Here is a 71,942-nt window from a genome sequence, read left to right on the forward strand (position 1 = left end):
GTAAAGTAGAAAGATTAGGATTGACTTCGATTTCTCAAATACCAATTCTAACAACTTCGGGCGGTTATAGTTTATCACATAACCTCCCCTTGGTTGATTTAAGTAGGTTATAATTACACATTCTGTTAACATATGATTTCTTTAACTAGCATGATATCCTAAGCAATCGCGTTAACGACGCTATTTTTGGATTACCAAAGCTTAGAGAAATAGATCTTAACTTATATCTCATCATTTCTAAGTACAATATAAGAATCCATGTTTCGTTAAGTTATCAAAGTATTTCTATCTTTCAAGAACATGAATCGAGCATGAATGATTGTCAATATAATCAACAATCACCAACTTTGAATTGTTGATTTAAGATGGTGAAACATTTCTCATCAAAAGATAATTGCAAGATAATCATGTACTTTACCAAACTAAACCACATGTTTTAAATAATCATCAAGTAAAACAAAGCTACTTCATAGATTTTAGATGGCAAATGGAGTTTAGCTCATAATGAGCATAGTTATGAACATTAGGATGGATGATAATAACAAACACATGATTAAACTAGAACAATCTAACCAAATATGGATAAATCTTCCTTCTTAATGATGATGATGACCTCCAAACCTTCAAACTCTTCACTAAATCTTTAATGTGAGTGTTAGTGGGTGTTTTTATAATTGAAAACCGTATAGACTCTCTTCAAGGCACACCAAATGAGTGCAACATGAGCCACTAATTATAGGCAATTTGGAGTGAGAAGCATGGCCCCGTGCCTTGGTGGGCACGCCCACGTGCTTTATTATGACATGTGCCAAATTCTTTTTGTTTTTTTCTTGAAGGTGACCATGGCCCCGTGGTCAATGGGCACGACCCCGTGCTTTTGTTCCCAGTTTTTGTCTTTTCTTATAGATTTTTGTTTTTTCTGGTGTTCAGAAGCATGTGGGTGTGTTTCTTGAGGCATGGGGGCGTGTTTCTTGCTTTTTCTTGTGTTTTCTTCGTCTTTTCGTTTGTTTCTTTGTTTGGGGCTCAGTTTCACCTGAAATTGTATTTTATTATTATTATGATAAATAGCCTTTCGTGCTATGTTATTTGATAGAAATTGCAGTTTTTAGAGATTATTTGATGCTAAAAAGATATATAATTTTATGCACATCAGTTAATTATAACTAAAACTTATAAAAATTAACAAATTACAGATCTTGAAAATTCATGTTCAGTTGGCTTTAAAAGAAGGTCAAGATCAAACCATTAACTACGAATTTGGAAAAACCCATACCAAACCGGTTGCTTCACCAAACTATTTTTTTCCGGTTGATCTACTATTTTTTATTATATACTTTCTTAATTTTTATTAAAAAAATGACTATAGTTTTTTTCATTATAAAATAAAGAAATTTTTATACCTCCAATTAGAGGGGCACATCGAAAACGGGTAACCGAACTAACCTATGACCAGAACCGACACCAAGCCAGTTTCGAACCAATAGAAACCATAGGTTTGGAACCGGCTTGTACTTCTCACAAACAAAACCGGTTCCAAACCGATTAACCAAACCAAAAACAGGTCAAAAAACAATCATAAACTATCCAAGACCAAGAACAGAAACCGAGCACCAATCACAAACCAATTTTGGCTTTTTTGATTATCGAACCGAACTATTTCCACACCGAACCAATCTAGGGCTTGGAACCAATACAAACCTTAGGTCCGGGACCAATTTCTAATTCTCACAACCGAAATCTGTTCTAAACTATTTAACCAAACCGAAAACCATCCAAAACTATTCAAAACACAATCATTAACCACTTAACAAACCAATTTCAAGCAAAACCAAAACCAATCACAAACCAGTTTTAAACTTTTTATTTACCGAACCAACTTAGGGTTTAGAACACTACTATCCACCTCTATTCCAATTGTATACATACTTAGGTCATGTTTGGGATTCCTTATTTGTACCTCCTTTTGACTTATCTTGATAAGTCACTCCCTTTTAACTTATCAAATAACTTATCGAAAACTTATTTTTCTTATCCATACACCTTTTTAACTTCTAAAAGTTAATAGGTTATAAGAAGTTACCAAATTGAAACTTATGACTTATACACTCGTAAAATCTAACTTTTTCATTTATTTCATAACCTATTAATTAATAGTCTAAGGTTAAAATTTGTAAATCTAAGGCTGAGGGGTGTGGGGGGCTCTAACGGGGGCGCGAGTGGGGGCTCCAGCCAATAATATTGTGACGTGTGGCAGAGAGAGAAACTGGATAAGGGGGGTGTTGGAGCCCCCGCTGGAGCCCCTGGCCCTGGTGTGGAGGGGCTCCAGCAGGGGCTCCAGCGGATTTTTTTTTTATTTTTTTATAAATGTATTAAAAAAACGTATTATTAAAAAAACTCATAAATTATTTAAAAAAACACACATTTTTTTTAAAATTCAAATTACAAAAAAAACATACTAAAAATTAAACAAACAAAAAATTGGGAAGATAGGTTGATTTTGGGTTTTTTTTTGAAGTTGTGGTGATTGTTTTATATGAAATGGGTTATATATAGGAAGAAAAAAAATTTTTTTTTTATTAAATTAAGAGCCCAACGGCTCAATTAAAATGTCCAACGGGTCTTTCACGTTTTCCCATGCATCTTCACGCCATATTCGTCCCGCTAAGGGGCTTGCGCCTGCTTTGAATTCTGTGCTCGTGCCCCTCTCGCGCCCCGGGGGTGTGGTGCTAGCGCCTGGGGGCGCGAGCGAATGGGCTCTAGCGCCCCCGCTGAAGCCCCACACCCCTCAGCCTAACCATAAACTAAACACCACACAACTCAAACTCAACAAGTACACCCAACACAAAACAAAACATATTCCAAAACAAACAAATCCACCATCATCATCAATTCATCATCGTCCCCAAGTTTCAATCTTGATTCTTCATGTCACCAAAAATAATAATAATAACAAAATACCCAATATTAATATTTATATTATTATCTCTTCTCATTAATATTACACCCCACCCAACACTTGCTGATCAATCATCCATCTCAGTTCTCATAACCCAACCTGTTCTTGATTTCATCAAGAATTTGCTAGTAACAAAAGCAATATCCAAAATCACACCAACCCCACTTCAAGAAATTGATAGGGCTGTTAATATCCCTGTGATTGGTAAAGTGCATATTGTGTTGTCTGATATCAATATTTATAGGTTCAATGTTGGGTTGTCACAGGTTATACCAAATGAGGGTGGTGTGTCTATTGGTGGCTCAGATGTGAGGTGTGATTTGAGGGTCAAGTGGCATTATTATTATGGTGCTGCCCTGTTTCCGATTTCGGTTTCGGATACTGGGACTGCTGATATTCAGGTATTTTGTTGTTTTAGTTTTAAGATTTGTTAAAATCCCATTTTTAGTATTTATTGATGGAAAATTTAGTTTCTTTTTTTAAGTTTGTTGTGTGTTGTATGATTGTTTTAAATTCCATTTTTAGGATATTTTGATGGTAAATTTAGTATTTTTTGAAGTTTGTTGTGTGTTGTATGATTGTTAAAAATCCCATTTTTAAGATTTTGTGATGGTGAATTTAGTATTTTTTGAAGTTTACTGATTGTTAATTGATGATTTGATCATGCTAAGGTTGTAATTATAAATTAAGTATTTTTAAAGTTTATTGTTTGTTGTCTGGTGAGCATACTAAGGTTAATGGTTATATTTAGGTATTTAGTAACATCAATTTCAATATAAAAATCCCATTTTAAAGATTTTTTGATGGTAGATTTAGTATTTTTTTTTTATGTTTTCTGTGTGTTGTTTGTTGATATGATTATGCTAAGGTAGAAATTTTATATTTAGTATTTTTGAAGTTTATTGTGTGTTGTTTGATGATCTTGCTAAGGTGAATGCTTATATTTAGGTATTTAGTAATATCAATTTCAAGATTTATTGATGGTATATTTAGTGTTTTTTATACTGTGTGTTGTTTGTTGATATGATCATGTAAGGTTGTAATTTTAATTTTTAACATCAAGATTTCTTGAAAATCCCAATTTCAAGATATTTTTATGGGAAATTTATTATTTTTGAAGTTTAATGTTTGTTGTTTGATGCTATGATCATGCTAAGGTTAATGCTTATATTTAGGTATTTAGTAATTTCAATTTCAAGATTTCTTGAAAAATCACAATTTCAAGATTTGTTGATGGTAAATTAAGCATTTTTGTAGTTTATTTTTTGTTGTTTGATGATATATGCTAAGGTTAATGATTCTATAATAGTATAATGTCAATTTCAAGAATTCTTGAAAGCACAGTTTCAAGATTCTTAAAAAGTTCCAATTTTAGGATTTTCCTTTACTTGAATTTAGTATTTTTAGTGTTTAGTGTATGTTGTTTGATGATATGATCATGCTAAGGTTAATGCCTTTGTTCAGATATTTAGTAATTTCAATTTCAAGATTTTTTGAAAATTCTAGTTTCAAGATTTCTTTTAGTTTGAAATTAGTATTTTGCAGTTTATCGTTCGTTGTTTAATGATATGATCTTGCTTAGGTTAATGCTTCTATAATTTCAATATCAAGATTTCTTTAAAATCCCAGTTCTAAAATTTTCTTGAAAATTTTAGTTTCATTATTTCTTGAAACTCCCAGTTTAGGATTTCTTGATGGTATGCTGTTACTTGAATTTAGTATTTTTTTAAGTTTATTGTTTGTTGTTTGATGATATGATGATGCCACGGTTAATGTCAATGGCATGGAAATGGGGCGACAATGGGCTTGGACGATAGAAAATGGTCATACGGGCCTATTAAGGGAAAAGAAATGGTCATATGGGTCGTATGAGGGCAAATCATACGGCCCGTATGATACTTTTTTACTAACAAAAAAATGAGTAATATAACCACTGACAAAGTAATACGACCCATGTGACCATTTTAGCAAATACTATACAGCCCGAATGATGTAACAATATTTCTTAGTATGATAATACTTGAAATCAATATTTGTGAAGTTTAACGTTTGTTATTTGATTATATGATCATGTTAAGGTTAACGGCATGGAAATGGGAGTAGCATTGGGCTTAGATATCAAAGACGGATCCATGCAACTTTCCACTGTCGAATGCAATTGTCACATAAATGATATTACCATAGACTTAGATGGAGGTGCATCTTGGCTCTATCAAGGGTATTATTATTATTATTATTTATTTTTTTAATACAAAAAAAAATTATACTGAACAAAAAGATCCAATTACAAGGGTATGCTAATCATTTTGACTATACCCCTTTATTAGTTTGACTAAATTTTCAAAAGTCAAAAGGTTGACTTTTCTTTCTTTCAGGATTTTGGATGCTTTTAAAGAAGAAATCGAGTCAACGGTAGCAAAAACAATCACCAACATACTCAAAACTGAAATTTCGAAGCTTGGATACGTTCTACAAAACCTTCCGAAACAAATTCCAGTCGATGACGTGGCAGCATTAAACGTTACACTTGTTAACAGTCCTTTTCTGAGTGACACTTCATTGGGGTTTGAGATAAACGGATTATTCATAGAAAACAAAAGTGACAAACGTTTATACGGAAACAGTTTGCAGCCACCTGTCCGTTGTTCAGATCCTTCAAAAATGGTCGGGATTGCGCTAGATAAAGCGGTGTTCAAATCTGCACTTGCCTTATATTACAATGTAATTCCTCAAACCATATATGTATATATATTATATAATTTAGAGGTCGGCTCGTTTGGTTCGTTTAAAAACAGAGATGGTTTGGCATGTTTATCTTAACAAGCTAAAATCTTGGGCTCGGGCCGGCTTGTCAGAAGCTCATGCTTCAACGAGTCAGCTCGTTTTATTTTTTAAGTTTTTTTTTAAGTTCATGTTTTTTACATAGTAATATATATAAAAACCAAAAGTAATATTTGTAACATAAATATAGTTATAACTACAAAATTCATAATATATTAAAATTTGGATTATAATTTTTATAAGTATAAAATTTGGGCTTTACTTCTTAACGAGTTTAATTAAAAAGTTTGAAAGAAAATTTTTTTTTTTACTTATATAAAATAAAAAAATGTCATTCGTTTAAAGTAAAATATGTGTGTGCGTATTCAGGCTTTAACTCGGGCTCGGTTTGTTTACAGACTGGGCCGAGCCAGCTCAAGTCATTTACAAACAGGTAGATTTTGAGCGAGCTGAGAGCTTTTTGAACATCCCTAGGTTCAAAACGGGTCAATTCGGGTTATGTTTTACCCAAGGCCGGCTATAAGGGAGGGCCGGGTGGTCGACGGACCCCGGCCCGACACCCCGATAGGCCCGGATTATTTTAAAAAATTAAATTATATATATATATATATTTATGAAAAACAGTATGTATGTATAATGTTTAAACATAATTACACAATCACTAGTTTGGTCTAGTGGCAAAGAGGTGTGGCTTTTGACCAAAAGGTTTTGGGTTCTAATCTCACTTGACACATTTTAACCTTATTTTTTTAAAAAATAGTGTTTTACGCAACCAAATTATAAGACCCAAAAAATTAAGGCTTATTTAAAAACTAAATTGTTTAACACAATAAGATACCCTTTTTATTAAGGCCCAAAAGAAATTTCGCCTTCAGCCCAAAAATTTTTAACCCTTCTCGGAGCCGGGCCTGGTTTTACCTAACACACTATTATGATTATTTACAAAATAAATTATAATTTTAGGATAAGTGTCTCGGGTCAACCCAACTCAGCCTGACCCGTTTCAGCCTACACCAAAAAACAACTGATTTCAACCCGAACCAGTTTTAATCCATGGCTTAAACTGTTTGACCGCATGTAAACATTTGCGTATCTTTTGGATGACATAAATGTGTATACTTTCAGGCTATGTTTATGCATTGGATAGTGGACAAACTTCCCGAACAGTCTCTTTTGAACACTGCGGGATGGAGATTTATTATTCCTCAACTCTACAGAAAATACCCGAATGATGATATGAATTTAAATATCTCGTTATCTGATCCACCAGCTGTGCAGATATCACAGCAGAAAATCGATAGTACTGTTTATGCAGATCTTATTATAGATGTTCTTGAAGGAGTTGACACAACAATACCTGTTGCTTGCATCTCATTAGTAATCTTTATTAATGTCAAGTTTAACGCTATTAGATACATTTGTTTTTGTGGTTCTCGCAGTTCTCTGGTTAAAATTTACCTTGTTCTTAGAGCGGTGTTCATTTTAGAACTTATAATTTTTGAGAACTGCGAGAACCGCTTTAACCTTTGTACTATTTATCATATGTTTTCCAAACCGAACGGGACAGTGAACCGGTCGCCTTACCGGTTCAGTAGTCTGACCAAGTAGTCAGGAATTAAGATCCGGATGATGCCATAAATTAATATATTAAAATTTTCTATATAATATATGTATATATATCTAATACAAAACAAAATATGAAAATACTATATGTTTTTGTGCGAATTTGCATTTTATTAAAATATTAAGAGTTACATAAACAAAATATATGAAGCTGCAAGTAAAATTGATATTTTGAAGGGAAAAAAGAATTAAAAATCCGGTCTTGTCTTATCGTGAAAACACTGAATATAAATCGACTAGAATGCATATGGATTTTAATATTTGAGATTTATTCTTAAAAAAATATGATATTGATAGCATTTTGTGTAGATGCATATATGCATATACATTATACACTACACGCACGACTGCACATTATGACACTTTTTTTTTAAAAAAAATAAGCACTATATATATGTTCTTATATTGGTTCTAAAAAACGCGCCTCTTTCTTCTTACAGGTAATTTCTGGCACGGGTTCAGTTCAAATAACCGGGAATAACCTTGCGGCTCATTTGGAAATGAGTGATCTTTCCATGTCATTAAAATGGAGCAAGATTGGCACCTTGCACATGTTTCTAATTCAGGTAAATCGAGTTACGGTCAAATGAGTCAGGTTGACCCGAAACTTATAAAACAGTAAAAAAAATCTTCATTTTAAAATGTTTTTTTTTTTGCAGCCGGTGGTGTGGACGATGATTGAAACGGTTTTCTTGCCATATGTGAATGCACGAATTGGGGTTGGGTTTCCTTTGCCTCTAATTCACGGGTTTATGCTTCGAAACGCTGAGATAATAACCTCGGATTCTAGAGTCACTGTTTGCGGTGATGTTACATACCAGGAATCGTTTACTGGGACCCGAATCTACGCTTCGTAGATCACATGTACATTGTTGTATATAGTGTGTACAATTCTTGATACCTTGATGGTTACTGAATTTGTTAATTTTCATTATTTGATTAATTTATAAATGATATTTTGTTTATGACACAAAATGGGTTCGCGTAATCGCGTTTGTGATTATATATAAACTTATGTTAAACGCACTCGCATATGAAATTCTTGAAATGGGTGTTCAACTATGTGTCCTGCATGACTTCATGTTCGATAAATAATTCTAAACGAAAATGGTGTGTTCGTGTCACGTATGTTGTTGGCTAACTGATTCCGTTTTAAACAAACATGTCTAATATCATGTTTGTTGTTTTGTAGCTTACAATACAACTTCATCTCATGTATACCACTTAACGCTGTTTAAATTCCCACCGAGCGTGAGAATACTCTTGCATGTGATAAATAAAAAAATAAAAATAAATAAAAAAGATAAAAGAACGAAAGAAAAACATGATAAAAATGTGATACCGAAAAATAAACCGAACCGAGTAAGCAAAAGCCAATTGGTAAATTTGGTTGAGACTAATAACCGTACCGAGCATACACACCCATGCATATGTTATAACTTTTGTTCCATGGGGGTGCAAACCTGTATATCCCCAGTAGTGCAGGGTGTCAAGTTTCACTGTCAATATTTTTTGAACAACAACAACAACAATAAGATAACATAAAACACCCAAAAATTAAACCTTTCTTAAACCCTAAACATGCTCTCATCCATGACAATTACAACCCCAATTTTCCACCAATTCAACCCACCAAACCCACAAACAATCACCCTCCAAAAACCCACAAAAACCCATGAATTTGCCACAAAATCTTTGCCAAATTCAGGGTTTTTATCAGCAATTGGCAACGCAATAGAAGAGCAAGAGTACAGGAAAGCAAGGGCTGAAGTGGTGAGAAGAGGCATGGGAATTGAAGGGTGTGTCAGTTGTTGGGCTTGAGACTTGTGTCATTGTTCCAGAGTTTAAGTGTGTGTTTGATATTGGAAAGTGTCCACCTAGAGCTGTGGGAATGAGTTACTTGTTTATTACTCATGCTCATCTTGATCACATTGTAAGTTTTTTTTTTTTTTTGGATAAGTGAAAGTTTGGTGCTTTTGATGTTGGTAAGTCTATATTTGTTTATTTATGTATTTATTTATTTACTGTGATTTCGATGTTTGATTAACTGAAATTTTGGTGCTTTTGATGTTAGTAAGTTAATATGCTTTTTTTTTTGTTATTACTATTTTGTATAATTTTTTTTTCTGTGATTTTGATGTTTGATTAACTGAAATTTTGGTTTTGATGTTAGTAAGTTAATATGTTTTTTTAAATTTTGTGTTTCATTATTTTTTTCTGTGATTTTGATGTTTGATTAACTGAAATTCTGGTGCTTTTGATGGTGGTAAGTTATTTGTTTGTTTGTTTTTTTCTTTTTGTGATTTTGATGTTTGATCAACTGAAATTTTGAGCTTTTGATGTTAGTAAGTTAATATTTTTTTTTATTATTATTTTTTTGTTATTACTATTTTGTATATTTATTATTTTTTTCTGTGATTTTGATGTTAGTAAGTTAATATGTTTTTTTTTTTTTTTTTGTATTTTTTTTTCTGTGATTTCGATGTTTGATTAACTGAAAGTTTGTGCTTTTTATGTCATTAAGTTAATATTTTTTTATTTATTGTTTTTTTGGGTGATTTTGATGTTTGGATATGTGAAAGTTTGGTGCTTTTGATGTTGAGAAGGGTTTTAAAATTTGGTTAAATCTTGAATTGGATTTATGACTTTATTTCTTGGTTAATTATAGTGAGAAATTAAAGGTTTTTTTTTTCAACATTTGAGATTTTGGTTGTTAAACAGGTTACCTAAAATTTAATCAGCAAAATGGGATCTTGATGTTTAATTAACAACTTTTAAATAGGGTTATCCATATTGATATTTTTTAATTTTTTTTATGTTTGATTAAGTGAAAGTTTGGTGCTTTTGATGTTGGGAAATTAAGGGTTTTATAATCTGGTTAATTCTTGAATATGGTTTTCCATTTTGTTGATTTTTTATTTGAGGAATATTCAATTAGGGATGTGCATGAAACCGAAATAACCTAAACTGCAACAAAACCGACAGTTTGGTTCTATGTTTCTGTAAAACCAAATTTTCGGTTCGGTTTTGGTTTTGCGTGTAATTAAAACCGAAAAGACCAAACCGAACTTATGGATTTTGAATTTTTTTTTTTTTGAATTTTAAGTAATTTATAATAATTTAATATCTGGTTTAGGTTTAATCCAAATATCTTAGCCAAAATGTATGATAATCAAATAGATTGTTAACTAGCAAAAAAAACTTAGGCCTAGATTCATTATTTTTGGCCAACTCTTTTCTAGCCCAAAAGTTTCAAGCCTAAGTGGCAAACCGAAACCGAACTGAACCAAACATGACTTAAAAACCGAAAAGCCTGAAAAATAACGTTTTTTAAAAACTCGAAAACCGAAATTTTAAGTTTTGGTGCGGTTTTAGCCAAAAACCGAACTTAACTAACCCATGCACACCCTTAGATTCATTTCTTGAATTGAATTTATCAGTTGGTTAATTTGCAGCTGGTTGATTTGTGATTTTGGTCTTTAAAAAGATTCCTCTAAGTATGAATAAAAATATGTGATTTTGATGTTTACTTAACTTACAATTCTTATATAGGGCTATTGATTTTGTTGATTTGTTTTTAACTAAGTTCCATGTTGTTATTTGCCCGTAAAATGTCAAAATGTATGCTACTTTTTATTAGTGTAATTTGGATAAATAAATCCCGGTTTTGTATGGTTTTAGGGCGGGCTACCGATGTATATTGCAACTCGTGGCTTATACAACATGAGTCCTCCAACCGTGTTTGTACCTCCTTCGATTAAAGACGATGTTGAAGAGTTGATTGAGCTTCATAGGAAGATGGGTGATGTGGAACTAAATGTTGATTTGGTTGCATTGGATGTCGGTATGGTTTTTCTTTAAACTCGTCTTTATATTATAAAACGTTAACAATTGATGTTTTTCAAAGCGTAACGTTTTATTTTATATTTTATTTTTAGGAGAAACATATGAACTAAGAAACGATCTTGTTGTACGCCCATTTAAAACCTATCATGTTATACCGAGTCAGGGTTATGTTATTTATTTGGTTCGGAAGAAACTTAAGAAACAATATATTCACTTGAAAGGAAGGGAGATTGAGAAAAAGAAGAAATCTGGTGTTGAGGTTTGTAATTTTTATTTTTTTATTTTTATTTTCCACAAGCAACTTTAAACCATCTTATTTTTTTATTTTTTTTTTATTATTTTTTTTGTAATTTTAGATAACGGATATTATATTGTCACCGGAGGTGGCGTTCACAGGCGATACAAGCTCTGAATTTCTACTTGATCCACGAAGTTCGGATGCCTTGCGAGCCAAAGTTCTTATAACCGAGGTTTTTTTTTTTTTGGTATTTATGCAAACTATAGTTGAAGTACTAACAATGTGAATAAGTTTTGTTCAATAGGCTACTTTTTTGGATGATAAAAGCAGCATTGAGCATGCGCGAGAACATGGTCACATGCATATTGATGAGGTAATGTTTCCATCTTAATATTCGTGAACGGGGTGATTTGGGATCTTACTGAAAGCGACTTGTTTTGAACCCGAACTTCAGATTATCGAGCATTCTAAGTGGATTAGGAACAAGGCGATTCTTTTGACACATTTCTCGTCACGCTACCACGCCGAGGTAATTAAAAAACCTCGAAAAGAAAGAAACTTTCCTTTATTTTCGTTTCTTTTTTATATAATTTTGTAAACGTTTACAGGAAATCCGACAAGCCGTTACAAGGTTGCAGGCAAAGGTTCAAGCCAAAGTGGTCCCACTTACAGAAGGTTTTAGATCAATGTACACACCATAAACACATAAATTTATGTTTAAATTTTGTGCATATTTACAATTCTAATATTAAGTAATCAAGCCATTGTATTAACTTAAAAATCAGAATCAACATTGTAAAAGGAAGCATCTTCAAAGAATTCAAGAAATCATTGTTGACACTAAAAACTTAAATCACAATATGCTTGTATTTGCTTGCTAATTGATCAACATTAGCACATAATTTGGCTTAAAGTTTTGTGCATATTTTAAATTTATATATTCATCATTCAAGTAATGAAGCCACTGTATGATTGTATCAATTTAGCATCGGTTTTTGCTCCTGTGATTTGTTGAAATCTGCGGTTTTAGTTCAATAGTTTAAAAAATGCGATTTTCATCCCCACGGTTTCATTTCACTTGCAATTAAACCCAGATTCATTAGCCCCGTTAAGTCTGGTCGTTAAAACCATCAACGTACCCCTCACGTGTGGGGCATTTTTGTCATTTCTCCCCAAATAAACCTCAACCGTAATTCGCAAGCCCCCTTCACATGAGGGGCCGGGGTGTATTTGTGGGGGGGGGAGACAAAACTGCCCCTCACGTGAAGGGTACGCTGATGAGTTTAACGCCCATATTTAATGGGGTTATTGAATCCGGGTTTAATTGCAAGTGAAATGAAACCACAGAGACGAAAATTGCAAATCTGAAACTATTGGACTAAAACCGCATATTTGGACAAACCACTGGGACGAAAACCGCAGTTTACTCTTAGAAAAATCAAGATAACAAGATTTCATAGTCAAATGTGATCAAAAAAAGTTTAATTTTCTTGCTAAATGATCACTATTTACACATAATTTGGCTTCAAATTTTGTGTATATTTATAATTCAGAGATTCTAACTAGAGGTGCATAAATCGGGTTATTCAAATACCCGGGTCCGGGTATGGAACTGGGATCGGGTATGACCGGGTCGGGTCCGGGTATCGTCTCTAAAAACCATACCCTATGTATCGGGTTCGGGTTGGGTAGGTATAGAACCAAGTATTCAAAAACCAGGTATTTGAATACCTTATTTCTAGGTATTAAAAAAACCCTATTTTCGGGTTTTTTCATGTACTTTTCAAATATATATTGGATTTTTAAGGGGTTGCACCTTTTAGGATTATTTTCTAGGTATTTTTCATGTAATATCAGGCATTTGAAAAACCTAGTTCCGGGTATTTGTAAAACCCGGTTAGGGTTTTCGGGTATTACCAGGTACAAACTGGGTCTAGCTCCGGGTACGAATTTTGGTACTGAAATGCATACCTTGTCAGTACCCTACGGGTAGGGTCGGGTATTAAAAACACGGGTATACAAAAACCCTTTTTCAGGTTTTTTTTTTGGGTTCCGGTTCCGGATTCGGTTTTTTGTGCACCTCTAATTCTAACAATGAAGCCATTGTGTCAACTCAAAAAATTCATAATCAACATTGTAAAAGTTCATTGTCAAAATTTGTCACAACAGACTTTAATTTGCTTGCTAATTTGAACAAGATTTTGTAATCAAATAGATGCAAACAGAAGTGCAGCATTTGTTCCTCCAAACCCGAAAGCATTTGATAAAGCTGCTTTAATTTGCATCTCCTTTGACTTGGTCAACGGCATGAAACCTTCATCGAAAATAGGATCCGGATTACTCAAGTTAAGCGACAAAGGAGCGATTCCCTGCATCAATAAACGAAAATACTTACGTTACTTTAGCACGATATTATAGCAGCGTAATAACATTAGTTTTTATTTACTTACATGATGTATCGCAAGAACTGTAAATATCGCTTCAACTGCTCCAGCAGCCCCCAGAAGATGCCCAATAGCACCCTATATAGATTACAAGAGTTACAATACAACATTATAACGTGTAATACAATGGGTCGACAGATTCAAAGAAATGGGTTGATGTGAGTTAGTGTCCTAAGGAAATGTGGCAGGTTTCGGATCGGAACAAGTTTTCGCACGAGACAAGTTTTGGCACGAAATGGGTTTCAGATTGGAACGGGTTCGGTTCAAGTTTCAAGCCAACATGAGTTTTCACACGGGACGGGTTGGGTTTTGGTTTCTTTTTGGTCGATTCCAGACTCGCTTTTGGTTTTTTGTTTCGTTTTTGTCCGTTTTTTCAGTTTCGTTTTTGTTCAGTTTCAATTTTTTTAGTTTCGTTTTGACTTATTTGGTTCGTTTTTTGCTTTTTGTTTCATTTTAATCGATTTTTTCGATTTCGGTTCGATTTCTCAATGGTTTTTTTTTAATGGATCGAGGACAAGGGAAGAAACATTTTAGTTTTTTTACCTTTTTAGTTTTTGATTTATATTTTGAGTTATGATTTTTTTTATTATTATTTTTGAATATGTTTTGAGGGGTTTTTTATCTTAGCAGAAACCCCTCAGAAAAAAATTCAACAAAAATAATAAGAAAACCATAACTCAAGATATAAATAAAAAACTAAAAAGGTAAAAAAACTAAAAACTTGGAACGGGTTCGGTTCAAGTTTCAAGCCAACATGAGTTTTCACACGGGACGGGATGGGTTTTGGTTTCTTTTTGGTCGATTCCAGACTCGCTTTTGGTTTTTTGTTTCGTTTTTGTCCGTTTTTTCAGTTTCGTTTTTGTTCAGTTTCAATTTTTTTAGTTTCGTTTTGACTTATTTGGTTCGTTTTTTGCTTTTTGTTTCATTTTAATCGATTTTTTCGATTTCGGTTCGATTTCTCAATGGTTTTTTTTTAATGGATCGAGGACAAGGGAAGAAACATTTTAGTTTTTTTACCTTTTTAGTTTTTGATTTATATTTTGAGTTATGATTTTTTTTATTATTATTTTTGAATATGTTTTGAGGGGTTTTTTATCTTAGCAGAAACCCCTCAGAAAAAAATTCAACAAAAATAATAAGAAAACCATAACTCAAGATATAAATAAAAAACAAAAAATCTAAAAAAACTAAAATGTTTCCGCCGTTATCCTCGTTCCACCAAAAAAAACGAAACCCGTTCTGACCATAACCCATTCTGACCCAAACCTGTTTTGACCCTGACTCGTTTCGACCCATTACCCGTTCAACCCAACCCAACCCATTTGCCACCTCTAAAAATGATATAAATCACATATATTTTACGTGTTTTTCTTAAATTAGTTAAAATTAACCTTTGTGGATGAAAAGGCTAAGGCACCAGATGTCGCATGTTTGGAAAACAATGATTTAATTGCTTGGGCTTCCACCATGTCACCTGATTAAAAATCGAATTAATATTATTTTACATATATTATTTAATCAAAAGGGTGCATACCTAAAGGTGTAGATGTAGCATGCGCGTTCACATAATCCACTTGATCAGGAAGAAGGCCCGACTGTCATAAACAAAAAAGATTTAACATTTTATCAAACAAAACGACATTCGAGCTTAAAAATATAAACTTTTTATAAATACCTGTTTTAACGCACGTGTCATTGCCAGAATCGCACCTCGTCCATCCACATGCGGTTGTGTGATGTGATATGCATCGCCTTCACAAACAAATATCATAGGTTAAGTGTCAAAACGCGAACAAGTAATCATATTAGAACCAAAAGTCAACAAGGTCAAACCTGACATCCCATAGCCACGAAGCTCTGCATAAATATTTGCTCCTCTCTTTTTCGCATGCTCAAGTTCCTTTAACAATAAACGACTATATAAATATAAGATATATAAAAGGCGAATGTCGCATAACTTAAAAATTAGCATATGAAATAAAAATATTACTAACTTCCAAAACAAGAACACCGGCACCTTCTCCTATGCTGCATCCATAAACATATTATTTATATCGATTTGTCACATGTAAAACACACATGAAAAAATATATTTACTAACATACACAAATCCATCTCGGTCGCAATCGAAAGGTTTTGAAGCTTCTTGAGGGGTAGAATTGCACTTTGTAGTTAATGCCCTTAACCTGCATTTCAATAGATTGTATAGAGTCAAGAAAAGTCAACATTATTGACCCAAGCTAGGGGTGGCAAATGTGACCCATGGGTTGTATTAAAATGTGTATAATGGGTCAAAATAAAAAAAGAAAATGATTGAAACGGGTCAAAACGGGTTGACATTTCTTGAAGGTTTTTTTTTTAATGGAACGAGAAAACGGAGGAAACTTTTTAGTACTTTTACTTTTTTAATTTATGATTTATATTTCGAGCTATGATTTTTTAATTATTTCTATTGAATTTTTTAATGAGTGGTTTTTGAAATGGGCCAAAATGGGTTGAGATTTCAAAAATCCCTCATTAAAAAATTCAAAAAAAATAAAAAAAAATTATATCTTGAAATATAAATCAAAAACTAAAAAAGTAAAAATAATAAAAAGTTTTCTCCGTTTTTCTCGTTCCATAAAAAAAATCTCGAGAAATGTCAACTCGTTTCAATCATTTTCTTTGTTTAGTTTGACCCATTCTGACCCATTATATACACTTTAATACAGCCCATTCAACCCAATGGGTCACATTTGCCACCCCTAACCCAAGCAAGCAAGAACTCAAAAGAACGAATCCTAAAACCGAAAATTTTGTTAAAAGATCTAAACTGATAATTACTTGGAAAACCCTGCTATAGATAAAGCATCAATGCTGGCCTCGGTACCACCGGCCACCATGACATCAGCATCTCCAAACTGGATCATTCTCGCTGCATCACCGATTGAATTTGCACCAGTGGCGCAAGCTGTCACTGCAGCATGGTTCGGTCCCTAAATTCAGAAATAATACTAGAATATGATTTAACATATTTATTAAAAATATATATTGTGTTCACTGATTAATGGTTACTGATTACACACCTGGAATCCATACTTCATGCTTACATGACCGGCTGCCATGTTTATTAATATCCGAGGTACGAAAAAAGGACTAAGACGACGAAGTCTCTGCAGTTACAAATAAAATAATAACATTTATTATTTTTGAGTTTTAAATACCTAAAATGTAAAAGTTGCACAAAAAAATAACCTTTTCACATATCAATTGTGATGCGTCTAGTATATCACCGATGCTTCCAATTCCTCCACCTATAGAAACTCCCTGATGTTTCCAAGTTAGAAATATATAAAATAATAAAAAGAATATATGTTGTATATATTATATAAGCATTTACAGTATTCTCCTTGTCCTCTTGTTCGGATGGTATCCAATTTGCATCTCTAAGTGCTTCATCTGCAGAACATAGTGCATAGCTTATAAACCTTGCAATTGATTTACCATGCTGCAATAACAAGATTAATTATACTTTTTAATGTTTGAAATCATCAAAAAATTATATTAAGCATTAGGACTGTAAACGAACCGAACGTACGTGAACTATTCGTGAACTGTTCGGCGGGAAGTGCATGTTTTTTCGTTCGTTTATAAATGAACGAACATGAACAAGGAATTTCGTTCGATTAACTAAATGAATGAGCGTGGACATATTCGACAATATGTTCATTTACATCCCTTTATATTCGTTGATATATGTTTGTTCATTAAAGGTTTTTAATACCTTTTAATGATTTTTCTAATCTTATCATATAGATTTAAGCAATATTATTAACTATAAAACAAAAAAAATATATGAGTATATGTGATTAATTCATATGTAAAATTAACATATGAATATGAATGTTAAAAAAAACACCGGCCTTGGTAGCCGAACCGAACCGTTTGACACTGACCGTTTTCAGTTAGCCAAATTAAATATAACATTGTGTGCTCATTTGTGTTTGTCCGTTTGTGTTCGTTTCCTTACTGAACAAACATGAACAAGAATTTCATTCGGTTCGGTAAGGTTCGTTTAGAGCCCTATTAAGCATTGATTTCATGATACCTTAGAATCAAGCCATAACGACTCGTCGAATTCACCAGGTTTAGTGCCACACGGTACAATAGCAGCCACTTTTGAAGTCAACTGGTCAAATGTATACAACTGAGTGTCTTTCTCGAATCCACTCATTTTTAAGTCTTCAACAGATAAAGCCCTGGTCCCGCTTTCGCCTTTTATTAATCGCTTCCATGTGGTTTCGACTCCACAACCTAATGGAGTAACCATTCCTAAACCTACAATACCGAAAGGTGAGTTGAATTACACTCAAAGCTCAAAACTGAACCGATAAACCAACAAAATTAACCGAAATTAGCCATAAACAGAAAAAAAAAAAAAAAAAAAAAGAAAGATCGGTTATAGTTAAGTGAATCTGGTTAACCGACTATTCGGTTATGGTTACGGTTAAGGTGTCTTCGTTAACCAACTTTAACCGAAACCGAACCCTGTATGTTTGTGTTTTTTTTCCAAACATAAATGAACACGAACAAGGGCATGTTCGTGTTCGTTTATTTAACTTAAAACAAACATGAAGACGAATACGAACACTTAATCGAACGCGTATTTTGTGTCCGTGTTTGTTTATTTAAAAAATGAACATGTTCGTGTTCATTTATGTTCGTTTGTTTAAAATCTAAACGAATAGTTCACGAACATAACTCAACAAAGATAAACAAACATAAATGAACAAATGTAAATGAACACAAACAAACATGAACAAACATATATGAACACAAATGAACAAATATAAAACAATTAAATAGATCCCTCTTCCAGATAATGTTTAATTATTTACTATTAATATGTAAAGGAACATAAACCAAGATAAATAAATGAACATAAATAAACGACGTTCACTAACATAAACGAACAAACGAACACAAAATTTTTTGTTCACGTTTGTTCGTTTAATAAATAAACGAACTTCCCGCCGAACAGTTCACCAAACTTTCGGTTCTTTTACAGGCCTATCAGCTAGGCTAGAGCTTGATTTTGAAGTTACGCGAGCCTAAGATCAATCCAATGAGCCGAGTCGAGCTTGGGACGAGTTTTTCTCGGTAACAAAAATGAGCCAACTCATCTCATGTTGTTTCAAATCAAATATTTTTTAGCTAGTTTTATTCGAGCAAAGCCACAAGCTTTTTGAATAGCCCTAATTTTTAATCATGTTGCAACTTGCAACCTGCATATTTTAGCTTCGAAACTTCATAATTGTGCTTGGAACACCGTAACCGAACAATTATCCACCGGAACCAAAAGTAATAAAAATAATTTACATTGGACAATTAACCGAACTTAACCGAAACAGAACCGTAACCGAAGATTAGCCCACTTATGGTTATGGTTAATTGTTGCAATTACAGAGGAATTATAATAACAGATTGAATTATAAAATATTACCAGTGACAACGACTCTTCTTTGAGGTGAAAATGGAGGCGGTTTAAACGGTTCAATGGAAGAAGAAGAAGAAGAAGATGATGAGAATTGACGGTATAATTTGCACCACCGGCGGCTGTTGTTCATAGCGGCAAATTTGGTCGGAAGAGGTTTTGTAAAGTAATTGAACCGGAGTCCTTAAACCCTCTTCTCTTCTGTTCTGTTCTGCCGTGGTGTAATTTGAAGATTACGTTTGTTTGTTTGTTTGTTTTTACTTGTGTTTTTTTTATTGGAGTCATTGTTGTATGAATAGTATGCCACTTTTTACCCTTTTAACTATTAGGCTATGTGTAGTTAGAGATGCACACAGAAACCGGCTTAAACCCGATTTTGTAATTGGTTACTAACCGGTTCAATCCTAACTGAGTATTAATCGATCCTAACCGCCGGTTAGTAACCGGTTTGTATTATTGATTTCAAAACCGGTTAACATTATTAATTTATTGAACACCGGTTATTAACCGGTCCGGTCTAATCAGTCAAAACCATTTCTCTAACCGGTCAAACCGGTTAATACCCTACCCGAAAAACCGGTCTAACCGGTTAATTCCCGCAAAAATACGGCTAGCAAATTAACCGGTTAACCGAATTGTGCACCTCTATTAGTGTAGTGGAGGACTATAAAATGGGGGGATTTTTGACACGTGGCTAAGAGGGCAATATGTAGCCCAGAAAGGCAATGTTGAAGCCCACATTAATAATATAGTATTATCACACACACAAAAGTAGGCGACATGTAATCCCCCTCCCCCCTCGCCCACCTCCCTCAAAAAAATCGCCCATTTGAAGCCTAGGGGGCGGTGTTGTAGCCCCGCCCAAAAACTCCACTTTTGTCGCCCCGCTACACATACTCTTACGTGTTTCGACCAAATATAAATGACTTTTATCGTGAAAAGTACTGAATAAGTAGAGTAATTATTATTACATTATTGTATTTTTTGTAACATAATTACTCTAGTTCAAAACTATAATTGCTCTAGTTATTTGTATGTTTAGTATGTTAAGTTGATTTGTACCGGATCACACTCTAATTATTATAGGTTGAAGGAGTAACCCTTATATGAGCTCATCTAGTCTAATACGTTCGGATCACTGGATCAGTGGTCCCCACGCAGATCCCGGATTGGTACGATAGGGTTTACTACAACCCAACGTTGTAACCGAATAACTATCAGCATTGGGCAAAGAGTACACAAGCATGTCCTCGTCATGATATAAGTCAAGTTCTTATAACCATGATGGTTAAACTATGTTTCATATCATTTAATACCGCAAGACTAAACGATAGCATGTTTAGCCAATAGTTTTACAAATTGACCACTTGCGTGATACTTTTTTCATTAGTCTGGAGATTATTAATAACGACATTGAACCTAATAAAATATATTGCACGTTAGAAATGTAAACTTTTTTTTTGTATCTTTAATTATCTATATCAATATTAATGCCATGAAATGAATATATTTTTAATCACATTACAATTTGTTTAGTCAAAATGATACTTCAATCTATTGATTATTATCATTCAACAATTATTCTAATGTTTTTCTAATACTCAAGGTTAGGATTAGCTTTTGGTTTTTTATTTGTTATAATCATGGAATTGTTATGTTAATTTCTGTATTTTCATAGGAAAATACACTTTGATTTTTTTTTATAAATACAAACTTTTCAGTAAGTCTACATACAATCTGACATCCAAGAACAGTATGCACAAGCATAAGTTCATTTATATTTTATTGAGCTTTGAACAGAACAATAACATATACACAAACAACGTTTGTTTACAGCCTCAGTTCATTTACTACATTCAAACACACTCCAACATCACCTTACAATTGAAACATACATATGCAACAAAATCAATATCAGGTTTAGAAACTAATGCATGTTTCCAAAGAGGATTTCGCCAGCCACAATAAACCAGGATCATTTCTCTTCAACACCAAATAAGCTTCGGCTCTCCCAATCTCATCTTGAACAATATCTTCACAAAAACCGATCAAAAATAATATCTCCATGGCGCCTGCAACGACATAAATCAAACTCATCTATTCAATTTGACATCATATCATTAAACCGTAATCATAGATGAAGAAAGAAAGACGCTAACTGTTGTAACTTGCAATGTTCTTCTGAATTACAGGGTTAGCCTGCAGATGAACCAATCAAAAGATGATCAATCAGAATTCAAAAATATGCATCTTTAATTTAATACCTTATAACTACAGTTTTTATAAAATTATTATTATCATTGTTATTATTAAGGGAAAGTTAACGTACAAACAAAAAAGCGTGCTAACTGCGCGAATCAAGTAGTGTAATTATGTAATTTAGGTATGTAATTACACCATGTTGTATATATAATTACACTACTTGATTCGCACAGTCAGCACGCAAATTTAATTTGTATTTGTAGTGTAATTTGTAATTACACTACACTATAATTACACTGTGTTAATTAGCACGTTAATTTGCATTTAATTTGTATTAGTATTATTATTATTATTAATCAAAATTAAGAAATATGAATCTTTATTTTTCATAATTACAGTTTTATTAATATTATTATTATTATTATTCACATACCTTGCGCAGTTTCTTGAATTTTGTTTCATCAGGGTGTTCGATAACATTCTTTACTATCTTAACAAGAGTCTGAAAAACCAATGCGGCTTCAGCAGGACTAACTTCCGATTGCAATGTTTCAATGGACTTTTTCAAACGATTACAAGCGATCACAACAGGATCTTGAATTCTTTGTAGCTCTTCATCATGTAAAATACCATCATCGGGATCTGGTTCGTTCATTTCTTCAGATTCCATCGCTACATTCGCAATATTATCATCTGGGTCAGGCTCATTTTTATTGTTCACCGCTTCTTGATCATCTGGATCGGGTTCATAAGTTTGTTTCTCACTGATATCCATCGCATCAAGCTTATTCATTGCCAAATCCTTAGAATCATCCAGGTCGGGTTCGTTTTTGTTAACCGCTTCATGGTCATCTGGGTCGGGTTCATAAGTTTGTTTCATTGCCAGATCCAAAGAATCATCCGGGTCAGGTTCGTTTTTGTTGTTAACTGCTTCATGGTCATCCGGGTCGGGTTCGTTTCTGTTGTTAACCGCTTCATGATCATCTGGATCAGGTTCATAAGTCTGTTTCTCACTTATATCCATAACATCGGGCTTATTCATGGTCAAATCCATAGAATCATCAGGGTCGGGTTCGTTTTCTGACTCGGGTGTCGTTGATGGATTGTTCGATGCGATTAGTAAACGTTGGTAAGCCGCAGCAACCGAAGATGCTCGAGCATTAGCTAATGAGTTAGATAAACGGTTTCCCCCAAGTTTATGAGACAAATTACTACCATAAGTACCACTATCAGAAACATGAAACTCGGGTTCGTGTTGTTGAGTCTTGTGGGAGCCGCTTAACAAGTGACCCCCGGATCTAGTCCAGTCTAGAGCTTCAGCCTCCTTGTTAAGCTGCCCAGATTACAAGACGAGTCAGTTACCAAAACGGGTTTTGATTAATAGTTTTATAGAAAAATAAAGATTGCCATTCTAGTATTACCTGACTATCTAAAGCATAGAACTTTGCATCGTGTTCAGAATAAACCATATGGGCCTGAAGTAAAAAAACCAAATGTGTGAAAAATACATAACTTAAGTTTCTAGATATAACAATTTTGACCCATATATGTATAGTTTTTGTATTCTTAATGATATAAAAGCTTACAAGTTCATGTAGAAGTGTCTTTTTAATGCTCTGATATTTTCTGAAACCCTTGAGATCATCGGTTCGAAGACGCAAAGATATCTCCTCACCATGATTCTGCATCAAAAATTAGAAAAATTTATAATATGGAACAATGGAAACGGGATCACTTTTGGTTTTGTTAACTGGAAAGGAAGTTACCTTGTTGAAACCAAGGATGCACACGGGACTAACACCAACATAACCCTCAGGAGCCATTTCAGTCATTATTCCGACACGCCATTTATGCTTTACATACACAAAGAAATACACGATTACACAATATGATTATAATACTGATAAAATGTAGTTTTTTTAAAGTTCTAGCAATACCTTATTCATGATAGCAACAATTCCTCGATCGGCAGCAAGTGTATGCATAAGTCTGAGTGCCTCTGAAGGTGGAGGATTTAACTGTAAAGAACAAATAGTCATGTCATTCTTCACAATAACTATGTATAGCCTCCGTTTACCACAAAAATAATTAATGAATACCTCAATCCCGGGAAGCTCAAGCGTTTTAAAATCACCAAAAACATAATTTCCTTGAGGAAGCTTCAACGGGGCATCAAATCCATTTGAAATTCGTTGTCTATTTCGCTTTTCCTCTTCATCAAATCCAATTATTCTCATGTCCATCTTTTCATTTTTTAAAACCTGATCAATCTCCTCTTTCGGCACTCCCATCATACGTATAGGTTTCCCCTATAGAACGTAAACAAACGATTATTAAACCTTAAACATTGGCTATTATGCATCTTATACTATTTACAAGTATTAAGATAGAATATCAGTACCTCTCTGATGGATGTTTCTTGCAATGTTAAACGAGCGTGTTCATCAGAGAAAGGAGACAATAACTTTGATGATTTCTTGGATTGAACAATGAGTTTCAATGTATCTGATTTCACTGCAGTCAGTTTCTGTAATTCCTGCCCTAATTCTTCAAGTGTAGCGCTTAAATTCATGGTCACAACATACTTCTTCCCCCTCCATGTAACAGATATTTCTTTAGTGTTTCTTTCCTGTTCCATTTTTACCTCCTGCAAGAACTAGATAGCTATTATTAATTATTATCCCCCAAACTTGAAGAACCCTAAATCTTATCCAAATTTCTATGCATTACAGGTTACTAAATTTTATCCCTAAAACTTGAAGAGCACTAAATTTTATTCAAATTTCAACACATTTCCAAATTTCTAACAGGCCAAGTTCATTATATCGAATACATCAAACATGAAATAGACAACTGGATATCAATATTTATACCCACAACTTATAGAACCCTAATTTTATTCAATTTTCTATGCATGACCAGGTTATTAGCAGGCCAAGTTCATTAAAATCCAATACATCAAACATGAAATAGACATGATATAGACAATTAGAAGTCAATACGTATCACCAAAACTTGAAGAGCATTAACTTTTTTTTCAAATTTCTATGCATTTCCAGGTAAATAGAAGTTCAAATTCAATAATTCCGATACATCAAACAAGAAATAGACAATTGAAAGCCAATATTCATCCCCCAAAACTTGAAGAACCCTACATTTTATTCAACTTTCTATGCATTTCCAGGTTACTAACAGGTCTAGTTCATTGAATTCAATACATCAAACATGACATCTAAAACTGATACTAACTACAAAATAGATCTAGTTGAATGAATTCAAATAAAAAGAGACCTGCAGATCCTAGATTAAATTTAATTACACTTATCAATCGAATATAAAATTGAGGTCCCGATCAACGTATAAGCCTCAAATCATACAATAACTAGAGAAATCATCAACAAATTTATAAAGTTCCACAACAAATCAGACGGAAACCACAAAAAATAACGACTCCAACAGCATCTATCCATATATTTACAGAAAAAAAAAACTCAAAAATAACAAACGTTGTTAACCGAATTAGCTACAAACACTACACATATATCATAATTCATAATAGTCCGAAAGGAGGAAGCATGTTAACCGGGTTCCTATAAGCAAAACTTTTAAATATACGGATCAACTATAAACATTGAGGTCTGGATCATCGTAAAAGCATCAATTCACACAATAACTAGAGCAATTATCAACAGAATTATGAAGTTCAATAACAAATTAAACAACCATAAAAGCATCAAATCACACAATAACTAGAGCAATCATCAACATAATTATGAATTTCAACATCAATTCAAACGGCAAACACGAGAACTAACGAATTCAACAGCACCTAACCATACATTTACAGAATAAAAATGATAACCGATTGTAACAGAATTAGTTACAAACAATACACAGATAATAATAATAATAATAATAATAATAATAATAATAATAGTAATAATCCGATAGAGATGAAGCATGAAATTAGAGCAATTATAATTATTAACATAATTAGGGCTTAACATGATGAATTAATGAATTAGGGCGTAACTAAGTATAATTGTTTTAATTAGATTAGAACAGGTAAAATGAAACTGGAGGTTAGATTCAACAATTGACAATTCAAATTGAGAGAGATGATGATTATTACCTTTATTATTATTATTATTATTATTATTGGTGGATTGAATAACTGTGCGGATTGTATGGAGAATCGTAGGGAGCTAAATTCACGAGATTATTGTTATTTGAATAATATGTGTTTGATGGAAGATGATGACGATGATGTTATTATTTGTAGCTTGTGGAAGGGGTAACTATGAATGCGTGTGCGTAAATGCTGACGTAAGCAACGGTAGATGGTTCCAGATGAAGGAGAACGGATTTGTTGACTTTCAAACTCGCTGAGTAAAAATTAAAATGAGAAAAACAAGTTCAAAAAGAGCTTTTATAATATGACTATATTATAAAACGCGTAATAGTTTCTAGTTTTTTTAACACGGAGTATCTCACATGTTATTTACTTTTCAGTAATTAACAAATTTCTTGGTGATAAATTCGGTGTGGCTTAATGATAGAGTACTCACTTTATTAGTAAGAGCTGGAGGGTTCAAACCTCACTACCACCAATTTATATGAGAGATATGAGGGATGACCCTGGCTTGCCACGGTTCGAGTTCTGATCTCACCCGGTTTTACCAGCTTCTCGCTGTCGTGCCGTTTGGCGGGCGTGGGGGTCGAGTTTTATTCGATGAATCCCTCAACAGGTGGACCGCTAGAGGCTCCGTCCGTCCGGACTAGTGGCCGGCTCGGGCTACCTTTAGCCAATGGGGGCCGCGTATGGAGTACCCGGCGTTACTTAGTTAACCGTTCAAAAAAAACAAATTTCTTGATGCGTGGAAACTAGATGAAATCTGTAAATCTTCGCTCCCTGTCAGGGTTTGAACCTGAGATTAAAGTCGTGTTTTGTTCCTTCACCGAAATATCTTTCGAATAGGCGCAAGTGAGAATCGAACATATGTCTCCACTTAGGGAGGACCGCTAGACCAAAATCCCTAGACTAGTGTTATGGTTGAAAAAATAGAACTTATAATAGTTTATTTATTTAAGATTTATCTTCTTAGATAGTGTGTTATTGTTTGTGATCGCAAGACAGCCATGTAGAATGTAACTCATGTTACCGTACACTCACTGAAACGTCTTTAAGTGAGCATGAGTCGTCAATGTGTGACCCGGGGCACGCTTCTAAGGCAGAAAACAAGTAATCAAATAAAACGGGGTTGGTAAATGAATGCATACACGTGATTATTTGTTATTTGGAAGTAAAATTGGATTTTAATAATTCAACATTGTTGCAGTTATTAGATAATAACCTCACTTAAAAATATTATTGCCACAAGTATCGCCGTTTACACTATTTTTTTCATTATACCCCTATTTTTGTTAAGTTTTATCCGAATTTTAAAATGATGTTTTAGAGCTATTGATCGAAAGAAGGATATGAGTCGATTGATGTAAAACTTACCACGAAACAGTGATCCAGTTGACGATCGACTTGATCAGTTGGAAGTTTGGGCGTAAAACACCGCTTTAAGAGGGTATTATGGGGGCGTGAAGGACTCTTTCGTTAGTGTGGTAGCATGCGTTAGGCATATGTGTGTGGATTTAATTTCTAAGTTTATCACACACATTTATTTGGCATGGGTGTTGCCCCACTACACACAACCTTAGATCATGTCCTATAGTTCGTGAACGTAAGTTGTGAGCGGGTCATGTCACCCTACACTCATTGGAATGTCATTGATGTGAGCTATCGTGACTCTGGTCACGCTCGTTAGACAAAAACCCCGTAATCAAATTAAATGGGTTGAGTAAATGAAATGCATACTGATTTCAATTTTGTATTTTTCATTATAACTAGTATTTGGACTCGTCAAGTTACAATGAGGGTAGAAATTTGATAAACCGTGAGAAAAGACCATTATATCATTATAAATTAATGCTCTTACGTTTTATAGCAAAGCTAGATAATTGCTTCTGGATAATCGATTTAGTCCAATACATAACATCCTAGGCTCCTAGCTAGCTAATAGCCCAATATGAGATTGATGAGGCCCAAAATCATATTAAGTACTTTTAGCCCCAAATTCGCATCTCCTATTTATGACTCTAAAAGGGCTTTGTCACCTGTAGAAAAAAAAAAGAGTTAGGGGGTGTCTGGGATTTCTTATTTTTATCAACTTATAACTTATAAACTTTTTGAAAAGTTAATAAGGTGTATAAGGTGTTTGTCAAATCATAAGGCCTTTTGGATTTTAACTTATGGTGATGGCAAAATAAATGGGTTTTGAAAAGTTAGGAATCTCTAACTTATTAACTAATGGATTTGAATTACCTATTACACCCTTTAGCCCTCAAAACTCATTACACTTCTTTTAAAAAAGAGTGTCTATTTTGGTCATTTTGGTTTTCCTCACCGCATAAGCTAATCCAAACATTTTTTTGAAAACTTCTTTTTAAAAATTCATAAGTTTATAAGTCCTTTTAACAAAAAGTCCTTTTACACTTAAATAAGCAATCCCAAACACACCCTTAGTCTTAGAGTGTGAAGTCTCATGATTTAAAAAAAGTATAAATCTAATAGGAGAAAAGGAAACTTAAGAACAAAGAAAAGGAAGCTTTCCAAGGCATTATTATCTTTGTTTGTTGGCAAATTTGGAAGGCTCGGAATGTTAAGATTTTGAAGGGAATGAGATGGAGATTGAAGATATTATTTGCGACAATAGGTCTTCAAGTTACCTTTGGTTTAAACTTAGATCTAGATGCAACTCGATTAGTTGGTCGGATTGGTGTATATTTTCTTTAATGTAGCTGTTTTCCCTTGTTTTTGCTTGGTTGTCCTCCGGGTTATGGAGGGAGCCGTGGCTTTGGCCTTGTTTTGTTTACAGAAGTTTACAGTTTGAAAAAAAAAAAAGAATTAGAGACTATGTAAGTTAGTCTTATGATGTCATTACGACACCACATGTTTAACAAAAACCACTGTTGCCTACTTATTAGTCTAGCTTCTTTCTTTCATTCTTTCCTCTTTTGTTTACTCTTGCACGTATTTATGTGTTTATTGTTGTTAATATTTGAATTAATTACCAGGCTATAATTATTAGTTTCGGAGTCTATAAAACGGGAAAAAAAGATCACAGAATAACATTTAGTTATTACATAAAATACCATGTTCATATTATTTGTTAGAAAATACATCGAAAAGCAATGTGTGCATCAAGATAAGTGAAGTAAAAGAGCATTCATCCAAAAAATAAAAGACATTGCTACAGTTTATTTTTATATATAAAAAATGGGGAAAGTGAATACGGTGCTGTTATGCACCTAAGCTTACACAAAAAACTCATCAAGACTACATAGTTTTGATAAAAACTTGAGTAATTCATTGATCTAAATCACGTTCTTTATTTTCTTCCTTTCGTCCCTACACATCAACAATTCCATTCCAAAAGAAGATTTGCGAAGATGAAGATAGAAGCAGTAGGGCATATAGCAGTGAATCATTCAGACATGATGGATTTCATATAGCTCTTGAATTAGTCGATAAGGTTGTTGATTAATTAAACCTAAATTCTTCTATTCACAATCAGCCTTCTCTTTAAATTAATAGATAGATATATAAGATCAATAAATTGGTTATGCAATAAAAATAAGTTGGCTATGCGATTATGAATACTTAGGAGAGTTATGGCAGAAAACAATTAATTGGTTTATGTTTAGGATTAAAAAATTGACGATGTACAAGGATGAAAGAATTGGTGCTTTCTTTTTGGGTATTTAGGGTTTTTATTTTATTAAAACTACGTAGTTTTTGTGGGTTTTCGTGTAAGGTTAGGTGTTTAACAACACCGTATTCACTTTCGTCATAAAAAATTACTATTCACGTCTCCAAAGTTAAAAGTCATACCACGTGTATTTAGGTTTGTACCTCATACATGAAGAAGAGACAAAAAAAACAATTTAAGTTATATTTCCCTCGTACTTCTAAGCGAAACAACATGGAAATGCACACTATTTAGATCATCAGCGATAAGGAGAGAGCGATTTTTGTTATAAAAGATTCATATGGATGTTTGAATGCACATGTGTTATACATGACTAGGGAGTAAAGTTTTAGTATGATCTCATGACAAAAACCGTGAGAAAAAACATATTTTTGTACGTACGAGGCTCGTATAAATTATACGATTAAAATGATTAAAATATATATTACGTCATTGTTCGGGATAATGATAATAACAAATCCACGTGAAAATGGTTTTTCTACTAGGCACCTTAGCAAGGAAGTTGATAATGTTTAACATAAGTTAACCTTAGACTCAAAACTTGTTATAAGTTTTAAAATCACAAACCACAAGTATATTTTTAATTTTAAACCGCTTCATACAAAAACAAATGTTACATTACACAAATCACAAGGACCCTATATGTAATTAACTCTAAATTATATAACTGGAAAACAAATATTTTTCCCTTACTTAAATAAAAAGTTGTTGGGGGATCATGACTTGACTTTGGAGGCCAATGTGTTGTTTTTATTTATGAGAATGGAAAGTGAGGCTAAAAAAAAGTCAAAATACTGTATTTCAATTTTCAACCGCCTCTCATTATAATACTAGCCTCCATGTTAGTTGGAGTTAAAGCTTTTACTATTTCTTTTTAATTAATTATTTGAAAAAGTCTTTTTATGATAAGAGATTCTAGAAAGGTATATCTTCCTATTTGATCGAAGCTTTAGGTTATATGATGGATAGTTGGACACATCACACATATACAACTTTAAAAGCAAGATTAATGAGTATGTGAATATGTGATTTAGTTGTTAAAAAAAGTTACCTAAAGTGTAGAATTGTTTAGAAGATAATGACACATTCTTGATGTGAAAAGAACACCATCTTTTAGTGTAAAAGTTTGAACTTTGAATGTAAATAAGTAGAGCTGTTCATAAGTAAATTATTTGAGATTGATATGCTAAAAGCTTGAATCAAGTCAGTCTTAACTTAAACTAGGTCGAGCGTAAACTAAAAATTGTTTAACTAGTCTGATAACACTGACATTGAGCCACATATATCGAGTTTTATTAAGCTAACGAGTCTACTATATATGTAAATAGTTTATAATATAGTAAATATATTATAATTAATAAATATAATTATAAGCATCAATGATAAAATAAAGAAATAATAGATACTATGTTATTTACATAAAATTTAAAATTATAATTATTATTGTTTTTAAACAGATAAATATTGTACACTATGAGTATTGAACTCTTGATCACTAATTTCACATCTAAACCGCCTCATCACCTCATCAAAGTCAAAATGACACAAATTATACTTATAACCGTTTGCGAAATTAATTATATACATAAATAAATAATAAATCGATTGGGCTGACTCTATTTATATTAAATGAGCTAAACTCAAGTTCTCTTAATATGTCTACACCCCTAACATATAGGTAAAGATAACGTTCAAAATACGTGTTAAGGTTAAAAATACAACATGTGCAATTTATTTTATACCATTGAAATCTAAAAACCGGCCAACTCTCGCAAACCCATACAAAGATCCAGGATCATGTGGTAAGGGATAATTTTTTTTATTTTATATGTTAATTCATTTATTTGATACTCAATATTCACTACTTATTTTCTAAAAATTGAGGATAGGAATAAAATAGGGCCACATGTGTGGGTGTGTCAGTGTGTGACAAATAATATCAAACAACATCGAACTCTTTTCTCGGCGAGGAATAAATATATGATTTCATAGGTATGATATAAGTACCCCACATACAGGAACATTTACATGAGTTTCCACAAACTATGTTTATGTGGATAAAAATGTGTTATGTTACATAATTTCCGACTAAGACTAAAATAGTTATTTTAAGTAAATATAAAATTTGTAATTTTTGAGGTTGATTTACCAAAGTACCAATTATGGTTTTAAATAATATGTTAGAAAGAGCAAACATTCTTTTTATGGATTTGGCTAGTTTTTTATTCACTTATTTGGTATATATCTTTTATTATTTCAACAACATTGTCTCTTCAATGGATGGTTCTTGGAAGTTTTTGGTTAAGTTAGTGTACTAACGAACAATTTATTCAATGGTAGTTTCATGACTTTTTTTATGGGAGGTTGAGGGTTCGAGTCTTGTATAAAGCATTTTGTTTTGAGTTGAGCCAGATGATTATTCTAGTTGTGGATTTCATCTTGGGTATGTGGGCCGGGTCATCATGTTTGGTTCTTTGAACGGAAAAGTGATCGATTTGTCAAGGTGATGCTAGATGTCCGGACATTGTTGTTCAGAAAAAATAAGATGTTAAAATACCTCTTTAATAGACAACTTTAGGCATGTTAGCATCAATAACCATTTATGTTACCCATCAATGAATAGCAAGTACCATTGATGTAACCTTTTAATATTTAGGGACCAAAGACGCAATACATTTAAACCACATGACAATATGTATTATAATTAACTTTTTTTAACGGATTTAGCGCAACTAGTTGTTGGGGACTACGAAAGGTCTGCCACTCGCATACAACTCATCTTACCCGAGTTTGAATCTTAGAATAGTGGTGTTCTTCCCTATTATTGACATACACTTGTTAGAATTAAACCAAGACCTCGGGATGTTCCTACAAAATTCTTGTCACATGCATAGTTCAAACCATAGTACATCTCCCTTGTCTTAAACTTAACCCAACTAGCATTCGCTAGTTGAACCAACGATCATTGACAGAATCAATACAACTAACTCTTAACTCATATTGTTTATTTGGTTAAAAAAAGGTTAAAAACAACAAAAACACATTTTTTGTGTACTCCTAAATTTCGTGTTTCTTCCTTTTGAGACATGGAATATATTAGCTTTCTGTACTTTGAAAATGTTACATTATTTATGACTTAAATTTTAGTTTTGGACTCGGACCAACCGGCAAAGTCATTGATTAAATGACCATACTTGTTATGAAAAACTAGTTTCTTCTACCCCATAGCGTTGCGCCGGACAGCTAGCAAAACCCCAAAGTTGAAACACGGGCGTTGGTAAAACCCGAGCGTTACGACGATGAGTCGACACGAATTCGATCAATATCGGCTGCATTCGTTACGATATAGACATCATCGGCAAAATTTTAGTGTTAAAACCCAAAAAATTAATTCGTCAAATTAACATATAAGAAAACAAAATCTTTAAGACGATGTTCATTTGATTGGCAAACCCGGGCGGTGGTAAAACACAAATGTTGTGGTCCCGAGCAATGAGGAGGTAACTTGACATGAATTCAGTCGGTTTTAATTACGTACATTACGGTACCGGAACTAAAAAAACTTAAAAATATAAAAATTGAGGTGAACAAACTACAAATTTTATAATTTATTTATTTGGTGGGGGGGGGGGGGTTGTCGGTAAACTTGAGCATTGATAAAACCTGAGTGTTGTCAATTATGGGCTTTAAATAAGGCATCGAGTTTTCGTGAACTCGGTCGGTTTTTTTTCAGGTTTGTTATGATACCACAACTGAAAAAAATTGTTGGGTTTTAACAAGATTATCAAAGTGATAAAATCCCTATTTTACCAAAAACGCAGCGGATATAAAAGTTTTAAATCTTGTTAATATGATATGTATAAAACCAATTTTAAACATGCAAAACCCAAACCCGGATCCAAATACGAATTACACACTATCAAATACATGCATGTCACTATAAGTCCATGCATGTTACTACTACCTTTCAATATGACAAAACCGGGTGAAAGAGATGATGATTGAAAGGTAAGAACTTGAATATGGAAGCTCCTCAAGCTAGCATACCCCAAGCTTCAACAACACACCACTTCTAGCTAGGATTTGCACTTGAAATTTTCTTCTTCTTTTCTTATGTTGGATGAAAATACCCAAGAGAGGAAGAGAGAAAAGTTTACTTGGAAATTATGTGTGTTATGAAAGAATGAAAGAGAAAGACTTGGTTTTATTTAAAGGCATCTTTCTCTCCACCAATAATAACCATTGCATGTCTCCACTCACCTTGCATGTCTCCACTCAAACATATAATAATATTACATTTGAAAGAGTTATTATCTTTTTCTTTTATAAAACTTTAAACATATATATATATATATATATATATATATCCATACATATATACTTTTATAAGTTTATAACTTATAACTTATAAAACCTATTATATGTTAAGAGACATGCTTGTTTATTATTATTCACATATTGTTATTTAACCAACTTAAATAACACTATGTAATGTTCTTTCATAAAACATAAATCATCCATATGATTTGTTTACTACACAAGTACATTTTATTTAGAAACCCCTTTCCAAATAACTCAAGTGTTAATATTCATTTGTTATGATCACATCATATATGAACGAATATTATCGGTGTTTGTCTAGCTTGTTATTGGGTATGACCCGACTTGGATCATAACGTACTAGCCACATCAATTTAATATGTCTCTTGGGCAGACCGAGTCCAACAATCTCCCACTTGCACAAGATACATAGAAGATTGATGCAAGTAGCAAATACCGCATAACTACGGTTTACTACCCCTAATACGTATGAAGAAGTGCCATTCAATAACATCATCCCTTTCAAGTCCCATACTTGAAAATGATTTAGGTGAAACTATCATTTATCCTTTTGCCACAAATGTCATGTTAAATCCAGAGACACAGAGTGATCATTCTCTGTTGATTTAACTTGTCAGGCCATAGACATTTAACTCTCAACGAATAAGAGGGACAAATCCCATATTGACTACATACGTCTCTCACTATCACCTTGTACTATACTTGAGCTTAGCCTTATGTACTAACATATTTCAGAGCAGCGAAGAACAAAGTCAAAGCATAATAGTCGATGAATATCAAGACCCAATATGTATCTCAGGTCGGAGGATACTATGAAGTTCTCATTTACTCAAATTTACTTATGATCACAAATCCCAAGGATTCCATGCAGTAAAATTGAGAGCGGGTCAGTCCAATATTTATCCCATAAATATCTATGAACCTTGGCAGCAACCCTTTGCTATATTCATACCTCATGAATATCTACCAATCCAAGTTCATAATATTCTTACTTTCACATTTATTCCCACAAATATGAACGACTACGGACGTTTAGAATAATTCAAATTATTCACGGATTTAAACATACTAAAATGGAACATAACTCAAGAACATGACCATAACCAAAACCATATGATTGAGTTAAAATAAAATTGTTCCAATATCCAAATAAAAATTTTGATCAAATCCAATCACTAGAATATCGAAGTCCTAAGGCGCAAGTATGACTCTCATTCTTTGGCCTTTCAAGGAGTTTCGTGAGTGGGTCCGCAATGTTTTGATCAGTGTGAACTTTGCGAATACATATCTTTCCCTTTTCAACTTCATCCCTTATGTAGTTGAATCTCCGCTCAATGTGCCTAGTCTTTTGATGTGCGCGGGGTTCCTTGATTTGAGCAATCGCACCCTCGTTGTCACAAAAGATCTCTAGAGGGTCCTGAATGGTACGAACCACTCCTAGATCGGCAATGAACTTTCTAATCCATGCAGCTTCTTGAGCTGCCAAGGAGGTGGCGATGTATTCAGATTCAGTGGTGGATAAAGCTACCACGTCTTGTTTTGCACTCTTCCATGAGACAGCACCACCATTGAGAACGAAAACGTATCCCGATTGTGATCGAGAATCATCTCGATCAGTTTGGAAACTCGCATCAGTGTAACCCTTTACAACGAGTTCCTCCTCACCAGAGCCATATATTAGAAACATATCCTTAGTCCTTCTAAGGTATTTCAATATGCTCTTAACAGCCATCCAATGGCTAGTTCCCGGATTTTGTTGGTATCGACTTGTCATGCTCAAGGCGCATGACACATCCGGTCTAGTGCAAATCATGGCATACATGATGGATCCTATAGCAGATGCATATGGGATACCACTCATTTTGTCTTGCTCATCCTTTGAGCTTGGACATTGAGAAGCATTCAACATCGTTCCTCTTTGAATAGGTACCAAACCTTTCTTAGAGTTTTCCATCTTGAACTTTTCAAGATATTGTCAATGTATGCACTTTGATTCAAACCTATCAACCGCCTTGATCTATCCCTATAGATTCTTATTCCCAGAATATAGGCGGCTTCACCAAGATCCTTTATGGAAAAACAGCTTCCAAGCCAGGCTTTCACACCTTCCAAGGTTGGAATGTCATTTCCAAACAGTAATATGTCATCGACATATAATACCAGAAAGGTTATGATGCTCCCACTAGCTTTCTTATACACACAAGCTTCATTAGCGTTTTTGATGAATCCAAATTTCTTAACTTCATCATCAAAACGGTGATTCCAACTTCTGGATGCTTGTTTCAATCCATAGATTGATTTCTTCAACTTGCATACTTTATTAGGATGTTGTGGATCGACAAAACCTTCAGGCTAAACCATATAAACATCTTCATTAAGATGCCCATTTAGAAAAGCAGTTTTGACATCCATTTGCCATATCTCATAGCCATAATATGCGGCTATGGCAAACAATATCCTTATAGACTTTAGTATCGCCACGGGCGAGAAAGTTTCATCATAATCAACCCCTTGAGTTTGAGTGAAACCCTTTGCTACAAGTCTAGCTTTATAAGTATCCAAGTTTCCATGCATATCAGTTTTCTTCTTAAAAACCCACTTACTTCCAACCAGCTTGGAATTTAGAGGTGGAGCAACCAAGTCCCATACTTGATTGTCATGCATGGATTGCATCTCAACATTCATGGCTTCTAGCCATTTGTCACAATCAGATTGCGACATTGCATCTCGGTATGTGGTGGGTTCATCCGAATCAACCACGTAGCATCCATCCATGAAAAATCCATATCTCTCAGGTGGGGAGCTAACTCTACCAGATTTGCGAATGTTTTGTGTGTTTTGATCAACCATTTGATCATCCTCAACAACCTCTTGTTGATTGCTAGTGTCAACCAAACGTGTATCGGCTTGTAGTTCTCGATCCTCTTCGAGTTTTACAGTTCTATCAGTTCCTTCCATAAGGAACATTCTTTCCAAGAACTTAGCATTTCGAGCTATAAACACTTTATGCTTGCTTGGATTGTAGAAATAATATCCCATCGAATCCGTGGGATATCCTACAAATATACACTTAGTGGATCGACATTCAAGTTTGTCAGGGGTGTAGATCTTAACATAAGCCTCACAACCCCATACCTTTAAATATGAAAATTTTGGAGCCTTTCCATGCCATATTTCAAAAGGTGTCCTATCCACTTTCTTGGTTGGTGCCATATTTAAAATACGGGCAGCAGAGATCACAGCGAAACCCCAAAATGATAGAGGTAATGAGCATCTAGCCATCATGGATCGAACCATGTCCAATAAAGTTCGATTCCTCCTTTCGGACACACCATTATGTTGTGGTGTTCCAGGTGGAGTAAGTTGTGAGACAATCCCACAACTCCTAAGATGTTCTAGAAACGCATCATTGAGGTATTCACCTCCTCTATCGGAACGTAGTACTTAGATTGTTTTGTTGAGTTGATTTTGTACTTCATTTTGGAAGACTTTGAACATTTCAAAGGCCTCATTTTTGTGTCTTAACAAGAACACATACCCATAGCGACTATAATCGTCGGTAAAGGTAATGAAGTATCTTTCACCATTTCTTGTCATTGTCCTAAAAGGTCCACATACATCCGAATGTATGATACCTAATAAGTCTTTCGCCCTTTCATTTGTTCCATTAAAGGGTTCTTTGGTCATCTTTCCCAATAAACAAGATTCACATTCATCAAATGAATCAACATTTGATTTCAAAAGACCATTCTTTAGAAGTGTATGAATACGATTCTTGTTTATGTGACCAAGACGACAATGCCAAAGAAAAGTATTACTCAAATCCATTTTGAGTCTTTTGGTGTTAGCTTGGTACAACGAGTTATCAATGTATGAGTCATCATGAATTAATTCATAAATGCCATAAAACGGCATCGCTTTAAAATAAAAGACATTATCCATAAAAACATAAATACCATTATCAACAAACTTAAAGTCATAACCAGATTGTCTTAATACAGAAACAGAGATAATATTCCTAGTCAAACTAAGGGAATATAAAATGTTTTTCAAAACAATTTCCAAACCATTTGGAAGCTTTAAAACATAATCTCCTCGGGCTTGGACGTCAACCTTTGCTCCATTGCCCATGAAGAGACTTATATCTCCTTTCTTCACCCCATTTCTTGTTTTGAACCCCTGCAATGAATTGCATATGTGAGTTCCACATCCGGTATCCAATACCCATGTGTTAGAAGAAATAATATTAAGATCAATGTGAATCATGAAAGTTGTACCTGAGGTTTGCCCCGCATCCCTCTTAGCTTTCAACTCCTTGAGATAGGTCGGACAGTTTCTCATCCAATGACCTATCTCACCACAACCAAAGCACGGATCCTCAGCGCTAACCTTTAGCTTCTTTGGCTTTGGCTCCGCCTTTGCCTTTCCCTTGAACCCCTTCTTGACTTGCCCCTTACAAACGGCAACCTTTGCTTTTGGTTCCGGGTGATACCTTTTCTTTGAGCCACCCTCATTGATCGCAAGAACGGGTAAAACCTTTTTACCCATGCCGGCCTCGGCTGTCTTAAGCATTGCGTGAAGCTCACCAATGCTTTTGTCCCATCCATTCATGTTGTAGTTCATGACGAACGTCTCAAACCTTTTAGTTAAGCCATTTAGGATTAAATCCGTGGCTAACTCTTTTGAGACGGGACAGTTAAGCCGTTCAAGCCGATCAATGTGGCTCTTCATCTTAAGTACATAAGATGAAACAGATTGGGTTTCTTCCATATGACATGCATGAAGCGCTCAAACCGTTTCGAATCGCTCAACCCGAGCTTGAGCAAGGAACATTTCCTTAAGTTGGGTTATCATGTCATACGCCCCATGATTCTCGAAATCCTTTTGGATCTCGGGAATCATTGTTCCCAACATGAGGCAAGAAACTTGCACCGAATCCTCAGTGTATTTTAACCAATCCGCATAGGCATTCAAGTTATTGACATCGGGTTCATCTGGAATAGGATCGTCTAAAATATAAGACTTCTTTTATTGCTTGAGAACAATTCTCAAGTTTCGATACCAATCCATGAAGTTGTTAAAGTTTAGACGATCCTTATCCAGAATGGATCTTAGTGATAGATTATGTACGTGTGGGATAATTGCGTTCGGTGCGTTATTTGCGGCCATCTAAAAGAATTTTAACAAAGTTCAAATTAGTATTTTTGATATTAATAAAATTTTAATCTTTAATACCCTTTAAATGTCTCTAAGACAATTATTGATTAAAATCTAGAACCCAACGTTTCATTCAAATAGTAGTTATGTGACCTTTATCCTACTATTCGAATTAACAAGGTAGTCAACGTTTGACAATTGCAACCCTTTGTAACTTCTAGTTTTATGGGATCGGTTAAACATCATATGTTTAGTTGGTATGTTAAATCCCATCAACACCTTTGAACGCCATGTTAAGGTGATCCTATAGTCATGGTTTCAAATCAAGTCGTCCTACTTATACACACGTGTGAGTTTACTCATACAAGTGGTTAGGTGATCCTAATGCCAAAAGTACTTGTAAAATCACCTTAAGATCACAAGTTTTCTTAAAAGTGCTTAGGTGATCCTAACTCACTTTCAAGTCTACAAGTGACTTAAGTGTCGTATAAAAGGATGGTGTTTAACTTGTTTTTAAAAAGGGATTTTAGTTTTCTAAATTCTAGATTGGAAAACTATTTATTGTACCTTTCATTTGCATGCATTCAAATGTATGGTACTTAGTTGAAAAACCTATTTTCAAAGTTCCAATTAATAAAACCCATTTTTATTATGAAATCATTAGTTATTAATAAAACCAATTTTTATTACCTAACGATTTCTAAGGAACCAATTTTATGCTAGTTGATTTTAAGTTGTTAAGCAAACCATATTGCAAATAATAAGTAAATCAACCATGCAAGCATAAAATATACACAACCACAAGTTCATAACCATTGCCTCCTAATATTGACCACACTTGTTGACCGAAGACAAGTGTGTCAAAAAGTCTCTCCTAAGGGACCCAAAAGAACATGCACTTGTGTCGGTGAACTCCCACTTGATTTTGCATCCATATGCTCCAAGTGTTTACTCCCGGTGTTGTGGTCTTCATCATTTTATTTGGGCTTCCATCCATGCATCTTCTTTTACAAAATATATCCTAATACATTTTTCTAGTAAAAGAAATACATCTAATCTACTTATTATTACAAGCCATATGAATGAATAAATAGATTACAAACCCAAATAAATATTACAACCAAATCAAATGAACAAACAACCAACACAATCATTCAACCAAACACAAGGCCATGGCTAGGTTATGAACATCTATTATACATCCAAATATGCAATAATACAAGACCAAAATGGTTCCCCTTTTGCCTCAAAACTTTCGGCCAAAGCTTAAGCAAACCGAAAGTTTCGGGTTTTGTCCAAACAAACCCGAAAGTTTCGGGTTTTGTCCATCCAAATATATACACAATGCAGTTTTATATATATTTGAAAATAATAATTAAAATTAGGAGGCTAGGGTTCAACATTTTAGTCAAGTGTTTAACGAGTCATTTGATACCTGTGTTAATCATGTCGTCTCTAACCTGTTAAACACGATAAGACACGATTTTCCAGCCCTGAATATGTGTTGCTTTGTGTTTAATTTGTGTTAATTGAGCATGTTGATCTATAATTGATATTATAAGTTTTTCTGTCTCACAAGTTATATATGATATAGTTTTAAGTGAATGTTTTCATAGAAATATTAAGAGACTGAATTGAGTAACTTGAGATCAGTAGAACTGAATTGAGCATGTTGATCAGTATAATTGTTAGACAAATATATGGCATAGTTGTAAGTGAATATTTGCAATTGGATTTGTGTTAGTAGATACGCCAAGTGTGTAGGGCTGTAAACGAACTGAACCGAACAAGACAGTGTTCATGTTTGTCTGTTAAGCTTTTATCGGACAAGTGAGCTTTTAGCGGACAAGCAAACGGTTCACGAATGCCTAGCTGAACGAAATTTGTTGTTCGTGTTTGTTCGTTAAGGAAACGAATAACTTGTTTGTGAACGGTTCACGAACACAAATAAACACTAACTATGTTTTCAAATTGAGTTGGCTAACCGAGAATAGGTTTGGTTCGACTACTAAGTATGTGTTGGTGTTTTTCTTAACATTCATATTCATATGATTTACATATAAATTCATCACATAAAACTTGTATATATATATATATATTTGTATTATAGTTATTAATTTTGCTTAAATCTATATGATGAGATTCGACAAGTCATTAAAAAAAATATATAAAACCTTTAATGAACAAACATACACAAACAACGTAAATGAATGTAAACGACATCGAACGTTCACAAACGCAATTGAACGGACATGGCCTCTGTTCGTGTTTGTTCATTTAGTTAATCAAACGAAACTTCTTGGTCATGTTTGCTCATTTATTAAACAAACGGACATAAACAAAATTCCTACTAAGCAGTTCACAGAACGTTCTGTTCTTTTACAACCCTAAGTGCTAGTCAAGTACTGAGTAAATTTACATTAATAGAACTGAATTGACCATGTTGTTGACTTGTTGTCTAATTGGATGTTATAGATTTATTTATTTCACGAATGTATGGCGTAGTTGTAGATACAAGTTAGTCAAGTATTGAGTAAAATGACATTAATAGGACTGAATTGATCATGCTGTTGTCTATTTTGATGTTATAGGCTTCTCTATTTCACAAGCATATGACATTGTTGTAAGTGAATGTTTGCAACTGGATTTGTGTTTGTAGATACAACAAGTACTAGTCAAGCTCATTGAGAATGCAGTGAGATTTGATCACCAATCCAACTCTGTTTATATCAAGAACACAGTGTCTATGAATGATATTCAAGGAATTGAGCTTTGTACTGTTCTGAAAGCAATGCATGTAAGTTCAGTTCTTTCGTTGTTCCTTTAAGCATCACCTATTCATATTCAATTTTTTTTTAAATTGTTGCTTTCCAACAAGCTTACACAAATTCATGCAAACCATTTTGATTTATTGTTATTTTCGTGTGTAGGTGGTTGGTATTCTAGATTACGGGCTTGCCAAAGTAGCAGATTTGATGACGAGACATGTAATAACTCCTGCAGTGCGTTCACTTTCCCACAGTTTTTCTGTAGAAGAAAAAAGATCAGATTCAGGAGATATAACTGAAGCAGTTTTGAAAATAATACCACTTTCCAGTACTCAGGTATTTATGAAGTGACAATGGATACAGCATTATGTTTCTATGTTATCATCACAAGCTAATGACATATGCGTGTATAGGTGTAAACGAGCCGAGCCCGAGATCGGGTCGTTTTGAATTGTATATCTAAAGCTTGAGCTTGGCTCGTGAGTAGTTTGTCAAACTCGCACTTGGCTCGGGTTCGTCTCGTTTATTATTTATATATTTATTTATTTTATTTATGCATTTTTTGTAATTGTTTACGCATATATTTATGATTGTACTTTTTGTATATAGTAAAATATATATATTATTTAATTACTTATGTCATTTGTTTATATATACTAGTTATTATTATTATTATTATAAAAATGTATTAAATAATAAGATATAAATAAAAAGCTTGTCTAGGTTCACGAGCCTGCTCGAGCTCGATACACAAAGCTTGGGCTCGTGCTCGTTTACTAAATGGGCCTTAATAAAAGCTCGAGCTTGGGATCGATCTCGTTTAAGCTCGGCTCGATTCTAGTTCCTGATCTTGAGTAGCTCACCAGCAGCTCAGCTCGTTTACACCTCTATATGCTTGAAAACATCTGTTCAAGTTACATCATTGAGGCTTGTTAGTTTGTTAAAAATAATTTAATTAACTTCCAGAGTGTGTTAATATTCTGTGTTTGCAGGTTGAGAACATGGATGCTGAAAATCTTTATTCTGGAATCAATGTAATCGTTCAGTTTATCTTCAACCATATATGCTTTCAAAACACTTCTTGGATGCAATTATTTGGAAGATTGACAGGGCCCCACATGTCAGAACTGATTATTTCAAACTTCCTTTCCAAGGTTTGTTTCTTTCGATGTATTTCATGTAGGGGTGGCAAATGTGACCCATGGGTTGAATGGGTTGTATTAAAATGTATATAATGGGTCAAACTAAAAAAAGAAAATGATTGAAACATGTCAAAACGGGTTGACATTTCTTGAGGTTTTTTTTATTTTTATTTTTTTATGATACAAGAAAAACGGTGGAAACTTTTTAGTATTTTTACTTTTTTAATTTTTATTTATATTTCGAGTTATGTGTTTTTAATGAGGGGTTTTTGAAATGGGTTGAGATTTCAAAAACCCATTTCAAAAACCCCTCATTAAAAATTCAAAAAAAAAAAAATTAAAAAAGCATAACTCGAAATATAAATAAAAATTAAAAAAGTAAAAATACTAAAAAGTTTCCTCCGTTTTGCTTGTTCCATAAAAAAAACAAAACTCAAGAAATGTCACCCCGTTGGTTTTGACCCGTTTCAATCATTTAATTTTTTTAGTTTAACCCATTCTGACCCATTATATACATTTTAATACAACTTATTCAACCCAATGGGTCACATTTGCCACCCCTAATTTCATGATCCTAATTATGACATACTGTTGAACTCGGTTTTAATGTTTTGTGATTCTAGATTGTTCCTGATGATGCTTCCAAGCTTTCAGACTTCCAAACAATAAGACAACTTACATCTGAGTTTGAAACATCTCTTAAAGAAGTTAAGTTCATATCTTTTGAGAAAGATGAAAGATTGACCAATTTTACTGATAATGTTGAGGTTCACTTTGCAACAAGGAAGAAGGTTGAGATATTAGCAACAGCCAGAGACCTTCTTCTACATTCAGACTTTAAACTTCATAAGGTAAGCTTACTTTAGACCTTACATTGTTAAACAGTCTGCCACAATCATATGCTTTTTGTATGCTTATCATTCTATAGACAATGTTGCATAAAGTAAAAAGATTACATTAGTTGAAAAGAAACTACATTATCGAAATTCAGTTTAACATTGAAAAGAGACTACATTATCGAAATGAATGGGGTTTTCTTGTTCATGTTGGTTCGTTAAGAAAATGAACGTCTTCATTTATGTTTGTTAGTTAACGGTATAAACGAACGGACATAACTGAATATAGATAAATGAATTTTGTGGGACTGAAAAGTTATTAAAATTAGATCAAGTTGTAATAGGCCAAACAAAATTTAATATTTTAACGAACAAAATTAAACAAACGTAATTTAACGAACATAAATGAACGTTAACGAACATTCACGAACGAACGAGACATGTTCTAGCTCGTTTATTTAGCTAAATGAACAAAAAAATTTGTTCATTGTTATTCGTATATTAAAATTAACGAACATAAGAGAACTTCTCGCCAAACTGTTCATTGAACGTTTGGTTCGTTTATAGGCCTATTGATACACATACAAGAAATTAAACAGTAATCTGTAAAATATCATATATTTTAGAAAAAGTTTTAATATGTACTTAAAAACAGTTTATAACGAGCAATTTGTCTAAGTTTTGAATAATTTGAAATTGAATCTGAACAAGATTGCATTATATTAAGTAATTCCAACGTAAAAATATGGTTTTATCACAGGATTATTCAAGGAAAAGTGAAGATATTAAAAAAGGTGGGAATGTAGACTTGCTTTTCTCGGCTGAGAGGTGTGCCATATCTGAAGCGGCTTCACAGCTATTGGAACTAGTGCATCAAACACTCAAGGTTGGTGATATTTAAATAGGGATGACTCCACCAAAGTATGACTCACTATCACTTTTCTGTCATTGTATGTAAAGAACAAAAGTATATCTTTTTTTTATTTTTATTGTAAAACATTTTTATATCCACGCCACCAACCTGCTATAAAAAGGTTACATACAGTTTTAAAAGTTAGTTACAATGACAAAAAAGGCGAAATAGTTGGTTGCATTTTTGTGTAATAAACCCTATGAAAAAAGTTGAAAGGGTTCATTTTAACCTGCTTACAATCTTTTGACATTATATGTGTGCAAAAAAATGTTTTTTCATCGTGTGTAACACTAACAGATTTTCAGTTTTTTACCATTATATGCAAGCAATCTTCTTTGGTAGGTAAAATGGTGATGTGATCGGTTACCACTAATGTCTGACCTGCTATAGAAAGTTACATGTATAGAATGGTGAATTTACTTTCGAAGACTACGCAACATGCAATGGAAAAAATAATATTTATCCTTAAAAGGACAAAAAAGTGAAACTATAAACCTTATTAGACAATACTCTTAAAGATGCCGATTCATGTATGTTAATAACTTAATATTATATAAACAGTTGCACTTCTGTTGAACAATTATTTTATACCAAATATCTGTTTTCAGGATGTTTGTTTGTCATCCCCAACAGTTGCTTTAGAATTTTGCCATGCTGCTAGGGATGCTTTACTCCTATACGAAGCTGTTATTCCTGTCAAGGTTAGCGTAGTACATATCTAAATTGATACACACACATAAACACGCATTAGTCTTATAATCTCTCATTTTGTGATATAAAGCTAGAAAGACAGCTGGATGGTATCAACCAGGTTGCGGTTCTAATTCATAACGATTGCCTCTTCCTATCGCAAGAGATTCTTGGCCTTAAATTTGAGGTATGATTTATCAATTTAATAACTTAAACTATACCATTGGATGATTCTAGAAGGCTATGCAGTCAATATCGGTGGTATCTTGGTTGTCGGCATGTGAAATATCGGTCAGAATATCGGTACCGATAATATCGGCGATATCGACAGATATTTGACCGATATTGACCAATATTTTGCCGATATTTCACCAATATATTATCGATATTCCCGATATCAGTGTTTTAATTCTTAATTTTTAACTTAGTGTTTAATGTTAGTGTTTTGAGTCTTAAATCAGTTTCTACTTGCTACAATTACCGATATCCTACCGCGATAACCAATATCTCATATATCGGTCCTCGACAGATATCCAATATTTTTTCCGCATTAACTGCTTAGCTAGAATGTTCCCCTGTCAGTTTCTTATGGTAACCTTTTTTTGTTAAATTTCAGTATCAGTCAGATTTCCCACCTTCCGTTAAAGGAGCTGTGTTTATTGATTTAGGCATAAGATACAAACTAATGGCAGAAGAGATATTACAAAGACAAATAAACCTTGTTAAGCATAATTTGATGGAGGTAATTTTATTAATTTATTTAGTTATAATAAGTTAAAAACCTAATTTTTAACTTAATTTAAATACTTATTTCTGCTAAAACTGTCAACAGGCGATTGACGGTGCAGATGGATTTCAAAACACTCATCAACCAAAACGATACGAATCCACGAAATTCAGTATTGATCAGGTAATAATTAATAAATAATAAATAATAATCAGTTTGTCATTGCTCACATGTGAAATTCCGAATTTGCCCTCTTATGTTTAATATTACAGGTGGCTTTTATCCTTGAGAAAGTGCATATAATTTGGGAGCCGTTATTGTTACCGTTAACATACAAACGAAGTATGTGCACTGTTTTGGAGGCTGTGTGTTCGAGAATGACTAAAGACATACTTCTCTTAGATGATATTGCAGCTGAAGAAACATTACAGGTGCATTATTTAAATTAATTTGTATTTATTTATTAATGAGGCTGGAATAAATTGTTTATTTATTTTTATCAGATTCAAAGATTAATTCAGATGTTACTGGAAAACCTTTCGTCTTTATTGGAGTCATTGGTTAGTATTAAACAAACAACAAAAGCACAAGAAGCATCACCAGCCTCTATTGATGATTTAATCCCGTCACTCCCACAGTTACGGATATTGGCAGGTACGCACCATTTGTCATTTGACTCGTTTACTTTTTACTTATAAGTTAATTCATTATTTACTTTTATTGTTTTTTTGTAATTGTTTCATAAATTTTAACAGATATGTTGGACATGCCTCTAAAGACTATAACTGCATATTGGGAAAATGGTGAGCTGGCAAACTGCGGCTTCACGTCATCTGAGGTATTATTATTTTTTAAAAAAAATTGCTAATAATTAAGCGGCTTTGTTTTATATAATATGAGAGAGATTGTTAACTTGTTATGTATGAATCTTGCAGGTGAAAGACTTTATCAGAGCGATATTTGCGGATTCGCCCCTACGGAAAGAATGCCTGTGGAGGATTGAAAATATCAAGTTTTAGGAGTGTTATGATAATAAGCTTTTGAAAAGTGATTCAGTATGACTAACAAAACTAGGTTTTTCGCTCGGTTTGGCTCGGCACGACTCGCATTACAAAAGAGGTTTAGGTTTTTCTTTACTGTGAATACTTAACTTAGATAACCCTACTGATGTAGTGGAATCAAATAACAAGTTTCTCTGATTATAAATTTTTTTTTTGGTGGTTTTGATTCAGGGCTAACGGGCCGGGTTGGGATTTTGGGCCTAGCGAGATTGGGCTTATCAGCGTAAAACATTTTTTTTGTATAATGTGGATTAGAATTTAAAGGTGCACACTCCGGTAAAAATCGATAACCGGTTGGTACCCGAAATAACCGTTGGTGTATAACAGGTTTTTCATTGTGGCCCCAGAACCGGTTTTAGATTTTTTAATTATTTTATTTTAAAAGCGGTTTTTTTCTCAGTTATACCCGAAACTGGTAGTACCAGTTAGGGTTTTTGAGCTAAAAGACCGGGTAGTGCCCGACCCAATTAACCAGTTTGTGCATGTCTAATGTGGACTTTGGGTTTTGTTTTTATTATTTTTTTCTTTAATATAACTAAGCTTTCTTTTGGTTTTTGGTATATTCGAATACTGCCTGATTTTATTACTGATTCTATAAATGGTTGTAATAAATTTCAGTTAAAATGCATATTAATCTTAGTATTCTAAAATAAACAAGTTGAGACTTTGGGTCCACCCTAAAAGTCAAAACGGTTGTTTGGTGTATCGTTAGACAGTCGTTTGAAAAGTAGGGGAGCTATGATTTAACATTTTATTCTGCAAACATGTCTCAAACAGTTATTTGAAAGGTAGAAGCTATGATATTTGACAGTGTAACCTGCAAATGACTATTTAGACATATTTTCATACGTATGTTTGAAAAGTAGGAAGCTATGATTTAACATTTTATTCTATAAATAGTCGTCTGACTAGTCAATTCTCAAACAGTCATTTTGAAAAGTAGAAGCTATGAAATGGCAGTGTAGCCTGCAAACGACCCTGTTCATCTAGTCTTCAAACTGCCATTTTAACCACGATGTGGATTAGATTTCAGATGACACGAGTATGGTCCCGTATCCCCTACAAAATGTTTTAACGTTAAATAGTTAAAATATTGTTTTTAACCTTTTTTTCTAAATAGGTTTATTCCTAATTCACAAGCCATGTATGCTCGTTAACCATTGTGTTCATTAATTGTTAACCATGTAGTCAATATCGCCGATATATCACTGATATATTAGTGATATATAAGTCAAAATATTGGTTCAGAATATCGGTACCGAGAATATCAACGATATTGACCGATATTTGACTAATATTTGACCGATGTACCACCGATATTCCCGATATCAGTGTTTTAAGTCTTAATTATCAACTTTTAGTGTTCAATGTTAGTGTTTTAAGTCCTAATCAATTCTTACTTGCTACGATTGTTAGTGTTTTGCTATTTGTAAAAGGTTAATTTGTTAATAGTAGGAGACTATATTGAATTATTAGTGTTAAATTGCTATATATATGAACTTTACATTATATTAAAATTACCGATATCTTACTGCGATAACTGATATCTCATATATCGGTCCTTGACCGATATCTGATATTTTTCCGCATTAAATGCTTAGATTGTTAATAAGAATTATATTAAATTTCAGAATACTTCAAAAAGAGTAATGTTTAAGAAAAGGGTTTAGGTAGAAAACAAAAAAGTAAAGTGATACTGAAAGTTTAAATTCTTTTGAGGGTATATGTTGAAACAAGGGACAAAACACCATTAAAAAGAACCTAAAGCATACAATGAATTTTTTTTATTACTCCTTTTATTGATTTCAATGTGAATCTCCCCAAAAAAATCTTTGATGAAAGAGCTTTTTTTTTTTTATCAAACAACCCTCAATTATACTATTCCAACTACATGATAGTTAACGCTTAGAATCTTATGGTTTTGACAAATCAAAAATAAATAATCTCAAAAATGTATTGGCCGATAATAATCTCACTTTTAAAAATCACTATCAACGGTCAAACCTTTCAACTATTTTTCTCTCAATGGATCTCCGTTAAAAAACATTTAACATCGTTAATTTTTTTTTACTAATTTTCAAACCTGACTCAATGATGTTTCTCATAGCAGTGGGTTTCCTCCATGACAGTGTGTCTAAGTGAGTCAGAACTGAATCGTCAAAATCAATATAACCGGTTAGCATCCCATCTTAGAAACACTCATTCGGGTATTTGAGATAATTCAATTCAAATAAAAATTATACCGTCATGACACCTGGTTGTCAATAAATCATTCAAGTCGTAACAAAAAGATAACAATCTAATCTACTCCTAATAGTAGTACACCAATATCCACCATGAGACTCGAACCCTCAATCCCCAAAGAAGGGAGCGTCATATATTGATGTAACACATCGTCTTACCACCTTCTTTATTTACTATATTTGAGTCTTTGGAGTACTTTGGGATTATATTCCGCACCAAGGATTTGTGCTTGTGGGCCGGGGTGAATATTGCAGACCATCGGATCTGGTGGTCGGCAATCGTTCGGACTTGGTAAAGGTTGTCGTGGCACCTGTAGTAGGACAGAGGACTTATCACGATGCCCGCAGACCAATTTACGATGTCTCTGTCGCTGACGTTCGTCAAGCAGGCCACGTGGATTGGCCAGGGTCTTCTTCGGCTAATGAGACCTCAATCCCGAAGCCTTTGGAGTATCTTTTTGATAGGCGCCTCTATTTGTAAGGGGAATTCGCTTCTGATAGATCTCACCCAGTCTCCCTCTCCTTCCCCCGCCGCCTTCCGTCGCAGGAGTATACAATGACAACTTCCGGACACTCTATGCCCGATCGTGAGACTGCCTGTTGAACGTCCGATGGCACTTTACTCTGACTTGAGCTATGCAACAACGAGAGCGCCCATGATCCTTGTCGGGTGTGCTTGAGTGAGCTTGACGGTCCCCCATAATACGCATACCATTGGGTCAAATACCCTTTGATTACTTTATAGGTTACCCTTTAATCTTTATAATAATAACATGAACACTAATATGAAACTCAAGTATGATTATAAGGAGAATTTTGTATATGTATCTGGTACAAACTTATTGTTACAAATTTGGTACCATTATACCATATCATCATTTTCAACACATATTATCATAAAAGCAGCTTCTATCTATTATTTCAAACTCGAAACACGCCTCATATTTACTGCATCTTTTTTTTTCCACACTGCAAGCAGGATTTGATCCGACATTTCTAGTCAAATTGTTTCAAAAACTTCGGTTGCCGCCTTTCCAGTTGAACTTCCGTTTGACCCCTTTTGAACTTACGACTTGCATACCATCTGCCACCAACCCAACGCGTACCTGCATATTCAAAAATTTGTGAATATGGTGAAAACTAGTTGTGGCAATTTCAACACTCTTGTATCTTAACGGGTCAAACATGTAAACATATGAAAAAGGGGCGGTTCAGATTGTATATTTTCCATAACATTAAACATATGAACCCACACCCCGATCTCAGGGCCGGCTCCGAGAAAGCAAAAAAAGTTTTGGGCCAAAGGCGAAATTTTTTTTGGGTCTTAAGTAAAAGGGGTGTTTTGTCGTGTTTAAACAATTTAATTTTTATATGGGTTTACTTGGTTATAATTTGGGTTGTGTAAAAAACTTTTGTATAAAAATAAGATTAAACATGTCTCAAATGAGACTAGAATCTATAACCTTTTGGTTGGGCACAGACCAAACTAGTGGTTATGTAATTAAGTTTAAACATTAAATATACATGTTGTATTTAATAAAAATACATATCATATAAGGGAAAAAAATCGGGCCGTGGGGTGTCGGGCCTGTGGCTGTCGACCACCCTGCCACCCCTAAGGGTCGGCCCTGCCCGATCTCATAAATTGACACATGGGCTTTTATATTGAAAAAGATTATTAAAGTGATCATAAACGGCATTATCCATCCTATTAAAGTTATTATACATATTAAAAGAAGAAATCGTTTTACTTCTGCGTGCGTATTTCTCCCGCCAAGTTGATATACGGCTTCAAGTTACTTAATCCTAGCTATATATAATACAAGTATTAGACCAACTTAGTATTATTTCGTTGTTATGGACTAATTTTGTATTTACTCAAATTTTTATGTATGTAATATAAACCTTTATAGCCAAATGATATTCCTCGTAGCTAAACAATATCCCCTTGTAGCTCATTACTTTTTACACGTTCATCGCCCAAACCAAAGAGGATGCTAGTCGCTCCGAAGGATGCTAGAATTGTAAGCAATGAAGCACCAGATCAATTTGAGTTTGCCGGGCACAAGGAACGCCACTAGAAGCCTGCTCCAACTGTAAAGTTGTTGACTCTAGGATATCAGAAGACGCATTCACGACCGAGACCGTTATAATGTCGGCTCTGACCGTTATGACGGTCTTGGTTGTCATTGCATCTTCTGATCCAAGAATAAATTTTACAGTTGGACTGTTGGAGCCAGACTTCAAGCGGCGTTCGTTGTGACCGACAAATTCAAATTCTTGTGCTTCATGCCCACAATTTCAACATTCATGGAAACGTCTGACAAGTTCTTTGGTTGGGCGGTGAAAGTGTAAAAGTAAAAGCAACAAAAGAATACTGTTTAGTTTCAAGGAATATTGTTTAGGCAACAAAGGTTTATATAACATAATAAATTACAAATAACTGAGTAAACACAAAAGTTGTCCATAAGAATGAAGTAATGCTAACTTGGTCTCAATACTAGCATTTTATATATAGGATTAAGTAACATAAAGACATATATCAACTTGCGGGAGGAATACGTACATAAATACGGTTTTCCGTTTTAACACAATTATACAAACAGTATTCTGTTTTAAAACGTTTATTGATCACTTTATTAACTTTAATAGCCGTTTTCAATATAAAAGTAAATAAAGCGCACGTATCAATTCATGAGATCGGGGTGGGTTCATCAGATTGTATTTGTTTGATAACGTGCCAAAAATGTAAAATATATGAAAAGGGATACTTCAATATAGGGGTGCAAACGAGCCGAATCACTCACGAGCAACTTGAGTTCGGATCGATAAAAAGCTCGAAACTTCGAGCCAATCAGAGGCCTCAAAAAAAGCCCGTTTAGTTATCAAGCCCAAACTCGTGCCTTGTGTATTTAAAATATTTACCTCTTTTGGACTTCTATAGTTCTATATATTAATTTCACACTGCACGGTCGAGCTCGAGCTGAGCTTTGGCTTGTTTAAGGGTTTTCTCAAAATATATAAAAATAATTAAAAACGTACAAAATTATTTAAAAAATTAATAAACAAGCCAAGACCGAGCTTGAAAAAATAACTCATGAACCGAGCTCAAGCTCTAGTAAGTCAATGCGAGCCAAGCTCAATCGAGCATAGTCGAGCTCAGGCTAGGCTCTGCTCATTTACACCCCTAGTTCCATACTTCGTGAACAGGTCAAAAGTGGTGGTTGAACACGGGCTAAACGGGTCAAAAACTCATACCCATTTTCACATAATACATCACTTCTTGTTATGCAATTTGGCCAATTTAGCATCAAATCATGAAAAAATATCATGAAATAATAATAATAATAATAAAAATAATAATATTAATAATCTAACTATACTAATAAAAAAAATAATGAAGATGATGTGGCAATCCCACATTCATTCTTGGTCCAATCTCTCTTCTCATTCATTTGACTTATCCATGGGTTGTGGAGCAAAACCATATTGAGAAATGAGTTATAATTTCCTTTCTAATTCTCTAATCTCTCATTTAATTCTATCTAACAATCCATGGGTCATGGGTCAAGATAATTTTGGTAAATGGGTTATAATTTCATTTCTAATTATCTAATTTCTCTTATTTATTCTAACAATCCATAGGTCATGGGACAAAACAATTTTGAAAAATGGGTTATAATCTTCATTCTAATTTTCCAATCTTTCATCTCATTCATCATAGTTATCCACGGATAATTGGTCAAAACAATTTATGCAAATATTGTATATAAAAAATCGATTTTATAAATTTGAGATTCTAGACTTCTTATTGTTTGTACTACATATTTTATTTTTACCTTTAATTTTGTTCAATTTTCAAATAATGGATCTTTTTTTTTATTATTTGACAAATCCCGTGTAATACACGGGTTCAAAAGCTAGCAATAATAATATAATCTAAAAAGATTGACAAGTGGACAACATGAACCATCATCTAACACCCATCAGATAACCAAAATTAATATCTACAATAATATTATTCAAAAATATATAATTATATTTTTTTAAAAAAACTATCTTTTTTACATTTTATACTCCAACAATAATATTATTCTAAAAAAATACATAAAGCCCACAAATTTCACTAATTTAACTAAATAAATCAATTAATTATTACAAAAAAATATATATATATTACCAGAAATTATAAGCAAAGGGTTGTGACTGGATCATCATCAAACTCCGGTGGAGGAAGAACATTAAGATCAAACATAGCCAGCTGATTAATATTATTATTATTATTAGTCACTGATTCAACCTCGCCGGAACACTCGTCCACCACCGTGGACGACGAGTCACAGTTACTCCGGCAATCTCCGTCACCGGAACCCACCTCCGGCACCGGCGGACTTGACCGCTGTGACCAACTCGCCGACTCCACCGTACTACTCAAACTACTACTCATCGCCTTGTTATTATTATTATTATTATTATTATTATTATTATTAACACAAGTGGCACGATCGTTAATTACGCGTTCCGGCAAGGGCAAATTTGGAAAATTGGTTTTTGCTTTAAAACCAGTATTATTATTATTATTATTATTATTATTATTATTATTATTATTATTATTAACACCAGTGGCACGATTGGTAATTTCGTGTTCCGGCAGGGGCAAATTTGGAAAATTGGTTTTTGCTTTAGAGCCAGTTAAAGCGCGTGCGGCGTTGTCGTAGGCGCGTGAGGCGTCTTCCGCGGTGTTGAACGTACCTAACCAAACCCTGGCTTTTTTGTACGGGTCTCGGATCTCGGCGGCGTACCAGCCCCACGGGCGCTTACGTACGCCGCGGTAGCATGGCGCGTGGGGTTCCGGCGCCGCCGTGACGGAGGGTTTGGTGGATCGGCGCATGGGGTCTGGGGTTCCGGCGAGGTGACGTGGCCGGAGATGGGTCTCTCTGTCTAGAATAATATTATGGAGAGGAAGAGAATAATAATAATAATAACGGTAGTATTTTGGTGTGCACGTTACATGTTATTATTATTATTATTATTATTATTATTATTATCGTGGAGGTGTTCGTTGAGGTGGACAAAAGAAATGGTTCGAAAATTTAATTGAAGTTGAAATTGTTTGAAACTGATTATGTAAAAATAGGTTTGGAACTGATTGACATGGTAAGTCTGAAACCAGTTTATAATTTTCTCTGTCGAAACCGGTTCTAAACCGGTTAATCGATCTAAAACTGGCCAAAATCGAAAAAACTCAAACAAAAAATGATCAAAACTGAACCGAAATTGATCGTAACCTGGTCAAAAAATTGGTTTTAACTCAAACGAAAGTGATCATTTGTGTGGCGTTACATTTTATTTTATTATTATTATATCTTTGTGGAGGTGTGTAACGTTTTTGTGTAATGAAGTGGGTATTAAAGTGGAGATTTTTTTGGGTTAGTATATTGTGTTTAATTCTATTCTATGTGATTTAATGATTTATTTTTTTAACATTACAGAAGATAGAAGATTCAGTGTGATTTAGATAGTGTGTTATAGGGTCGTCTCTTTTACCTAAAATCCGAAACCCAACTCTAAAAAACACGTATATGAACCCGAACTAACCCGACTCGAAGAACCCAAACCCAAGAAAACACTAACCCGAACCTGAACTGAAGTAATTCGGGTTGGTTCTTGGGTTTGATTTATAAGATTTGGGTCAACCCGAAAAACCAGAATAAACTTTTAGTTTTGAAATTAAATATATTTTTTATGTATAATAAGCTAAGTCTTAGTTACTAAAGTTATTAGAATTTGGCCCTAATCGACTGTTGTCATTATAACTATTATAGATCGATTGTTTACTATTAATTTATGAAGTCCGTTTGTTACTAATAGCAACCGTAATCGAACAATCAAATCACGCCCGATTGAATACGATTATGGTTCGAGTTAGTTTAACTCTTCTTTTGAATTGTTTTATCAAGTTAGGTTAGTTATGTGTTATAAGCAAAGAAGAATATGTTGTTTTAATTTTAGCATTATAGTTTTTAAATTTTTTTTGGTTTTGTGCTTTTTTTCTATGATACTCGAAACCCAATTAACCCAACCCGAAAAAACCCGAACCCGAATTACCCGAACCCGAAAACCCGTGAGGGATTTGGGTTGGGTTTCGGGTCAAGATTTAAAACTTTGAAACCCGAATAACCCGAACCGAAGAAAACCCCTAGTGTGTTAGATGATTGATGTGGTATTCGGATAGTTTTAAGGGTAATACATAAAAATTAATTAAAGGAGTTACGACATGAATAAATGAGGAACTAAGAACATTATTATGGTGTTGATATGACCACCGTTTGGATCGTAAATGAAACTCGCAAAATGATATCCACCATTGCAGGTGGTCACATATAAGAGAGAGAGAAAATTGTTTGCATTGGCACGCAGCTAAACTCTGTTGTGAGGGAGAAAGATGAGAGAGAATGGGGTGAGGTTGACGTGAAACTGTTTGGATCCGCAATGGCTTCAAACCATTGATGCTCTAAGAGCATTCTTAACCCATTCTCTAAAGTTGTCAAACCCATATTATTTAGGGTAAATTTTAAGAAAACCATTAAAATCACCTCTCCAATCCATTCCTTATTATATGGATGAGTTATATAGCAACTAAAGTAAATCCCTAAATATAGGGACTCATTTTTTATCCATATCATATAATATCTACCAATCATCATTTACTATATAATAAGACAAAAGAGAAAAAATAATAAAGAATTAATTTATGGATATGAATAGGGAATAGAACGTGGAAGAATTTTGAAAAATGATAGATAAATTTATGGAATTGTATTTTTTAGCTAAATTATAAGAAAAATATATGGAATAAGATGTGAATGCTCTAAGATAACTGTTTGTTGTATTGGACGTTGAGTTCACCTGTTGAAGTTGACTTTCTCATGCAAAAACGGATAGTTGTTAGTCTCGTCCAATGGACATGGGGGTTTTATTGTGACTGGATTTCGATGTGAGAATAAGTACCATGTTTTAGAGAGAAGGAAATAAATATGAGAAAGAATAAGTAACTGAGAATGAAGTGATTGCGCCTTTATTGATATAGCCTTTCAAGAGTTCATTTTGGTGTCCTTAATGCTCTTCATCATATACTTTTTCATTTGATAAAGTATACTGTAGAGGTAGGGTACCAAAAAGACCCAAATACCCTTAAGTACCACCCGCGGGTCACAGAGAATGCTCTTATAAGCCACCCACGGGACAAACGGATCACCTGCATATCAAGATAGAGGAGGAACGTCCTCATAATGCGCGCGGAAGCATCCGGACGTCCTCAAAAGTCATCCGCGGGACAAGACATATGTCCGCATAAATAACTGGAGGACAGTGCCAGTAGGACAGCTGTCAACATTCAAATACTTTTTAGAAGAAAGGCTCATGATTCTTACTTGGGGAATACGTGACATACTAACCAATGAACAAAGGACACCAGACCAGGTTGTTATAACCGTGCACATGGTCAGGGTGCGATCCATCCTATCAGCTGGTGACACGTGTCCAGGTTGTTATACCCATGCACATGGGACGTATAGCCCAACCTATCACAAGAAGACACGTGTCCAGGCGGTTATCAAAGATCTTCTAGAAGAGGACAGCTTCCCCAATCATCTTCCATCATCCTTCGGCTATAAATACCTTGTCAAACGGTATGAGGTATTCATTCACTCACATATATTCTAACTACACTTAGTCTCTGTACTTCAGTATTTTATTCATTACGAACGTTACTGATTCTCACGCCGGAGGGTGGTTACAGGAAGACCCCCCCTCTTGTCCTTCCTGTAACGAGACTCACGGTGTTTGTTTTGCAGGTTCCGGTCACTGGACTTTAGGGAGCTTTACTCATATCGTGGTAGTGGTTATCGTATTGTACCCTGTGGACTCACTAGATCCAGGACCCATACCCGGGGAGTGGATCCGTGTTTCTTCATTGGCGCCATCCGTGATTTGTGTTAGAACAGCAATAGTTTTCGTTGTTTTTTTGGTTCGTTTGATATGAGTAAACTTCCTGAAGGGCCGACGGGAACCCCTGCAACTGAGTCACGTGTAACTAACACAGAAGCACCTCCGGGTCTTAGTGTTTTTGCACGCATCACGACTCTAAGTGGCCGTACTCTTGAGTGAGTCACAGCTCCAGGGTCACGGAACATTGACGTAACACCTGGGGGTTTTACCCTAGAGAACGTCACAGCACCAACCCGTACCACCCCCCAGATATGGGGCGGGCCTCGACACCGGAAGGTTCTAATTTGGGTAATCTCAGACGGATTACGGAAGAAACTCGCCGAAAGCGGTCAGTGTTGGATCTAGAAAATGATTCAGGTGAGCCTTGACTCCTGAAGAGTGGCTCCATGTGCAACAACAAAGTTTGGTGGCTAAATACGAGCGTAGAAAACGTAACGAGCAACTTCACGCCCGCACTTTGGATTATGAGAATCCCCTAGGGGATCTCCTTCTCCTCCACCAACAGTGCGAGGAAGTCAAACCCGTTACAGTCAACAGACGGAGCTAGAGTTTGGCGAACTTCCGAGGCTACTTCCTCGTCCTCGCATAAATATGCGGATGCCATCTTATTTAGATGAGTTTGACGGCTACGATTCATCCTACCACCCGGGAGATTACAGTATGTATACCGGAGACAGTAGGATGAGTTCTCAGGCAAAAAGTAGCCGTCCGCATGACATAGTCCGCCATACCGAATACCATAGCAATGCGGAACGAGACTTTACTAAACCATACCGCCCCGCGGCCTTCGCTAAAAAATCAAAGTTCATAGCAAGTATTGCCACAACACCCTTTTCCGTTAATGCTAAGATACCTACATCGGTGGGTAAGTATAATGGTATGACTGATCCAAGTGATCATCTCCAGAACTTTATTGCGGTAGGTGGTGTTAGTGGTTGGACGCTGCCTTATTGGTGTCACATGTTTGCATTGACACTAACAGGGGCAACAAGAGAATGGTTTGAAAAGTTACCTAATGGTGAAATTTCTAGTTGGGACGATCTGGTGAAAAAATTTTCCCAACACTTCAGTCAACAGAAAAAACATACGCGAGACCAATCAGAAATTTTGGATGTTGTCCGCCGCGATAACAAGTCCATAGAAGATTTTATCACCAGATTCAATGACGAAAGTTTGAACATCGGTGGAATCAGTAAAGATATGCTTCGTGGTGCCTTCTGCAAAAACGTCAAATGTGACGATTTAGTCCGCACACTTACAGGCAGAGATGGAATGCCAAAGGAGTGGGACGACCTGATGACTGCGGCAAAGGTGTATGCTAGTACTGAGAAAACATTGAGGAATGGTAACCCGAAGCAAAAATTTAAAGTTGAATTTCAGAATCCGAGACCTAATAGACAGGCGAAAGGCCCTATATGGTCAAGGCTTCAGCCAAGTGCGGAAGCATCAAAACCATTTGATGCAAGATCCCTTATAGGCAACAGGAACAAAGCGGGACCCGCAAACCGAAGTCCCAACAATTGGACTCCTATTTCAAAGACTCCCGCTGAAATTCTCACCATAGAGAATATAAAATTTAGAAAGCCACAGCCACTAACAAGAAGATCATTCTTGGATGCTACCAAGCACTGTTCGTATCATGACGACATTGGTCATAATACAAATGAATGTAGAACACTGAAAAATGAAATAGAGACGGCTGTGAAATCTGGAAAGCTCAGACACTTGGTAAAAACTTGAAAACCGGACAATGGGAACGCAACCATTCGAGACATCCAAGGCCCGGATAAGAAGCAAATTAAAGATTTGAACGTTCATATGATACAAAGCGAGTCCCATATAGGGAATAAGAGGAAAGAGTCTGATGATGAAGAGTGGAAGAATGAACCAGTGATCTTCCCTCGAATTAAAGGAGGCCCGAACAATAACAACCCCCTGATCATCACTGCTCTCTTCGGACACTATCGTTCTCATTACGTCTTCTTCGACACCGGCAGCACATCAGATATCATGTATGAACAATGCTTTGATCAGCTTGACGAAGAAGATAAAGAAAGATTGAAACCCATCCACGCTCCAGTGTCGGGATTCAGAGGAGAAATAATGCATCCGCGGGGTGTAATTTCATTTCCAGTCACCCTGAGCGATGGAATTCATTCGAGGACCGAGGAGGTCGAATTTCTGGTTTTACCGGCAACATCAAAACATGACATTATCCTTGGGCGAGAAGCGATTGGTGATTTCAATGCTCATCCGTCCACGGCACACGGTGCAGTGGGAGTCCCAACTTGTACTGACATCGCAATAATTCATGTTAATAGGCACTGCTTTGCAACTGAGAGCTCAAAGCCCAGCAAGATCCCAAAACAACCTTTGAGAACTGAACCGGAAAAGTGGGTCTTGAACAAAGATTTCCCTGATCAAACTGTAACAATTGGACCTGCTATCTCCGAGATAGTGCGGACTTTCTTGAAACAATTATTATCAAAGAATGTCGATGTTTTCGCATGGCAACCTGCGGACATGACGGGTGTCCCGCGGAACATTGCGGAACACAAACTAAGGGTAAACCCGTTGTTTACGCCAATTGTTCAAAAACAACGTAAGATGGGTCCGGAACAAACAAAAGCAATGAATGAACAAGTCCAAGACCTCTTGCAGGCAGTGATCATTCGTCCAATTCGTTACCAAACTTGGGTCGCCAACCCAGTTATCGTCCCCAAAAGCAATGGGGCATGGCGAATGTGTATCGATTTCAAGGACCTAAATAAAGCATGTCCCAAGGATTGTTATCCTTTACCCGAAATAGATCTCAAAGTTGATGCTGTGGCACCATTCAAATTCAAGTGCTTCTTGGATGCTTACAAAGTCTACCATCAGATCCGCATGGCAGCAGGTGATGAGGACAAAACAGCATTTCGTACCGATCAAGGCACCTTTTGTTACAAAATGATGCCTTTCGGACTAAAAAATGCGGGAACCACGTATCAGCGATTGATGGACATAGCATTTAAAGGTCAAATTGGTCGAAACTTAGAGGTGTATATGGACGATCTTGTAATCAAAAGTGTTGAGGAAAATCAGATGCTGAGAGATATTGAAGAGACTTTTGAAACATTGAAAGGTATTAACATGAAGTTAAATCCAGCCAAGTGTTCATTCGGAATGGAAGAGGGAAAGTTTCTGGGTGTGATTGTCACGGATGCAGGCTTCAAACCTAATCCAGATAAAGTTCAAGCCATAGCCCGCATGCCTTCCCCGTCCTCCCTCAAGGAAGTTCAGACACTCAATGGGCGTTTAGTTGCTTTGAATCGATTCTTGGCAAACCATGCAGACAAATCTCACCCATTTATCTCAACACTAAGAAATTGCCTTAAGAAAGCACATTTCAATTGGACTGCAGAAGCAGAACAAGCTTTTTTGGAAGTTAAAAAATGTTTGATGGAGCTGCCCACGTTAACAGCACCGTGTGCGGGGGAACCGTTAACATTATACCTATCAGCGTCAGACATTGTCATCGGGGCCGTCCTCCTGACAGATCGAAAGAATATTCAAACACCGATCTACTACATCAGCAGAACAATATCGGACCTGGAAACAAGATACTCCATGCTTGAAAAACTTGTTTTGGCACTGGTCTATGCTGCCCGACGCCTCCGCAGGTACTTTCAAGGGCACCCCATCAATGTTTTAACCGGATACAAGCTCAAAAATGTTCTCAGTAAGCCCGAATTATCTGGCCGACTAGCCAAATGGGCCATCGAACTAGGTGAACATGCAATAGAATACAAACCTAGGCCAGCAATCAAAGGGCAGGTGTTGGCGGACTTCGTGACAGAAGTTCCTCATCACAAAGAAAAAGAATGTTTAATCGAGCAACAACCCCAAGCACCTCCGGAATTGGGACAAATTTGGTCCTTATTCACGGATGGAGCTTCAAGCAATGAGAGATGTGGCGCAGGCCTCAGGCTGGTCAATCCCGAAGGCCATGAGTTTACATATGCCATAAAGCTGGACTTCAAAAGTACCAACAACGAGGCAGAATATGAAGCTTTCTTGGCCGGCTTGCGGATAGCCAAAAAGCTCGGAGTTAAACATTTAGAAGCCCGAGTGGATTCCATGTTGATTGCGGGACAGATCAACAGTACATACGAAGCAAAAAACGATATCATGGCTTCATATGTGTCACAGGCAAAGGATTTGATGCTTCAGTTCTCTTCTTGCAAAGTCATTCATATAAAGAGAAGTGAAACCAAATCAGCGGATGCTCTCAGTAAATTGGCTTCAACGAATTTCGAACATTTTGCCAAAGACATCCGCATCGAGGTATTAGATCGCCCGTCTGTTCCGCAACATCAGGTGTTAGTGATCCAAACGAGAGTAGAATCCTGGATGACACCCCTTGCAGCGTACTTGTCATCCGAAACACTTCCGGAAGAAAAAGCAGCGGCCCGGAAGATAAAACACAAAGCCTTGAACTACCAAATACATGACGGTGTTTTATACCGACGTTCCTTCCTTGGCCCACTACTCCGATGTGTGGATGCCGAGGACGCGAATTATTTAATCAGAGAGATTCATGAAGGCATTTGTGGTCTTCACGCGGGTCCGCGGATGGTCGTTTCAAAGGTAATGAACGTTGGATATTACTAGCCGGGGATGCATATGGATGCTGTACGTGAAATCAGGAAGTGTGATTCATGTCAACGCCATGCTCCTAACACGCTGCGACCAAAAAACCAGTTAGTTCCAGTCACTTCAGCTTGGCCGTTCCAGAAATGGGCAGTTGACATAATGGGACCTTTCCCTGAAGCCCCCGGACGCGTCAAATTCCTGATAGTAGCCATCGAATACTTTACAAAATGGGTGGAGGCCAAACCTGTTGCTTCTATAACAGCAGCGAGTGTTAAAAAATTCTTGTGGGAATTCATCATATGCCGTTTCGGCCTCCCTCTAGAGCTCGTTAGTGATAACGGGACACAATTCGCGGACAGTGGGTTGCAAGAATGGTTAAAAGAGTTACAAAATGAGGCTGAGAACAAAACGAACGATCAAAGAAGAAATCAAAAATGAGGCTGGGAACAAAACGAACGGGATGGGTGGACGATCAAAGAAGGAATCAAAATGAGGCTGGGAACAAAACGAACGGGATGGGTGGACGAATTGCCCCATGTACTATGGGCCTTCCGCACTCAAAGGAATTCCAGCAATTCCGAAACCCCCTTCAGTTTAACATATGGCACAGAAGCCATGATTCCCGCCGAGATTGGTATCCCATCCGCCAGAGTCCTTATGATTGAAGATAATGATCATGAGCTCCAGATGAACCTCGACCTCCTCGAGGAAAGGAGGGAAATGGCATCGACCCGCGAACATAATTACAAACGACAGTTGCAAAAGTATTATGACTCGCGGGTTCAAAGATGTGAATTCGATGCGGGAGACTATGTCTACCGCAGTAACGAAGCCTCAGGGCAAGAGCCTCCGGGCAAGTTGGCCCCTACATGAGAAGGAATTTATAGAATCCAGAAAGTTCTGTCTAAAGGTGCCTATAAACTAGAAAGGTTGGATGGGACAGAGGTCCCTAGAACTTGGAATGTGGCCTAACTAAGGAAATGCTACATTTAGTATGTTTATCTTTTGGCCTGCGCGCCTAACTAGAAGTTCACAATATATGTAATTTCATTTCTTGTATTTTGGCTTATGCCTTAGTTATGAAAATTTTCATTTCAGTCATTTGAGACTTGTATCATTAGGTAATCCTTTATTGGCGTACAAAGAAGATCCTACAAAACACTTATATTATGACAAATAAACAAAGTGTAACGGATGCAAAATTAAGCCTTCTTTATTCATGCAAATGGGATTACAACAAAAGGATCAAGTTACAAGAGCAAAAAAAAAAAAAAAACTATGGTGCAGCATCACTGTGCCCCGCACCTTCACCTTCCGCATCTTCCGCATATTCGTCATCTCCTTCTTCTTCTTCTTCTTCTTTGTTTTCTTCACCAAGTTCAAGAAGAATCTTTAATTGCGAAATGCTATCCTCCTTGTCCGCAAGCGTGGATATCTGTTCCGTCAAAGAAAATTTTAGAGAATCAAAGTCCTTTGATTTCTGTTTAAGGATAGCAACAGTATCCTTGCCAGCTAAGACATACTCCTCAGGAAGCTTGGAGGTTGAACCAAACTGATAGCCTTCTTGGAAACCCAGTTGGTGACCAGCCTGCTTCGAAGCTTTAAGGAGGATAGCAACACAATTCCCTAGTTCATCACTAGCCCGAACATCGGCAATGACCTGATAGAACAGTTACACATAAGTAACTCTAAAAATACTTGGAACATTTATGATGAGAATAAGGCACATACCTTGGGAATAGCCTCCGTCAATAGCCATTTTTGGTCCGCCTTGGCCCGGACAAGCTCCATTTTGTGTCGAGCACATTCCAGCGATTGATTTCGGCTCTTGGTGTTAAGGTCAGATAAACGCTTGTCCTTGGCTGCTGATTCAGCCTGAAGAGCCTCCATTAATCTGGCTTGTTCTTCCAACTATTTTTGGAGAACAGCCTTGGCTTCCTCAGCAGCGGACCGAGCAGCTTTTTCCGCCTGCAGGGCCTGGCTGGCCTCCCTAGCTTCGTTTATAGCTTTAAGAGCTTCTTGTTTAGCATCAGAAGCAGAGGCCGCCAACTCATCCATTGTTCATTCATCGCCAACCAATCTCTGGTTATCTCATGAGTAGTGGACATAGTATTCGCCAAATAATAAGAATGAGAGTTTAGTAATTCTTGGCGAATACTAAGGCGTCATCTCTCCTTTTCACCATGAGGAAGACATTCCCCCAGAAATTCAAAACATGTGTCCACGTCACGGAATGTTGAATCCCGACGCAAAGGACCAGTTAGGCTGGTGTGGGGTGGGATCTTTCTCCCCAGGAGAGGGATAAGTTGGGGAAGCATATGGAAATGTGCTCACACCCCCTTGTTCCCTGAAGCGGTAAACGTTATGAGAGGGTGACACCTTAGTACGATCAGTTGTGTCATCCCCCTCCTTCTTCAATGGAGAATCATCCGTCACAACGACCGGATTCTCAACGGTGTTAGGAGGTGGTTGTGACAGACGGACACGTGACTCCTTCAAACCAAAAATACCTTCAGAAAGGTTATCCAGGTTCACTGAAAAACATTACCAATAGGTTAGGAATGACTCAAATCAAAACGGATTATAAAAGTAAGGAAAACATTGCATACCCAATGACGGGTCTTCTGCATCAATACGTTCCAACCGGTCTCCCAAGGCGGAAAGATTTGTCTTTTTAGACTTCTTCTTCTTGGGGACAGTCTTCTCCGGATTAACCTTGCGCTTGCTTGCTACTTTGGAAACGCCTGCGTCAATGACCGAACGTCCAATCTCCGTAGTAATATCATCAGGTCCCGAACCTTCAACGTCCGCAGTAGTATCAACATTATCGGTCTTCTCCGCAGTTGCCTGATCGGTCGCGGCTCGTTGACGGGTGAGACCTGCAATCAAGTCCATAGCTTTATTAGCATCAGTTGAACTACCTTCTTCACAAAGTAACGACTCCTCGCTAGACGAAAAGAGTACGATCACCCCGCTAGAGGTAACAACAGTTAAAGGCAGGGGTTGTAAAATGCCCTCACCCTTTAGTATGGCTTCTTCAACATACTTCTCACCTTTAGCATACATTGGTTCGGAGACCAATGGTTCCGGGCGAAAGGCAGTGGGGAATAAAAAGTTGTTGCTCGTCCGATCTAAAAAGGGTCTATCTCTTGGGACAATCGGACGTCGCACCATCACCCCCCCTTGTCCAGTAAAGTGCTGAAGGTAGAACCTTCACCTATACAAATACATAAAAGTTAGAAAATATTCAAATTAAGAACAGACGGAGGCCATAAACAAAGCTCACTCTTATCAGTCTTCTCATAATATGGCTCCAATGTGGGGAATGGCCACAATCGGCTCATCTTTGCACTCACCATTGCGCCCTCATGAATAGGACGCATGGGAGAAGGAGTAGACATCAGGGTATTAAACCATGAAAGACCTTCATGAGCGACCGCAGGAATAACAGGCGGAGGAGTGTCCGCCTTGCGTTTAGTCATCCGGAAAGGGATAACGTCCTCCCGGATCCAGAAAAACTTTGGCTTCCAGCCATGAAGGCTACGGAGCCACTCCGTGCCTATGATCCTCTTCTCGATGGATGCAAAACTGTACCACCCATCGCGAAAGGTCATTTTGTAAAAAACGGCAAACATGCCAACGGTGGGTTCAAGGTTGTGAGTTTGGCAACAGAATTCGAAGTGTCGAACCCTCAACATCCCGAAGGGATGGATCTGTGAAAGATGAATTCCATAAGATGTCAAGATCGATTGGACAAACTTAGTAACTGGAATCCGGAAGTTCCCCGTTGTTAAATGGTCTACGTATACAGCCATTTTATTCGGAGGAGGGCTAGTGGCAATAGAACCACTAGCAGGACGTTCCGGCTCCCACTCCGTCGCCAATCCGTACACATTGACGACGTCATTATAATCTTCTTCCTTAAGGCAGACGGTAACTTCACCGATAGAAGGGGTACTCTTTTTCTCTTTAGCCATTTCTATATCAGAAAGGTTAAAAGAAATCTCAGAAAGACGAAGAAATTTTGGAGAAGGTTGAAAGGCCTCAAGTGTTTGAAGAAATATGAAAGTGGTAAAGTTTAAATGGAAACCACAAGGGTTGTATTTATACCCATCGCAATTAATGCGATTCATAAATTGCCAGAAGAGAGAGAAACCGCGGACCGCCAGATGACAGACACGTCAAGCGGGAAATTCAAGACGATGCAAACAGGCTGTCAAAGGCGTCATGAACGTCTTATCAGTTGTCCTCAATAAGTTTCTCTCTCCGCCACGTCATTATAGTTTTCCAAACTTTCAAATACTTCAAAAAGTCGAAGATTTCAGAAAAATCTTCTCAAGAGATATAAAATATCAAAAATATTTCCTAAAGATATTTTCATCAAAAGAGTAGAATATCCACAAAAGACAAAAGAAACATTCCTCATTAATTATCCAAAAAGTAATTACAAGAAGGAAAAGAAAATTTTACAAGATACAAAACATCTAAGCTTATCCTAAGGATTTGAAGCCGATGGGCCTTCCGGAGCCTTCAACGACGTGTCTTTGGAAGAGTCATCCTCAGAGTCTTCCCCAAGATAAGTCTTCAAAAGTTGTACGCTGTCATATGCGGAAGCGAACTCTGGAAGCACATCTTGTAAGGGGAAGACTAAAGTGTCATGTTCCTTAACCCGGTTGACACGATCTTGTTTGACGTTACTCTGGGTGTACTTCTTCCCTTCATGAAAGCCCACAACACGCCCAAGTGAGGAAGAAGCAGCCATCGCATTGGCAAAGCTGTCATTCAGCTCCTTACCTCCTTTGATATGGCGGACAACCTATTAAGACGAAAACATAAGTTCCCAGTATCAAAAAGTGAAAGTAAAATAACAAGTAATAAAGATTAACTTACAGCATCAACGCCTCGAGTAAGGTCCTGTTCCGCACGTTCCGCCCGCGCTCGGAACTCCTTAGCTTCCGAAGTAGCTTCCTCATGGGCTTGAAGGAGAGAATCATAAGCAGTCTGAATTTCAGCAGCACTCTGATCCTTAAGTCTGGCCTGCTCCTTCTGCAACTTTAGCTCCGCTTCAAGGTCATGAATACGTACGCCTTGAAGGGCCACTTGATTCTCTAATGAAGAATTAGCTTCTTGAGCACGAGCCAATTCAACTCTTTCCCTCTGAGTCTTAGCTCGAGCAACTTCAAGAACGGAATTATGCTTTTCACAAGCTTCCTTCCATCGACGGGCAGCCTCAGCATTGCGATCTTGTTCACTCTTAAGAGCAATCTCCGCATCGGATTGTTTCCATTTAGCGGTCTGGGCAGCAATACGTTGCTCCTCAGCTTCTTTCTTGGCAACCTCGACCGTCCGACAAGCTTCCCCCACCTTCCCGCCTAGAGTACGCCACTCACTTAAGACCTCCTGGCTACCGGCTAAGGCATTAGCCAGATGATAAGCAACATTTGTATGAAGGTCGTGGCGGGAAAGATCACGCTGATATGCCATCTCAGCAGGGGGTGCGCAATGTTCAACAAATTCCATACAAGTTCTCGGTTGGGAAAACCGAGAACCATTGGTAATGCCCCATGGAGGGACAAACAACTAGTGTTTGTCACCCAAGCCCGTATCCCCGTAATAACGGGAACCCGAGGGTTTAAGGCGAGCCGGGGTGGAAGAAGACTGTTGAGGAGGAGGTTGACGTGGAAGCTCGTCAGTCTGAATATGCTCCTCCTCAGCAGTAGGACTGTCTTGCTGATCACTACTACCACCCCCACCTTGAAACAAATAATCAAAACGGGTATCACGGCCGAACTGATCATCTGGGCCCCCGTTGAAACATCAGTTGGAAGAGTCGGCATCCTCTCGTCTGCAGTAACTTCAACCAAAGGGGAGGTTGGACGATCCTCCACGTAAGCAGCATCAGGCGGAGTAGATGGTTTATCCTCCGCCCCTCCCCTTGAAAAGGGGATGATGGCTTTTCAGTATGAGGAGTTGGTGTGGACAACTTCTCCGATATATCCTCACTGAAGATCAACGGATCTACACAACAAAATTTATACTTAGCAAAATACCAACACAAGGAATACAGTATTTAAAGGCTAACATGTACCTTCAACAGTGTCAATACGGTCAGCAAGGCTATACTGTGGCTTCTTGGGACGGTGTATCTTCCGTTTTTTCCTTGATGGTCCCGCCTCAGAATCCGCAGTCTTCACACTCGTATGACCCATCTGAGAAGCAAGGAAAGCTCTCTTCTTCTCTAATTCTGCTAATAAAGATGAGACAGAGGAAAATTCAGAAGCACCCTCATCAGAGTCCTCTTCTTCTTCCGAAGCAGAAATTTGAGGCACATCCCCATCATCATCGCTTGATGAAAGGATGGCAAGCATTACTTCTGAAGTAACAGCAGTAAGGGGAGGAGGATTTAGAGTGTACGCATCTGTTTCAAAGGTGGCGTTAGAAGTCACAGGTTCAGCCCGAACTTTCTTCGGAAACAAAAACTGGGCTTAGTTTTCTCAAGAATAGGTTGGTCCCCCGCATGGCGGATACTTTTGCGGACACAACCCCTGCTTTCAAAAAGGGTATTGAACATAGAGCTTCGGCCTGAAAAAAGATAGAAAACAAATTATCAAAATATTCAAGCAATCAAAGAGACAATAAACGAAAACTTACGCTCATTCAAGTCTACAAAAATGGGCTCCATAATTTCTGTTGGCCACAAACGGCTCATGCCCGCCCACACTAGAGCTTCTTCCAGCAAGGCTTGCATGGGTGTCGGTTCCATTGTGAGTACACGGTACCATTCTTGGCCCTCATGAGCAACGGTAACAACGTCAGGAAGGGCGGAATTTACTGGGCGGCGAACCATATCTAACGGCACCACGTCCTCAGAAATCCAAAAAAACTTGCTCCGCCAGTCCTTGGACCCTTTTTCAACTTCATATCTGATACTTCGATCGGAAAGCCCTTGACATGTATACCAACCATTAGGGTTAGCAAGAAAATAATACACAGAGAATCGGTCAACATGTGGCATCATGTCACGTGCTATGCACACAAATTCATAGTGACGAATCCGCATCATAGCACGAGGATGCAATTGGGATAAGTGGATCTCATACGCAGTTAACAATCTCTGCAAAAATTTTGTTATAGGAAGACGAAAATTCCCGTGAACAAAATAATCGGCAACAAAGCCATTTTCCCAGGCGGTGGGAAACTGGCTATGGATCTAGGAGCAGGGAACTCTGGCCCCCACTCCGGTGGAATGCCATAAGTCTCTAGCAACTTCTCGTAATCAGAATAGTCCCACGACACTTCTGTCTCGTCAACCTCAGTTTGAACATTCGACATCTTAGAAAGATTTGATGAGAGAATACAAGAAAGTTTAATGCTTTATCAGAGAAATAATTAAGAAGATAATCGAAGTAAAAGAGCGATAAAACTTCAAAAAGAAGGAGTCTCTCCTTATTTATACCCATCGCAGTTAATGTGATGGGATATGAACAGCAGAGAGAGAGAAAAACATCACCCAATCAGTGATTGCCACGTCACGCAGGAAATTTGAAAAGAGAAAAAGTTGTACAATCGGGTACAGTGACAGCCGTCAAAATCGTTCCATCACATGTTCACGCGCCTGCGAGTGGTCAACTTGTCCTTTTTCATGATTATCTATACCAACAAAAGATATTTTCTACCTAACTTTCGAATAACAAAAATCCCCAACACACATTAAATCCAGAATTTCACCCGCATAAAGACTTCACACGGAAGAAACACTGGACTGGGGGGACTTGTAGAGGTAGGGTACCAAAAAGACCCAAATACCCTTAAGTACCACCCGCGGGTCACAGAGAATGCTCTTATAAGCCACCCGCGGGACAAACGGATCACCCGCATATCAAGATAGAGGAGGAACGTCCTCATAATACGCGCGGAAGCATCCGGGCGTCCTCAAAAGTTGTCCGCGGGACAAGACATATGTTCGCATAAATAACTGGAGGACTGTGCCAGTAGGACAGTTGTCACCATTCAAATACTTTCTAGAAGAAAGGCTTATGATTCTTACTTGGGGAATACGTGACATACTAACCAATGAACAAAGGACACCTGGCCAGGTTGTTTTAACCGTGCACATGGTCAGGGTGCGATCCATCCTATCAGTTGGTGACACGTGTCCAGGTTGTTATACCCATGCACGTGGGACGTATAGCCCAACCTATCACAAGAAGACACGTGTCCAGGCGGTTATCAAAGATCTTCTAGAAGAGGACAGCTGCCCCAATCATCTTCCACCATCCTTTGGCTATAAATACTTTGTCAAACGGTATGAGGTATTCATTCACTCACATATATTCTGACTACACTTAGTCTCTGTACTTCAGTATTTTCTTCATTACGAATGTTACTGATTCTCACGCCGGAGGGTGGTTACAGGAAGACCCCCCCCCCCCTCTTGTCCTTTCTGTAATGAGACTTACGGTGTTTGTTTTGCAGGTTCCGGTCACTGGACTTTAGGGAGCTTTACCATATCGTGGTAGTAGTTATCGTATTGTACCCTGTGGACTCACTGGATCCAGGACCCATACCCGAGGAGTGGATCCGTGTTTCTTCATATACTATAATTCATTCTTTTGTACATTGGTTTTAGCCTTTACTTAAAGAACAAAACTATTATTGACTGTCAGGTTACAATTGGCACTTTTCTCCTAATGGTCCATTCGTTTTGAAGACTTTGTGGTTGATTTTATATGCTTAATTGTGACAGTAAACGCCCGGGGGTCTGATGTGATCTGTTGACTGTCAAACTTATGTCTTTTGCTTGGTTATAATTACGGTGCATGTGTACATCTTGATTCTATACCTTAATTTGTAACATAGGCTCCGTTATAATGAGTGTGTGTTACCTCTAGGTATAATCCTAGCCTCTCGTGGTCTAGCATTATGTTACTGAAGAGGTAGGTCCCAGCAGAGCCCAGTTGGACCCGCAAGACTCACCTTGAAGAGGGACGTTTGCGCAAGGACCAACTGGTTCCGCAGGACCCACCATGCTTAGAGATGAAGACCTTAAGCGCAGTATGCCAGCTGTTCCCGCAGGGAAAGCCTCCCAATGGTGAAGTACCCCGCCTGTCCCCGTAGCTGCGGATACAAGCCATCAGGGAAGGCTACCCGCACTAATAGCAAGGCTACACGCACAAGGCACTAACTCAATAATTCAGTGTCACCTGAAGGAATGAGCAAGGCGGGAATACTCTCGCCCAAATGAGCCAGTCCGTATGCTTCTGGAAGATCTTTTGTACTATACCTGCCAAGGTATGGACAAAATAGACAAGATCTGACCAAAGCAGCCCATGAACCAATCACAGGGTGACAGCTCACCGACAATAGTACGAGGAGCATGCTCTAGTACTGTTTGTCACTATTAGCCGCTGCCTACTCACCAACCCTTGTCGTGGCACGTACATAGCCTGCAGTTGGTGGAAAAGGAATAGTACACAGCCGGCCTGGTCACTATCAGCCGCTGCCTACCCACCAACCAGCATGGCACGTGCGTAGCCCATAGTTGGTAGAACAGGAATATTATACAGCTGGTTGTACCTGCTTGGAAACCTACCTTCGGCTATAAATACTCCAACACCTTGGAACGGTAGGATCATCTGGTATTTTACCTTCACTAGCTATTTCTCTCAATATACACTTATATTCAGAGCAATCTAGTCTGATTCTCACGCCGGAGGGTGGTCACAAGGAGGAACCCCCCCTTCTCAGTGACGAGCTCACGGTGTCTGTTTTGCAGGTCATCTGAAGAACATCCTTCTTTGCCGGACCTAACCCTCGTGGGAAACATTACTTAACCCCCAAATTATCCATAATCAACTCGGGGTCACCTAGTGTTTCTTCATTGGCGCCATCCGTGCATAAAAGCTAGAACTAATTCAGTTTTTTCAAAACTTCTGAAAAAATGGTTAACGTTACTCCGGTCCCAAGGCCAGTAAGTGACCAAGAAACCCCGGTAACCACAACCCCAGCTACTGGGGGGAACACCGGCGGTTAC

The 71,942-nt window shown here is 36.2% G+C and overlaps 5 protein-coding genes and 1 pseudogene across 8 annotated transcripts; 3 read left to right on the top strand and 3 right to left on the bottom strand.

Annotated features, from left to right (window-relative positions):
• Positions 1-2,825: 2,825 nt before the first annotated feature.
• On the top strand, positions 2,826-8,381 carry LOC143549034 (putative BPI/LBP family protein At1g04970). Its single transcript, XM_077040050.1, has 6 exons — positions 2,826-3,357; positions 5,035-5,174; positions 5,332-5,677; positions 6,863-7,114; positions 7,801-7,926; positions 8,020-8,381. Exons 1-6 carry the CDS (start codon positions 2,926-2,928, stop codon positions 8,215-8,217), a joined length of 1,494 nt encoding a protein of 497 aa, XP_076896165.1. The 5' UTR covers positions 2,826-2,925; the 3' UTR covers positions 8,218-8,381.
• Positions 8,382-8,944: 563 nt separating this feature from the next.
• On the top strand, positions 8,945-12,244 carry LOC143549035 (tRNase Z TRZ2, chloroplastic-like; annotated as a pseudogene). Its single transcript, XR_013138064.1, has 7 exons — positions 8,945-9,293; positions 11,042-11,204; positions 11,299-11,465; positions 11,563-11,676; positions 11,749-11,817; positions 11,899-11,973; positions 12,053-12,244. The product of XR_013138064.1 is annotated as a tRNase Z TRZ2, chloroplastic-like (transcript).
• Positions 12,245-13,599: 1,355 nt separating this feature from the next.
• Positions 13,600-19,553, bottom strand: LOC143549036 (3-oxoacyl-[acyl-carrier-protein] synthase, mitochondrial-like). The gene is made up of 14 exons (XM_077040051.1): positions 19,371-19,553; positions 17,976-18,205; positions 17,268-17,375; positions 17,123-17,194; positions 16,954-17,040; positions 16,712-16,863; positions 15,994-16,074; positions 15,883-15,916; positions 15,722-15,788; positions 15,564-15,640; positions 15,423-15,483; positions 15,280-15,362; positions 13,895-13,966; positions 13,600-13,813 (listed from the first exon to the last, which is right to left on the bottom strand). Exons 1-14 carry the CDS (start codon positions 19,492-19,494, stop codon positions 13,652-13,654), a joined length of 1,410 nt encoding a protein of 469 aa, XP_076896166.1. The 5' UTR covers positions 19,495-19,553; the 3' UTR covers positions 13,600-13,651.
• Positions 19,554-21,125: 1,572 nt separating this feature from the next.
• Positions 21,126-25,804, bottom strand: LOC143549054 (uncharacterized). The gene is made up of 10 exons (XM_077040063.1): positions 25,696-25,804; positions 23,965-24,210; positions 23,663-23,872; positions 23,501-23,581; positions 23,330-23,416; positions 23,150-23,245; positions 22,985-23,038; positions 21,997-22,896; positions 21,521-21,560; positions 21,126-21,433 (listed from the first exon to the last, which is right to left on the bottom strand). Exons 2-10 carry the CDS (start codon positions 24,199-24,201, stop codon positions 21,282-21,284), a joined length of 1,857 nt encoding a protein of 618 aa, XP_076896178.1. The 5' UTR covers positions 24,202-24,210; positions 25,696-25,804; the 3' UTR covers positions 21,126-21,281.
• Positions 25,805-41,510: 15,706 nt separating this feature from the next.
• Positions 41,511-47,110, top strand: LOC143549055 (centromere/kinetochore protein zw10 homolog). Its single transcript, XM_077040064.1, has 13 exons — positions 41,511-41,681; positions 41,815-41,988; positions 42,645-42,806; positions 43,418-43,645; positions 44,391-44,516; positions 45,152-45,244; positions 45,325-45,420; positions 45,850-45,975; positions 46,066-46,143; positions 46,233-46,391; positions 46,464-46,614; positions 46,716-46,798; positions 46,896-47,110. The coding sequence occupies exons 1-13, from the start codon at positions 41,631-41,633 to the stop codon at positions 46,977-46,979; spliced, it is 1,611 nt and encodes a 536-aa protein (XP_076896179.1). The 5' UTR covers positions 41,511-41,630; the 3' UTR covers positions 46,980-47,110.
• Positions 47,111-50,043: 2,933 nt separating this feature from the next.
• Positions 50,044-54,197, bottom strand: LOC143549038 (ethylene-responsive transcription factor 3-like). 3 transcript variants are annotated; one of them, XR_013138065.1, is made up of 3 exons: positions 53,445-54,197; positions 51,016-51,074; positions 50,044-50,370 (listed from the first exon to the last, which is right to left on the bottom strand). XR_013138065.1 is itself a non-coding variant. In XM_077040052.1 (2 exons), exon 1 carries the CDS (start codon positions 54,153-54,155, stop codon positions 53,451-53,453), a length of 705 nt encoding a protein of 234 aa, XP_076896167.1. In that variant the 5' UTR covers positions 54,156-54,197; the 3' UTR covers positions 50,044-50,370; positions 53,445-53,450. The 3 variants fall into 3 exon arrangements, 2 of the variants coding, with proteins under 2 accessions (XP_076896167.1, XP_076896168.1); XM_077040052.1 differs by lacking the exon at positions 51,016-51,074; XM_077040053.1 differs by lacking the exon at positions 50,044-50,370 and having other exon boundaries at positions 50,867-51,074.
• Between the last annotated feature and the right edge of the window lie 17,745 nt (positions 54,198-71,942).

Source organism: Bidens hawaiensis, unplaced genomic scaffold (assembly GCF_021521415.1).
Source record: "Bidens hawaiensis isolate Kalapana, Puna unplaced genomic scaffold, B.hawaiensis_p1.1 tig00015384_1, whole genome shotgun sequence".
Lineage (NCBI taxonomy): Eukaryota > Viridiplantae > Streptophyta > Magnoliopsida > Asterales > Asteraceae > Bidens > Bidens hawaiensis.

Bases quoted from the DNA above. Each gene is read 5' to 3' on its own strand.
- LOC143549034 (XM_077040050.1), top strand. From the start codon at position 2,926: ATGTCACCAAAAATAATAATAATAACAAAATACCCAATATTAATATTT. The intron at 5,678-6,862 runs GTAATTCCTCAA...GTATACTTTCAG, and splicing joins CACTTGCCTTATATTACAAT to GCTATGTTTATGCATTGGAT. The intron at 7,115-7,800 runs GTAATCTTTATT...TTCTTCTTACAG, and splicing joins CTGTTGCTTGCATCTCATTA to GTAATTTCTGGCACGGGTTC.
- LOC143549036 (XM_077040051.1), bottom strand. From the start codon at position 19,494: ATGAACAACAGCCGCCGGTGGTGCAAATTATACCGTCAATTCTCATCA. The intron at 17,041-17,122 runs GTTATTTTTTTG...TTGTAACTGCAG, and splicing joins CACAATTGATATGTGAAAAG to AGACTTCGTCGTCTTAGTCC. The intron at 15,484-15,563 runs GTATTTATAAAA...TGTTTATGACAG, and splicing joins TGACACGTGCGTTAAAACAG to TCGGGCCTTCTTCCTGATCA.
- LOC143549054 (XM_077040063.1), bottom strand. From the start codon at position 24,201: ATGGAACAGGAAAGAAACACTAAAGAAATATCTGTTACATGGAGGGGG. The intron at 22,897-22,984 runs GTAATACTAGAA...TAATCTGGGCAG, and splicing joins TCTATGCTTTAGATAGTCAG to CTTAACAAGGAGGCTGAAGC. The intron at 21,561-21,996 runs GTATGTGAATAA...GTTCATCTGCAG, and splicing joins AATTCAAGAAACTGCGCAAG to GCTAACCCTGTAATTCAGAA.
- LOC143549055 (XM_077040064.1), top strand. From the start codon at position 41,631: ATGAATGATATTCAAGGAATTGAGCTTTGTACTGTTCTGAAAGCAATG. The intron at 46,144-46,232 runs GTAATAATTAAT...TTAATATTACAG, and splicing joins CGAAATTCAGTATTGATCAG to GTGGCTTTTATCCTTGAGAA. The intron at 46,615-46,715 runs GTACGCACCATT...AAATTTTAACAG, and splicing joins ACAGTTACGGATATTGGCAG to ATATGTTGGACATGCCTCTA.
- LOC143549038 (XM_077040052.1), bottom strand. From the start codon at position 54,155: ATGCGCCGATCCACCAAACCCTCCGTCACGGCGGCGCCGGAACCCCAC.